We start from the raw sequence: 58,025 nt of genomic DNA, 5'->3' as shown, positions 1-58,025 counted from the left end.
GCGAGTTTCATCAGCAGAGTCTCAGCCTAAAATCACCAAATTTGGAGCTAATAGAGATATGCAACACACGTTTCTGATTATGTAACACTGCAACATTGATTAGTCATGCTGAATATCTGCTCATGTAGTCTCTTATCCAATTTTAGGAAAGGAAACTAGATTGTCTCAGGTGACATTTAGCATTAAGACGCTGGCTGTTTTTAAAGAGGAAAAAAAAAAGGTTTTGATTTGAGCTGAGTAAAATAAACCAGTTCTGGATCGTTCTACAATAAAACTGGACCATGTGTCTGTGGTTGGCTGGATGCTCTGAACACCACCCGGCATCGCAGCTGGCATAATATTTGCCCTCCATACTTGCCTGTCATCACATAAAGTCAGATTAAGCCCTGCATAACACAGCATAGCCTCCAGGCCATTAGCATACACATAGGATAAAACAATCACTGCTGTCCATTCAACAGCTCGTGCATTGTCCCGTCTCACCACTTCAGCCTTTGTGCTGTCTTCCAGTCCTCTTATTTTAGCTGTATCGAGTACTGTGAAGTGTTGAGTAATGCTGCAGCCTTATTTAAAAAGGTTTTGTGGTGTCATTTATGATGGTCCCAGTTATTTTAAGGAGTGTGCGTGCGTGTGTCCCTGGGATTTAGGACAGCTCCCCCCTGGTTCCTCTGCTTTTTGTGTGATTAATGAGAGCTCAGCCGTTGGTTAACTTCAACACTTGAGACTTACTTTCTCAAAGACAAAAAAAGGGAGAAACTCTTCAGAGAATGAGAGTGTCTTGTTAGCGTTCCCTGACCTCCGACTCTTCGTGTCAATAAAATTAGGAGAAAAGCTGACCCAGAACGAGTCTCCTGAATCTAAATTACTTTTGACTTTGTTGAGGTCTTTAAGGACAGGTTCCCTTTCTATTCATTTCAGAGCTTCAAATGTTTCCAATCATTTATAAGCATGCACAACAACACCTCACCAAAGGTTTTGTTTCCAACGTGGTCCTCAAAAACTATGAAAATAAAATTTCAGACCATGCTATATTGTCTTTTTCTCAATCTTTCTGTTGCAGATATATCAAAGGGGTTGCATCCCTCTTTAACAATAGAACACATAGGCCTGTTTTAGAAAATGATGTTTATCCAGGTTTTTGAAAGCCTAAACTACTTTCCCCATAGGAATGTTTGTGGTCAGTCAGGAGCTGCAGTTGAGTTTCTCAAAACTATAGCTGTTGGTGAGATTATGTTAATCACATTTGTAAGTTATGAGAAACAGCATTTTTAAATAAGGTCTGGGTTGGAAAACAATGAACCTACCTTTTAGGGTTGGTGCATCGTTAGATGAGAAGATCGATACCATTCTCCGTGTACTAAATATGAAGCTACAGCCAGGAGACAGTTAGCTTAGCTTAGCACATAGACTGGAAACAGAAACCGCTAACCTGGCTTTGCTTAAAGGTAAAAGGAAAATCTACCTACCAGCACCTCCTCTAAATCTCACTAATTAAAACATATTCTATCTCGTTTGTTCAATCCCTACGAAAAGTGTAAAAACATGATGTTGGCGTTTTATAGAGGGTAATGTGCGAACTATTGGCCAGGTGCAGTGACTTTCTGGAGTCCTTGAGGTTGCCAGACAACCAGCGAGATATAACATTAGTGAGCTGTGGAGGTGCTGATAGGATGATTTATTTTACCTTTGGAACCAGGTTAGTGGTTTCCCCGTCTCCAGTCTTTATACTAAGCTTAGCTAACCGTCTCCTGGCTGTAGCTTCATATTTACCATATGGACATGACAGTGGTATCAATCTTGTCATCTAAAGCTGGATTTATACTTATGTGTTAAGGGGCTACGCTGTGATTACATGGTGGTAGTCTCCTATTCAGTAATGAGACACTGAAATAACACAAGTTACATGGATGTAATTCCAATTCTACAAATCAAAGTGTGTAGCTCACCATCACTCTTTATCACAAAGTAAATGACAGTTACTATTCCTTTAAAGACTTAATATGGTGAGAATTCTAGTTTATTATATTACAATGTTATTATACATTGATTTACAGCATCAGGACTACTAAGGGGATTATTGATGTCTCATACACCAAACTGGGTGCAATAGTCCTGCTGGATCTCAGCTTCACTATCTAACAGACCCCTGAGATCTCTTTGCAATGGTTTGTGAAAGTGTTACAGAGAGGTACAGTGAAACATCAAAACCTTTTTTGTAGTGGAATTCTTTTTATTCCATAAAATGTGGATGATTTATGATATCTTTGTTCAGTGCTAAAACTGAACCCCATTTCTGTATTTATAGTTCAATCCTTCAAGTTTAACCATTGACAGACCTTATCATTTCCAGAGTCTGAGTTTCACACGTCTTCAAGTCATCAGCTAACAGAGGCAGTGCAGGAACACATCTGCGTCCTCACAGGGAGGTGAGTGTCTCAAGTTTCCATCCAAATTTCAAACAGCAATTGATTAAAACGTTCATCACAAGAATGCTCATTGACACTCCTTTTTTATACTGTGATACTTTTTGTTTAGTCAAATGGAAGACAAATAGTGTAATTGTTTAAGACAGCATTAAAAACAAAACTGCAAAGTATTTCAAGAAACCTCACAGTAGAGCTACTTAAGTGATAAGTAACATTCAAGGGTTTTATTAAAAGCTGTTATATTTTTCAGTTTTCACAAATCACTGGGGAATAGCCATATTCAGTTTTTTTCTTATTGTCAACAAATCCCTCAAAAAGACTATAACCAACAATGAATTGATCCTACTAACAAGTATTGTCTGTGTAGCTAAACCTGATGTAGATTATTCCTCTGTGCCATCTGGTAGAGCTCCACTGTTGTCCAAAACTATTGAAAACACATAAATTAACCACACTGTTAACACTGGGTGACCATGAACAAGGGCACTGTAGTTTATTTTGAATCAATCCCATGTACATTGTACTACTGCCGTAAACACTTGCATGTATTAATCTGTAGTTGAAAATAGTCCCCACACTATTTACTTGTGTTTGAATAGCCTTTGCTAAAAAATACATTTCCCAGCAGTCGCATTCTTTAAAGACAATACTATATATTTGTTACTTGGTTTTTAAAGTCTTCAGTAGTTAAAATGACTTGGAGCTGAGTGCCACAGACAGGTTAAGAAAGTTGGAAAATATTTAAAGGCGAACTAACACTTTTTTTGGTTTTGGTCTTTTCATGGGATTTGTCGGAAGTCCTAGTCTGCAAGATTTACAGGTATTACAACCAACGGTACACTATGCCACATAAAAGTATGGATAGAGTTTTTCTGTAAAGGTGTAGCCGATGAATGAGTAGATGTGAGACTTGCCCTCTGTATCATAAAAGGAGACCTGGCCTCCTAATCCACAAACACCCCAACCTTCTTCAGCTTCCGTGGGTAGAGACAGACAGAGGGAGCAGTGTTGGCTTTATAACCATCTCCCAGCTCTATCGTCCAGTATCCATGTTCATTTAATACTGGAAACCCTTTCTTCCTGTTAGCAGACTTTCGACTCCCATGAGGCCCCTCTGGTCGGGGAAATTTCTTTGTTTAACTTGTCTTCAAAGTCAGAAAGTTCTCGTCTCACAGTCTCTTCAAGTTCAGAGTTCTCTTCAACCCTGGTGCTCCGCAAAGATATCCTGACGTTCTGCTTGTACTGGCTACTCTGGATGCTGAACTCTTGCTGATCATTCATGTGTGGAAGGCTGGAGAGAGATGACGATCTCAGGAGGATATGGATATGATCGTTGGTTTGTGAGAGCTGCTCCAGCTCTGTGCATTTTTGCTGTAGTGCACAAACGTCTTGCTCAAGAGCTTTAATAAAGTCTTGGCTCTCCTCTCGATTGCCCTCTGCTTCTTCTTAATCACCCAAATGAGCTCTGATTGGCTCCTTTCAATCAAGGCAACAAGAGCGGTGAACACCTGCACACTGTCCGATATGTTCTATAGGTGTCCCTTTTGCTGAGCCCCACCAGGTAGTTGGCCTCCAAGACCTTCTGGATCATCTTCTCCTGGATCATCTGTCATACTCGGAGCTCCGTCTGTCCGAGCAGAGTCTTTATCTCGTCACACTTTACCTCCAGTGGTACAGTCTTGTGAGTCTCATGGTCTTCGCTGATGCACAGGTGGCAAACACACTCTTTATCTGTCCTGCAGAACACGTCCAGAAGAACATTGTGCTTCTTGTATATCCTGTTGTCTAGTTTGACCTCGGGATCGAGCAGAGTGTGTCTCTTCAGTCCTGCGACTCTGGTTAGGCTCTGGGTGAATTTCACAAAAATATGTCAGACACTCAAGGCAAAAATTTGCAAGCCATGCTTGGCAGCAGATTGATCAATGCTTCTTTCTCGCATCCCTTTAAACTGGCAGTGGTTACTGTTGTCCCAGTATCCCGTGATACAAGCCTTGCAGAAGTTGTGGCCACAGGCAATGGCCATGGGCTCAGTGAAGACCTCCAGGCAGATTGAGCACTGAAACTGTTGTTCACACAACAGACTGCTGCAGAAAGCTATGCCTGCAACATTACGTAAACCACAACATTACTTCCTGGAAAATACATCAGCTTTTATTTTTCATCTCTCAGACCAATATGTGAACTTGTGTTTTATTTCCCCTAATACCCTAACACATTGAATAAGCCAGATTAATTTAGAGCAACTCTACTTTGTCTACTCCAACTCCAGACTCTGAGTTAAAGGTGCACACACAGTTATCTATCGTCATACTGCAGGCCCACATACAGTATTTACCAGTTCACACATGTCTTACATCTACTCACAGGAGGGTGTGAATACAGCCCATACACGTGTTCTGCAATTACAAAATGACGCAGCAATTATCCCTGTTCAGACATCATTGTGTGTCTTTAGTTCATCATCTTAACTCTGAACATCTTGCTCTTCCCTTTATGACAGTCCTGCCACCCCTTACGCTGCTATGCTGTAGATCCAGTTTTTGACAGATGTGTTTTAACCTTTTGAATGACTGGCTCATAACAAATATAATGTAAGTACTCGTCTAAAACTGCTTTGTTTTATTCTTTTTTGCCATTCATATTTTTGATTACTGTCCACACCACACACGTAATTAAGTGCAATTTTGAGGTACTTTACTTGAGTATTTCCATTTTACGCTACTTTATACTTTTACACCACTACATTTGAGAGACAAATATTGTACTTTTTACTGCACTACATTTATCTGACAGCTTTAGTTATTAGTAGCTGTAGTTACTTATGACTAAATTGTAGGTTCAGATTTTAGATACAATACTTATTAACAAATAAAATATAATGCCTTTTTAGAGACTACCCAACAGTGTAGTAAGTAGTTAAACTTAGCTCCACCTTGATCAGAGAGAACATTAAAGTGCTGCGTACAAGTTAATGCATCAATAAAAGTAATCATATAATATAGATAATAATACTCAACGGCCATTCTGCATGAGTACTTTTACTTTTAATACTTTAAGTACATTTTGAGTCTGCACTTTGGTATTACCACTTTTTTTAAGTAAAGGATCATAGTATTTTACTGAGCGTGAGGAAATGCAGGACCATGAAAAAGAGGCAAAACCCTGTTGGTTTCATCATTTAATACATAAATAGAGGAAAAAAAGAATAAAAAGAAAGCTCTTCAAGAAGAGTGGGTCCTATTGACTCCCATTTATGGTGCCAATTAATAAATTATTCACATTTTTGCAATTTAACATAATCAACATGACTATTCAACAATTAAAATGAATTTCTTTAAATGCTATCGTATCTTTAAATGCTGGACGAATGAGGGACTACACCGTCTTCTTTAAATGCTGCTATTCGTCAAACCTGGGTAATCCACAGCTGCAGCCCATCTTATACAAATCATTAACAGATGGTATTTTCAGTCAGATTTCTAAATATTCAGCCATATCCCAAAAGCTGACTCATTTATGCTCATTATAAATCACTTTTTCTACAGTTTTCAATAAAAACTAGTCAATCCACTGCAGCAAGGGTATCCTCTGATCCCCTTTTTTTCAGCGGGGACTCATCCAAAGAAAAGAAAAGATTAACATGGCTCATGAGTGACATGAGCGAGAGCAGCAGCTAAGCAGATTTACTTTTCATTTACTTGGAGGCAATAAACGTTTTGTAAGCAATCTATTTTTTTTTTCTAACTTGTGTGTGTGGAAAATGGCGTATATTTCTACAGGGCTTTAAAAATGTGTGTGTTTGATCAAATACATACCTAACTTATATTATGAGGAACAACAAAAAGAATTATTGAGTATCAATGCTGATTTTGTCCAACTAATCTTTCTGAATGGCTCCGCCAGACATCAACATTGTCTTCATGCTGAATCCAAATTGTGAAAAATGTGTATAGAAACTGAAAATAAATAAACAGCTTACCTTTTGCATATCGCATAATCACCCTTATTTGGTGGCTTTAACTTTAACAAAGCAAGACTTAGCGGGAAACAGAGTTAATAAAACTTATTATTAAATAAGAACAGAGAAGAGAGGCCACACCAACACTAAAGACTTGTTCTCACCAGGTATATGTTTTAATACTCGACCATGATTCAGCACATTACACTGAGGAACAGCTGATGGGTTTAACACAGGTAAAATAGGCCTTAAACAGTTTCCACTGCTCCCTCACCATCCAGCCATAGACATACAGTATTTACATTAACCTACAGGATCTGCATGATAAAACATCAATTCTCAGGAAGGTAGGAGTAGTGATAGGATTGAGTTTATGTACAGGATTATAACAACAGGCATCGGACAGTTACAGGTTACAAGATGCTTCACGACACAATGGTTCACAGTACATCAAAAGCACAAGTCAAGTCCGTCCACTTATAGCAACAGTATAAAAAGAACCATCAGGGCACTGTTGTCCAACAACTAGTGGCCCTGCGAAAATAGAGCAATGTCGCCATCTTCTGGTTAGATCACACAGCTGCTCAGAGTACAACAGAACAGGCAACATTTAATTGCAAGATTTCGGCTATCTAATTCAGTCAAGAATGAATGCAGTACACGTACTATCTAAACTCAGGAATAGTAGCTATCTATCCATCTATCTATCCATCTATCTATCTATCTAGAGCCATCTGCTGGAATCAGTACAAAAAGATATTTTACGACCTGACAGTCAGCTTCCAATGGCTTTGAAAGGAGATAATTGTCCTGTACAGTTTAAAGGACCATACCAGTGTCTTTGCAAGTTTTAGCTCCTTAACTACAAATACAATAAATTATGTACACTCGATATAACTGCTGAGGAAACCATATTTTTTCCTACATTCCAGGCAGCTACTGTTTCCATAGTTTTCCCTTTGGAATCAAAATCAATTAGCAAACTCTTAAAACCTGCTTGAGTTGTGTAATCCGTCACAGTGAACATCACGTTTTCTCCATTATTGTGTGGGGTAATGTATTGTAATGTAATGTGTGGTATTGTGATGGATTCCACAAGTTTCCGGGAAACCAACAGCTTCCTGGAAAGCAGGTAATACTTTTGAGAAGATCAAAGTTGATGAACACTTAACGACACGATGCTGTAGTGCAAGAAGGCCAAAAAGGGACACTGAGAAAAAACATTCTCATGGGCTTCATTGTGGAATTTGATATGAGCATTGTACGCTACCACTTTCTAATAAGACCTCCTGGCAACCCAAAAGTTGTTCTTATTAAATGCTTATAACTGATCTATAAATTACAGTAAACAATTTATTAACCATTAATAAACATTTTAACTCCTTTTATAAAGGGTGCCATTATACTATAGATTTAGTATACAGATGTGTATAGATGTGTTATTGATTCTGATGTGTTTACATTATTTTGATTTCCTGATTGCTTTCTGTATTTATTTAACCCCAGTTTTTGTGATATGTATTTGGACCTTGGGAACAAGACTTAACCGTGTGTACTTGCATGAAAAAGCACAGTAGCGCCCCATTCGATGGCATTATGAACTTTGGGTTAAAAAAAGACACACATGAAAAAGTCACTGGTATGGTCCCGAGATAAATAGCTTAGTCATGGGGTGAACAGCACTTTCACCAGTAAAGGTATAAGACAACAGCCTGAAGCCCTGTTTGAAAAAGCAACAAATCACCCATATGGGAAATTTTATCCAAAGTTAACTTGGGACGAGCGACACCTGATGCAGGAGTTTGGGGTTTATCTATATTAATAATCTTAGAGGGACGATGATGATATACAGTCAGCCTTTATTCTAGATGTTCTGGTGGTTAGTTTGTTGATTTTTGTTACTAGACAGCTCACACAGAAAGACACACATTAGTAGGTGAATTTTAGCATAGATTCTTGTGTGACCATCTTAGAAATATCTCCCAAATGTTTTTATGCTAACACTACTGCCCTTAAAATACATGCCATGCTGATTTTTTTGATTTTCAGTATCAGTGAAAGGCCCTGATCAGCATGCCGGGCTCAACCTAAACGTTGCCGACCCATCAGCTGTCGTTCTGCCTCTTAACGGGCTGTAACTCACATGTAAAGCACCGCAAATCACCCACACACTCTGTCATCATGGCAGCTCGGGAAGGTCTGCCCACAGCTGTACTCATCTGACGATTAGCAACCGCAAACACTTCATTCAATTCACAACACTGAGTTCAGATTTGAAATGAGCACAGAGACGACCGTTTGTACTGACTTAAGTTAGGAGCATCTTTCTTTTCCTTTACTGTTAAAGTAAAATCTCCTTCCTCCTCCTCAGGCGGTCACATGGCACAGATGGTAAGCCAATGGCACGGCCTCAATCAGACCAGAATTTGTGTGTTTGTGTCAGCATCCCCTTCATGGTGGGTATGCGTGCTTTTAGTGTGTGTGTTAGCGTGCTGATTAGTGTGTGAATGATGAGTGTGTGTTTGTTTAATATCATTGATTTCATTTGTTTGTTGTTGATCGTGTGTGTGTCTGAGCTTGCCGTGCACGTGGAAGTATTCGTCCTTGCCCTCGCTGTGTGTGTGTTCCTCATGTATGTGTGTTAGGTCATTGTCAACGTGTGTCAGATCTTCTTGTGTCATTGTGTGTGTGTGCGGTTCCTCTGGTTGTGCTCGTGTGTTGATGACCTCCTCGATCCAGCTCCTGAAGCGGCTGACTCGAGTGTAGAGCGAGGGAGAGGAGGGGTCAGCGCAGCCGTAACCCCCGGCGACGACTCCAGTGAGGACCCATCGACCCATCTCCCCCTGACACACCAGCCCGCCTCCAGAGTTGCCCTGACAACTGTCGCCATGGAGGAGGCTGGTGTCTGGAGGACTGCCGGCGCACAGGGTGCCATGGCTGGAGAAGCTGTCGCCATAGCGCTTCTTACATTGCCATGACGACATCAGAGGGACCCAGGATGCAAGAACTGAGTCTAGGAGAGGGGATGGATGAGATGATTAAAGGAGTTGCATGTCAGAAATGCTGAAACAATTAGTTGATTAACTGACAAGTCAATCGACATTAACAATCAACAATTTATCTAAAGGGATCTAAAACATATTTTTAGATACCTTCTGAATGTTGTTTGACGTTTAAAAAGACACATATAGTACACTAGAGAGAAAAACACATACCTGGTCCTGTCCAACCAGCGGTAACCATGACAACACAAGAAGATGGCATATTTCCCCCTGATGCTGTGTCCGCAGCAGGAAGGCATGCTGCATTGGTGTTGGGGTCAAAGGTCAGACAGTGACCCTTGGTGCTGGGTAGCTTCAGCAAAGCCAGATCGTGACCTCCACTCTCACCCTTGAACTTCCTGTGAACCACCACTTGCTCCGGGGTGAGAGTCTGCTCTGAAGCCCCAACACGCACCACATACCTGGACGGATCGCTGCCAAACCTGGAGGAGAGAAGAAACTTACGGTGGATTTATACTTGTGTGTCATGGTGTTCGGTCGTCCCACTGAAGATGCCTCCAGCGTAGGAATTGATTTATAGTTCAGCGGATTCAGATTTACCTGCTGACACAGTATGCGGATGTCAGGGCCCAGCAGGGGCTGATCAGAGTGCCGCTACAGAGAGGACCGCCATCTTCTTCTTGAGACTGAAGCCACACTGACACCTGCCATGGCCATGTGGTCCTGACAGAGAACAGAAAAAGATGTCAATCAAAACTCTTCCTATACATTTCTTCTTTTATTTATTTTGAAAGAAACTGCTGCAGGAAATGTAGAATAATTTAAAGTATGGTTAAAGTATTTTAACCAAGAATGACCAACCCAACACCAAGTAATGGTGCTGTGTGGAGTGTCTGACTACTAGTAGCGCTATGGAGCAATGTTTTAATGCTTTCAATGTGTCTGTTAGACCTCAAGGGTACACACAATGCATTTTGATGAGTAACACTGACTGTAAACGTTGTTTGTTTTAATGAAAGCTTCACGGGGTGCCTTTAATTGCAATGAATACTCTTAATTCAAATATACCATGAACTCATTGCAGTCTTTTATCGTGGATATTTTATTGTATTTTTGTATTGTGTGTACAGTATTCACACTGATTATGCCTCATTGTCAGTTCCTAAGTCACCAGGACAAAGCCAAAGTTTCGGACAAATTGTACAACCAAATTAGGTACTGAATCCTACCTGAGCATGTTTTCCTCCCCTTGGTTCCTCCTCTTGCTCTCTTCCTCCACCAGCTTCCTCAGCCCACAGCTCAGCTCTGATACAGGCTTGGCCTGTACCACTGACTTCTGCGGCGCAACGTCACACCTCACCCCTGCATCCACCCTGCGCCTGCAGCCCTGGATGCTTTGGCCCAGAGAGGGACACTCTCCTAGGAACTCCTCCTTCCCTGTGCACCTCACCTGGTCCAGGTGGATGGGCCCTTTCCCCTGACCAAACCCCCCAGCTGCTACTGCTCCACCACTGACGAGGGAGAAAATTTTTAATTTTTGTGTTATTTAAAAAAAAAAAAAAATGTTACTCTCTCTCTGTCTCTTTCATGCACGCATAGAATTATTAACCTGTGTCCAAGCTGTCTGCACACCACGGCTGCATTCAGATCATTCCAGCCTGAGTCACAAATACTTCCCCAGTCACCATGGAGATACACCTCGACTCGACCCTCCTTTCTGCTGCTGCCACCCACAAGACGCACCAGGGGACCTGGCAGGAAAAAAAACAAACCAACAACTCTCATTCATATTCATGTGTGTGCATCTACATACTCCAGTCTACACTCCTCACTGAGAAAGACATGTCCACTGACAGTGTTAAATGTCATCTGCAGCCTGGTGTGTCTTTATTCAGCCTCTATTCTCATTCTAATGGCCTGTGTCTCTACAGGAGGCGCAGGACCTCTGGAGTGCTGAGACAGTAAACACCGCTTTATTCTCTCTGCTGTCAACATGTGGCATTTAAAGTCTTTGGACAGCATCACAACTGGTTTTATTCTTTCACAGACAGACAGACAGACAGATAGACAGATAGATAGAAAGATGGTCTGATGCCATTTCTGCAAGAGTTTGCTAAAGTAAAGTACAGCTCACAGCCTGGCATTAGACCAGCAGTCTGCAGGGACAGCTTGCCCTTTCGTACAAAATTAATTGCAGTTGCACAGTCACCAAACTTCTGCAGTGCAGTGCAATGATACCCTGTTGTTTTTGCTGTTTTTTTCCCTTCCTCCTTTTGTTCCTACTGCAATTGCTTTTTAATGAACAACAAACTCACAAAATGTAACACAGTAGTCTGGTGTGTTTTCCACACAACATATAATCAAAGCCAGGGCTAGTTCTCCTAATTGTGGCACTGTAAGGCACATGTATTTATATAGAGGCAGTTTCAAAGTACTTTACAGACATTTAAAAAAAAAAAAGTGTGAACGTGTACAGACTTTGAGGCAAACCTGATATAAAATAATGAAAATAAAGACACAAAATAAAAGCGATAAACACAACATTAGAAGGCAGCAGAAAATGGCCATACATGATTCACCAAAATTTAGGGAATCTTGTTAATCAAAAATTTATTAAAAAAAAACTTCTACAATCTGGATTCTGCAGAAATGCTAACAATTGTAAATCAAGTTATTTCCTTTGAAAACTTCATTGTGAGACAAAAACTATTTTGCCTTGTTGTTCCTTGTAGCTTTAATTCACATTGTTGTCATCTAGATTTAATGTTTATTTTTATCTATACAACTTACTATACCTGAAAAAGAGAGCATTGGTCTCTTGGTGAATTTATCCTGAATAACGGTAAAATAAATAATTTAGGAGGCAGGTTTCCGCGCGACAGAAAAAGAAGAGGTGAATTAGCCTCATTAGCACCCCATTTCAAAACAATGTGCATGCAGGCCTTGTTCATCCTCATCTCCCATCGCTTACCTGTGGAAGGTGCGATAACTGGCACTTCATTGGTGTCTTGGCTGGATTGGCCCCTGCAGCGAACACCGACATCCTCACTATGGGAGCAGTCAGTCCGCCCCCAGATCCCGTGTTGACAGTCCAGCAGGGAGGTCTCAGATCCCTCACAGTGGACATCGTCCAGGAGGATCAGACCGATGCCCTCGCCAAACGTCCCATCTGATACGACCTCTGCGTGACCCCTGAAGGTGGAAAAGAAGTTATGGTCTTTACCTTGTTTGTGGACACCAATTCAAAAATCTGCAAGGCTTTTATGTCTTTTTAGTTTTTAGTTATTCAGAATTTGAAGGTAAATTGATGCAAAATTTGTTGTTTAGCAAACTTTATTTGATCAAAACATCTCGGTTGACTTTTATCAGGTAACATTCATCAGATCAATTACCTGATTTCTGCTTCCTTCTCAGATTACAAATTGACGATAGCAATAATAAGATCATTAAGTTGGAGTATCAGAACTTTACTAATTACAAGCTTTTGCAGGTTACTAATAATATAAAGATGTTTTCTTTTCAATTATTTTATTTATACTATTTATTTGTACTATTATGTACTCATCTTTTCCTCACAAAATTCAGCAAAGCAAACAAACTAATACATTTTTCCTCAAAAGCAAAACAACAAGTGAAGAGAGAAAGGATGAAAAACTAATACCCAACCACACCCCTAGCCCAGGTGGTTGACTTTTTTAAATTTGTTTAAATTTTATTCTTAACTAATAATAAAAAATGTCTTTACAAAACATCTGATCATGTCTTCAGATAATTTCCCCACATATGGAAAACGATTCATTTGTGTTAAGGCAGTGTACATCTCTTTGGGTGTAGCTTTTTCCACACCTGTAGCCTAGCTGTCTGCAGACCACCTCTGCATGCTGCTGGGCCCAGTGGTCGTCACACACCGTCCCCCAGTCACCGTTGTGGAAAACTTCGACCCGACCCTCCCAGGGACTGTCTCCTCCAACTAGACGCACCACACCATCTGAAACAGTTTCATATTGTTGCCGTTATAAAGTCCTTTGAGACCGTAAATGTGAATAAAGGCAGGTACACTTGGCTTGACTCCAAAGAAAATCCTTTATGCAACCATAAAGCAAGATTACATTTTATAGATGTTACATTTGCCATTAACATGAATGTATAATTTCCAGATTAATTATTAATCTCTGATGAATAGTAGATGCAATTTCATGCCAGTAGATATGTCACTTCTCAGATCCCATAAAACCTGTTTCTGCTTGTCACAAAGAGGATGTAGCTGCTTCATGCTGTAATGATTTATTGACATTCAGGGGCTATAAATAGCAGCATGAAGCTTATCGGTGTGTACAGTAGCCCGTGTGTGTGTATTGTACATGTACCTGTATAAGGGCTACAGGAGACCCCAGCATCCTCCATGTGATCACAGTTGTGCTGCTCCCAGTCGCCATGGGGACACTGTTCCAGGAAGAGCTCATTTCCTGTGCACTTCACAGCATCCAGCAGGATCGGGCCTGAACCCTGACCGAAGTGAGCCCACGACCAGGCCTTCGCCACACCCCTACAACACACACACAATTTGTATAAACATTGTGTGTAGTTCTACCTTTTTACCAGGGATATATTACGGATACCTTGAGGCACACTTTTGACTTGACTTGTATTTGGTTTCTGATATTGATTTTATAGATTTGAGGAATTCTCCAGGGTTAGGGTTAAACATGATAGTAACCCTCTTACATACTGACTCACAAGCAACATGAGCAGCCATTCAAACATTAACTGCCATCTAAAGAGTGACTTGCTTCCATAACTCAAAATATTTGCCGTTAAATATAATGTCACATTAACTGTTAATTCTTGATACATTTATTAACAAAACTATAAATGGTGATCCTGTTCCATGTCAGTTTTATCTGTACATGGGTACAGCAGTGCTTTGAGCTAAATACTAACATCAGCATGCTAACATACTCACAATGACAATACCAACATGCTGATGTTTGGTAGGTATAATGCTTACCATGTCCACCATCTTAGTTTAGCGTGTTAGCATGCTAACATTTGCTAATTAGCACTAAAAACAAAGCTAGATGAGGTTGATGGACAAGTCATTTGTTTTGCAGGTATTTGGTCATAAACCAAAGTACTGAACGGATACAAATTTTGACCTGATGAAAAGGATCATCAAAGTGATCATATTTCATCCTGAGGGGGACATGAATATCTGCATGAAATGTCATGGCAATCCATCCAATAGTTGTCAAGATACTTCACTAAAAACCACAAAGGTCAACCTCATGGTGGCGCTAGAGGAAACGTCAGGGGATCAACAAAGTCTTTAGGATTCATCATCTGGGTATCATGTATGTCTGTAGAAAATTTCATGGCAATGCATTTAATAGATGTTGAGATATTTCAGTCTGGACCAAAGCGTTGGACAAACCGACATTGTCATCCATAGAACCATGCTAGCATGGCTAAAAACTATCAACCTTCCCCAGGTGCATATAGATTCACTTCCTGCCTACATACTGGATATAAACCTGAGGTACCTGTAGTGTTGCCCAGTTCTTACAAAACAAAACAAAGAAATAGCAAAAGAAAATACTCTCAAAATAAAGCAAATATCTAAAATAAATCAAATCATCCAAATAAACAATGAATAGCTACTTCAAGGATGTTGTTGCATTCATGTGGTGATTATTTATTGATGCTGAAATGCTACAAAAAGCACTTTTGTGTGTTTGAGTGGTCCCATGCATTTCTGCTCTGGTGTACAGTTGTACTTCATATTTAAGATGAAAATAAAAACATACTGAAGCACAGAAAATACAGAATACATCATATTGTAGTGACCAGGAGAGTCTTCCAACACCTTCATGTTATTATTATTATTATGAATATGGAGCTTTTTAAATAGAATAATGGGCAAAATGATCCGAATACGGGAAGTAGAAGAGGGAAGGGAAGATTATTTTGTTATTTGTGTTGTTATATAAGTCACATAGAAAGATGTGAAGTTGCAGAATTCGTAATAAGACGTTGGTTGCTGACCAAAATCATATTTGTTGGAGATTTTATAGATACAGGGAAATAAAAAAAATACAAGTTCTAATCCTGTATAACTGTTCAGTTATCTCTTGGTATATGCCAAATCTATAATTTTTTTAGTGTCTTTAAAATTAAAGTCCTTTTTTTGTCTATTCCTGTAAAGTGTTAAAGTATTGTTTATGACTCATCACGAACTCAGGGGCAGTTACACAAATGTATCCAATCAAATGTGATTTGGGGTAACTAGCTGACCTCGTCCATCATATAACACCACATTTGACTGTTAGCTCGTGTAGTAGCTAGTAGAACAATATCATAGTGGGACTAGGTTTGGATGTCAGTTGGCAAAAAAAAACCTTGTAAAAAATGTGAGAACATGAAAAGTGTGTAAATGTTTGACACACAAATCTATTGCAGAAAAACTATCCAGGTGGGAAAAAAACAAATCATTTTCACTTAATTTTTTTCTTTAAGCGTCAAAACACACCGGTGCCTGTGTGCAGCTGTGTGGGAACCTGCACATCAGTGCCAGAACATCTATTATTTAGAGGCACAAACACAGATGGTAAGGTGTCCCACTGTGTTTGAGGAGATGAAATGCAACCTAATGTTGAACATGGAAGCGGTTCTTTCTCTTCACAGCTAAAGCTTCATCCCTGTTTGACACTCACAAAGTTGTCGGGGATGTTACAAATACTGCAACTGCAAGGTGTATATTATTATTCAAAATGACTCAAACTAGCACCATCCTTTTTTTCTTTGTCTAGGATTTTACACAGCTCTAGTTCCTACTCTCTTGCCTTTTGCACTCCGCCCAACAGAGGAGACATCCAACAAATTTAAGTTCCTCTTGACCACTTTGTCAAATATTTAAAAAAAAAAACACAGATTTTTCAAGGTAGATTTAAATAAAAAAAATCTTATAGTAAAGCAGGCTGCAATTAGCAACCATCTACAGCACATGCTCATTTTAGGGATATTACACAATCCACCTGCTCACGGTGACAACTGTGTCCTGTAGCTTTACATGTTTATTTATACCTGCCATTAAAGTATAAAGCTGGTGATATTCTATACTTCTTTATTGTCAACATGAAAAGAACAAAACCAACTAAGAATTCATCCTATTAACAAGTATTAGGCCTATCCGTGTAGTCAAAGCCTATTCCTCTGTGCCATAGAGCTTCATTGTTGTCCAGAAACTATTAAACAGTAAGTGAGTAATATTTCCTAAAAACTACACTGCCCAGCTGTTTTAGGAAAATGCTGACATCTTTTTTAAAAATTAAACTATATATTTATGTCAATGAAAGTATGTCAGAATGTCAGAAAGTATAGTGTGACGGACTAACTTGTTGGCTTTGGTCTTTAATGGGATTAAAGGACGACAGCCTTATCCTTTAATGCAGAGTGCCCTCCACAGCTTCAAGTGTGTTTTAATGTCACCACACATAAGTTAACTTGGTGTGGTGTGAAGGTGTGAAAAATCCCTGATTTACATACCCGAAACCCAGCTGTCTGCACACCACCTCAGCATCCCTGTCGTCCCACTGGTCGTCGCAGACGGAGCCCCACCTTCCTGCGTGAAACACCTCCACTCGACCTTCAAATTCTTCCTCGCCTCCAACCAATCGCAGCGGAGGGCCACTTCCTGAGAGAGGATGTAGAAATATAAGGTCAAGCAGCATCCCTCTTGTCTGCCTGTCCTCCCTCTAATTAATTTTTTTGCTAATTTAATGTTCCTTTATCAGTATGACTGTAATTAATATTAACAAAGTAGGAATGCATAAAATATTAATACTCAGTACACTATAAAAGAAAAACTAAATCTTTCAACAAAAATAAAAATAAATCTCTATGTGTCTCTCAGGTGTGTGGGGGAAAGATTCAGGTCTGGTTGCCATGACACTGTGGAAGTCACACTGACCTTCCGGCGGCGCACACACCACTGCTGCCTCGTTTCCATGGCTACAGTCACCAGTGACGAACGTCCTGCTCCGGCACTTACTCAGAGTGTTCTCGTCACCACGGCAACCCAGACGCTCGTAGTGGAAGAGGCCGGAGCCCGAGCCAAACTGCGAGTGCTGCAACGCTGAGCCAATGTCGCTGTTAAAATAGAAAATTACTGATAAGAACAAGCTGTGAAACATCAACACCGAATGAGAACTTGTGTTTTGTTTTCTTACCCCAGGCCCAGCTGCCTGCAGATCACACTGGCGTCTCTGTCTGACCAGTGAGAGTCACACACTGCCCCCCACTGGCCGTTCAGGTAGACCTCAACACGCCCACTGCCAGAGGACGAGCTGCCAACCAGACGTGCTGCACCTAAAAAGCCACCGAGAGACGAGGCAGTTTAATGTTCACAAAGCACAAGCAGCGTACAACAAATATTCACCAGTCGTCAGATGTTTGTCTACAGTGTGACGCAGTAGAAACCTGTCTCACTGTGTACACAATGGCACACAATTTGATAATCGATTGTTTAAAGCTGCATTCATTGACTTTTTTTGGCCACGTGGGCGCAGCAGAACAAGCTGTAAACACAACATGACATAAAGTAGCAAGCAGCATATTAGCAAACAGTTCTCTATTTACACATCCATCAGACACAAAGAAACATTAGCATTCATTTGAAGATGCACTTCAGGTGACTCTTCTTTTAGCTCAGTTTTGGTCTCCACCAACTCCTGAGTGAAATATCTGGCTCTTCAGGTGCTAAATGCTCCACTGTGTTCACCAGATGGTCGCTAATTTTGTCTGTATGCCATTTGTTGCTAGGCAGGTAGAGTACAATGGGTTTGAGGGTGTTTTTGCTGGAAATTAAGTTGATGAGAGCAGAGTTTGTGGGCCAGAAAATCAAAACCAATTACCCAGAATACACCCAAACACTCCGTAGAGCTGAGCGTGACTGCAGTTATAATTCTCTGTGGGCCTGTCACTATGAACATCCCCTCTCTCCCATTACACATTTTATCCATTGTTGATGTAAATGTTTTGACTAGTGCACATTTAAGTCATTTATCAAGCAGAAATGCTAAAGATCCACTGTTTGGATCATTGTAAATTGAATTTCATTGGGTTTTTGATTGTTGCAATCAATTTGCAGACGTCACCTTGAACTCCATTTTTCAGAATTTCCTGACATTTTACAAACCACTGGTTCCCGACCTTTTTGGCCTGTGACCCCCTGAAGAAAGCAGCGACTTCTTGCACCCCACCTTGTCAGAATTTGCACATGTCAACAGGTTGTGGGCAGTTGAACCAAAGACTGATTTCCCTTTCTAATAGTGTTTCATTTGAATTCATTTTAGAGGCCAGCAGTATCTCACAAAGAAAAATGCAGAGATTAGAGAAAAAATAGAAAAGATAAACACTTTGGTAAAGCAGAAATGTATTTTCTTTCATCCCACAACCTCTCAGATTAATTGCGCAGCCCCTTGCAAGGAGTTGTTAGTTGCAGCCCCAGTTCTTCCTGTGTTGCTCTATATTTTACAGTTCTTTAATAAAGCACTTTTTAACTTTGTTCTAAAGAAGTGCTATAAAAACAAAGTTTATTATTATTATTATAAATGGTCCTGGATCAGTCTCAACCTGGTGATTCGTGGTCGTACCCTGGTGACAGTCGCAGTAGGCCCATCCGATGGCTCCAGAGTTTTGTCTGAAGAAACACCAGGGGTTGGATTCTCGGTCTGGATTCCTGCAGTAGCTGTGGTCGCCCAGCCCTCGGCCCGGGTACTGCATGACGTAGTCTGGAAACTCGGTCCACTTCAGACAGGGGGCACCAGAGTCTGTCTGAGACACTGTGCCGTTGTAGTATCCCAACTCTGTGAATCCCTCAGAGCAGGACAGAGGCACTGCACAAAGAGAGGGAAAAAAGGGAGGAGAGAGAGTGAGGGTAAGTAAATGTTGAGGAAGATGTGAGAATAAGATGTTTTGGATGAAAGGAGGAGGATTTGGGTCAGAGAGGACAATGTGAATAAAAGGGAACGAAATTGGGAGTTTGGAAGAAGTGAGAGGAAAGAGGAGTGGAATTGCTCTTATTCAAGTCACATTATCCCCATGTCTGTATTTTATCTGAACATAAAGGCTTACATGGATGATTCCCATTTGCTGTCCACTGCCACAACGGGATCCCGCCTAATGCATTTACCCCCACTGATCCATGTTGAACTGGTGAAATTTCCATAACCTTAAACCGCCCTCACTTAACATGGTGGTGATCAAATACTTCCAGTAATCTTCTCGGAGAAGAGGGAATGTGTGAGTGAAGCTTAGACCGACTGAGAGGGAAACTGCTGACATCAAAGTGCAGCAAAATTAGGCCACAAAATATGGAGCAGGTTATACTGTAGCCTATTAAAAACTTCACACATTAATGAAAAGGAATTATATTGCAGAACATAACAAGCAGAGTGGTACACATAAAGGCACCAGACTTACTAATGCACTCAGAGGTGCTTTTTAATATGTTTTAGTATGTTTTTTAAAGTTTTGACTAGATTTATAGAACAAGGATGGCAGATTAGACAGAGAACCTCTGTATCCTTGTTTATAGGACATTTCTATTATGTAAATTGGATCTTTTTTAATGTATTTGTGAATTTGTGGAGGTGTACGTGATGAACTGTTAAGTGGCCGTCACTTGCTGAGTGTCTTGAAAGCCCACGTAGTCCTCCAAGAAAGAAAAATGTGAAATTTATGTTTTTACATGTGAAAAAAAAAACACATCTGCCTGAATCACATGATTTTTTTCACATGAGAAATGTCAAACAAGACTGAGAGTCTACAGCCATGCTAGCGACTCAGTGAGGCTTTGGGCTAAATGCTAACATTAACATGTTAGTTTAGCGTGTAAGCATGCTAACATTTGCTAATTAGCAGTAAACACAAAGTACAGCTGAGGCTGATGGGAACGTCATTGGTTTTGCAAGTATTTGATCATAAAAAAAAGTAGTGGACAAATGAAAACTGACCTGATGATGGAGCTACATGAAAAGTTAAAGGATCACTAAAAAGATTACAAGTCATCCTGAGGAGGACATACATGTTTGTACCAAATGACATGGCAATCCATCCAATAGTTTTTGAGATATTTCAGTTTGTGCTGATATCATGTAAATTCGTCACACTTTAAATGTTGTTTACATAATAAACCATGAGTGCCTATATGTTGCAAATTCACGTGTGAAATAGTGTTTCTATGATGTGATAAATTCATATATGAATAAATGAATCAATCAATAAATGTACTTACTTTGACTATGTTTGTCTTGAGAGACTTTATACTTTTTCTCCACTACTCCACTACATATAGTCAAGTAAAAAGCTGATATGCGGGTATCTGACAGCTGGAGGTACTCTGTGTGGAGCACCAGCGTTCAATATTAAATAAACCAATAAGACATCAGATAAATAAATTGTGGAATGATTAAATAAATAATTAAAACTCAAATGATTATAATGAAATGTAATTTCATCAGTCTTATTTTTTGGAGAGAAAAAAACAGTTTCGTTGGAGTTTTCAAAAGTCTGTTTTCATTTCATAACGTCACAGTGGAGTTGTCACAGTCACCTCAACCTTCAGCCAATCAAACTATTTCACAATTTATTAGTTAATTTATATATTTCACTCTGTTTATTCATATGAATATTTATCTCATAATGGCTCATTTGTTTATTTAATACTTTACATAACTCTGCAGGTTCAAATTCTGCATTCAAAAACATCAGATCACCAGTTTATTTGTTTTTTTTATTATTTCTTTTTTCTTTCTTATTTTATTTATCCTTTTCTTTCTTTCTCATTGCTTCTGTTTTTTTCTTCCAGCTATTCTTAATCCTTCCTTCCATTTTGCCTTTTTTCTATTATTTGTTTCTTTATCTTGTAATGGAGTATTTTTCCCCCTGTGGTGTTGCTACTTTCTCTTAAGGATTTCAGTACTTTCAGTACACTGAAGCTTTAAGGGTTTTTGAGGCCAAGCAGTTACTAAACTATGATTAATGGCGGAGGTGCTTCAGTAACCAGCAACCGTCTTATCTCGTCGACACACACAGCTCCGCCATCCTGGAACATTATCTACGCAGTGCAACCCTCATGCCCACCCTGCACACTAACACACATACACACTCACAGATTTGCTGTATAGTGACCGAGACATTAACACACACACACACACACACACACACACACACACACACACACACACACACACACACACTGGGTCCAATTTGGAGGAAGATAAGAGGAAGAGCAGAACGGAGAAGTGGTGAAAGCAGGAGAAACTGGAAATCAATCAGGCAGAAATGTACTGAACTAAAACAGAAACCTATCCTCAAACAATAAATAATACAGAACACACTCAGACATTGGACCCAAAAACAACCCTCACTGGTGTCCAAAGTAAAAAAGCTTCTGACCTCAGACACAAAGACGTGTCTGTCCCTTTAAGAAACATGACACCAGATGAAAGTGAAAGTTAAATTATTTCCTGGGAAACAACCACACTCTCTGCCGTCATCATTCCTACTTTTCAGACCTACACCAATACGAGTAAGTAGCTATTACTGAGTCAAACTTTCATTATAAACACATAAGGAGTGAAATCTATGGTGTGTGTAGGTTGTAGTTTCATCCCACTCTCTGTTGTTTGAGCCTTTTTGTTGAGAAATGCTGCTTTCTCAAACACAACATAGTAAATGCTTTGTCTAGTTGACAAGATAATCTAACCACAAGGTTTTAGTTAACACTTTCACATCACATGATCTTCATCAGCAGAGTTTGTCCAGTTGTCATGGAAATGTAGACTATAGTAGATTCAATTCAATTTTATGTATATAGCGCCAATTCATAACAGAAGTTATCTCATTGCACTTTTCCTATAGAGCAGGTCTAGACCGTCCTCTTTATAATATTATTTAGATGCACTGTAAGGACTTCTCCTCCATGTTGGCTAAAAACTTCAAAGTTGATTCTTGAGCTTGGAAACAGCAGTTGACAAAAGAAACTCACCACAAGGTCCATTTATTAGCTTTCTGAAGCTTTCACATTGTGTTCATGGAGATCATGCATGATATTGTGATGGTTTTTCCAACTGCTGTTTTTGAGGTCAAGAATTAACTTTGAACTTCAGCTTTTAAGCCCATGTGGATGAGAAGTCAATAAAGACACAGCGGAATAAAAAACGTGTCTTCTTGGTATATGCTAAATATTGGTCAAAACAAATAACTTTAAAGTATTTTTCTATCAAAATCTTTCTCTTTTCTTTTTCTCTTACATTATTTTTGATGACTTGTCCTGATCTCGGGGGCGTATACATAAATTTATTCATTCAAATGTGATTTGGGGCAACTAGCTAACCCCGCCCGTATTATAAAACCGCATTTGGCCGTTAGCTTGCAGAGTATTATCATAGTAGTTCACATTTTTCAAAGATAGGAATCATTTAGGGCTGCAACTAAGGATTATTTTAATTATTGATTAATCTGCTGATTATTTTCTTGATTGATTAGCTAGTTTCCCTAAACCCAAGCTGATATCTTTAACCCAAAGATATTCAGTTTATCAGATATTCACAAAAGAGAAAGTGGAGCCAGTGAAAAAAAGATTATCAAAATGGTTACAGATTCATTTTCCCTCGATTTGACTAATTGATTAATCGACTAATTGTCTCAGCTCTAAATGCATTGAAGAGAAAGACTAAACGTAAACAGAATCTTTGTTTGTTTAGAAGAAAACTCCACAGAGTACCTTTAAAGTGCCCCGAAGAAATGTAATTCAATTCCATGACAACTGGGCAAACTCCACCCGCTGATTTAGATCATGTGATATGATTGAACGCTCCACAACAGCTAAATGGACCTTGTGGTAAGATTATTTTTTGCAACTGATGTTTCCAAGACCAAGAATGAACTTTTATCTTTTTAACCAACATGGACAAGAAGTCCTTAAAGTGCACCTATTATAGTCAACATTTCCATGACAACTGGACAAACTCTAACTTGTGGTTAGATTATTTTTTGCAACTGCTGTTTCCAAGACCGAATGAACTTTGAATCTCAGCTTTGTGTTGTGTTTATGTGAATTTGTTGCCTTAATTTAACTGTTTTTGTTTGTTTGTTTTCAGAAATGGCCTCCAGCAACAGTCTCTTATCTGAGATGCAGTTTCTTTGTCCCATCTGCCTGGATGTGTTCACCCGGCCAGTTTCCACTCCATGTGGACACAACTTCTGCATGTCCTGTATCACATGCTACTGGAATGACACGCCAGTCTGCCAGTGTCCGATCTGTAAGGAAACATTTGAAAAGAGACCGGACCTCAAGGTCAACACTTTCATTTCAGAGCTCGCATCACAGTTCATGTCGCTTCAAGTGACAGACGCTCACATCTGGAGCGCAGACCAACAGAAGGCCAGCTGTGGTGGTGCGGTGCTGTGTGATATTTGTACTAACACCAAGCAAGAGGCTGTCAAATCCTGTCTGGAGTGTCAGACTTCTTACTGCGACGTTCATCTAGAGCCTCATCATAGAGCTACCGGACTGAAGAGACACACACTGGTTGACCCTTTGGCGAGCCTGGAGAATATGATCTGCAAGGAGCACACCAGACTCCTGATGTTGTTCTGTAAAAACGACCAAGTTTTGCTGTGTGACGTCTGCGCCATTTCGCGCCACGTGAACCACGACGTCATTTCTATGCAGCAAGCATACAAAGAGATGAAGGCTCTGCTGGGGGACACAGAGGCCAAAGTGCAGCAGATGATCCAGGAAAGACTACAGAAGGTCCAAGCCATGAATGAGTCGGTAAAACAAAGCGTGACAGAAACCAAAGATGTGATAGCAAACGGCGTGCAGGACTTGACGACGCTGGTCTCAGAGATTCAGAAGAGCCAGAAGGAGCTTGTAAAGGTGATGGAGGAGAAGCAAAAAGAAGCAGAAGAACAAGCAGATGAGTTTATTAGCGGTATGAAGCAGGAGATCACCGAGCTGCAGAAGACAATGATGAAGCTGAGGGAGCTGAAACAGACTGAAGACCAGCTTTGTTTCCTCCAGAGCTTCCCAAACTCATCCCTCCTACCACACACAATGGACTTGTCCACCTTCAGTTTTAACAGACACGCGGAGATTCAGCACATACGGAAATCTTTGAGCAAATCCGTGTCTGAGCTGAAAATGTTGCTGAATAAAATGAACACAGAAATCCAAAAATTCTCCGACGACACAGATGTGTCAAACAATACTATGCTGCGATATATGCAGCAGTTTGAAGTGGACATTGTGCTCGATCCTGACACAGCTCACCCTCTGCTCACTTTATCTGATGATGGGAAACAGGTGAAATACAGCATGGGTTCAGGTTTGTGGGGAATACAGAACCTGAACCCGAACATGTTCACTGAACATCTCGCAGTTCTGGGACAGAGAGGCTTCTCGTCATGTAGGTTTTACTTTGAGGTGTTCGTGGGTGGAAAGACCGAATGGTGTTTGGGCGTGGCTACGGCGTCAGTCCAGAGGAGAGGGGCACTTGTTCGGGGTCCTGGCTGTGGACTCTGGGCCATCTGGTTCCTAGAGGATAAGTTCGAAACCTTCAGTTCTCCAAATGTGCCAGTACACTTCGGAAAACCGGAGAGGATCGGCGTGTTTGTGGATTATAATGGAGGGCAAATTTATTTCTATGATCGACAGACCGCAACACTTATTTACTGCTTTACAGAGTGTTTCTTTACTGAAGAACTGTATCCGTACTTTAATCCTTGTGATAATGAATATGGTTCAAACTTGGATCCCTTGATAATTGTTCCTGTCAGTCGTATGGAGTGAATGGAGGCTTCAGAGACTCAGTGATTTGTGGGTTATTTAGTAAAATGCAACTGATGTGTTTGATTGCAAAAGAAACCTCATATTCAATGAAGACTTTTTAGTAAAGCAGCTTTTTATAATCACAAAATATGTAAAGCATTTAAGGGGATGAACCATCTCAGTGTGCCTTAAATCCAAACTGGGACTTGGGAAATAAGCACAAAAATGTAATTTATACAGGAAAAGAATATTGGCCTAGATCCCACCCTCCTGGATAACTATTACCCAATCTCCAAACTGCCTTTTATTTTGAAGATTCTCGAAAAACTTGTATCTAAGCAGCTTCTTGCTGCTGTGGAAAACAATAATGCCTTTGAAAAGATCCAATCTGGCTTTCGTCAGCACCACAGCACTGAGACTGAGACAGCCCTTCTCAAAGTCACTAATGACCTATTAATGAATGCAGACGCAGACATGTGCTCAATTCTTGTGCTGCTGGACTTAAGTGCTGCCTTTGACACAATTGATCATGGCATTCTTTTAGATAGACTGAGGCACTGGGTGGGCATATCTGGGACTGCACTAGACTGGTTCTCATCTTATCTGTCCAATAGGAAATTCTGTGTCAGCATTAATAACTTCATGTCATCCTTTTCCCATATCAAGTACGGTGTGCCTCAAGGTTCAATTCTGGGTCCAATACTAAGCTAAGCAATATCACTAAGCTTGTCCAATCATGTTTTTATCACCTCAGAAACATTGCAAAAATCCGATCTATTTTAAATCTTACTGATGCAGAAACTGTTGTACATGCTTTTATCTCCTCACGCCTTGATTATTGTAACAGCCTGTTCACTTGTTTTCATCAAAAAACTCTGAAACAACTGCAGACTGTACAAAACTCAGCTGCTAGGCTGTTAACCAGGACCAAGAAGTACGACCACATCACACCTGTTTTAGCCTCTTTACATTGGCTCCCTGTTTGTTTTAGGATTGATTTTAAGATCTTATTGATTACTTTTAAGGCTCTCCATGGCCTGGCTCCAGACTATATTTTAGACCTTTTAATCCCTTATGAACCTTCACGTAGTTTGAGATCTTCGGGCAGGGGTCTTCTGTCTGTTCCTGAGTCCAGGATGAAAACTAAGGGGGACAGAGCTTTTGCCATCAGGGCCCCGAGGCTCTGGAAGAACTTGCCCGAAGAAATTAGGTTGTCTGAGTCAGTGTCTTCGTTTAAGTCTCTTCTCAAAACACATTTTTATCGGAAAGCATATCCTGATTTTACCTGAGCTGTTTATTTTATTGCTTTTATGTATTTTATTTCTTATATATTTTATCATTCACTATTGTATTTTATTTCTCTTTTTGCGAAGCACATTGTACTTTGTTTTGATAAGTGCTCTATAAATAAAGTTTTATTATATTATATTATTATTATGTAGAAAGTAGAAATTGGTAGAGAAATTACAACAATACAGTGAAAAGCAAAGAGTGGAGATTATCATTATTTGATTATATAAGGTGGTGTTGTTTGTTTGGTTTGGTTGCAGGAAGTATTTATTAATGGTTATTTTTAAAGAGGATAAAATATGACTTTATCTATGGGTAAGATGTTTTATAACAAATCAATTTCCACAGCCCTCTAGTGGATGATTAAGCATACAAGGTACAAGGTAATTTATTTATCATTTTAAAACACAAGGTTGTACAACAAAATGAGTTTGTAGTCCCTTCATGCTACACTCATAGAACATAACTATAACCATAACTACATAAAACTATATATACAGTTATTTCTATACATAGCCTGCACGTATACACCCATGATATAATTCTGCAGTGCATTTTTTAAATTTGCATCTGGTGGAATGTAAACAGCAGATAGAGATAGTGATGATAATATGGTTTCCATCTTCGCATAAAAAGCTCGACATTTGGGAAACAGTGTCTGTCCACTTTGTTGCCTGCGTTTCCTCCTTTCATCTTGCCGGAGTCTTGTCGACTCGGAACAGGGTCCGCCCGTCGAGTGCTTGATCCGGGATGTTGATGGAACAGGTCTCTGTAAAGATGTTGGCACAACAGTCTCTGATTCCCGTTGCTTGGCCAGACTGAGTCCCATTTCGTCCAGACCGGACATTAGCCAGGAGCAGCCTTAAGTCCAAGCTGGGCCAGCAGTTAAGGATGGCTGAATTCCATTTAGCTGTTTCAGTTTCAGGGTCTTGGTATTGTGCATGCTGGCTCGCGCTCATGCAGTCATGGCTTACTGGCACACTTCACCATTAATGTTATTAGTAACACCTGTGCTTTGTCTACTATAACAAGAGTGTCACAAAAGTGTCTTGAAGGGGAAAATCTGGGAATATAGATCATTCAAAATTAAAGGTTAATTCACCAGGTATACTCGCTTAAATAATAGACATAAAACGTAGTAAAAACACCACATACCATCCAATATGCATTCTTCATTCTTAATAATGTTTTTTCTATATGAGAGGAATCAGTTAAACTGAGTAGTGAAGGGATTGTTATTTCAGTAGCAAGAACAGCAATGAAGGCTTCAAAATACAAACTTACATTTATGAGCCCTCTAGCTTTTTTTTCCGAGCATTTAGACAACAGCCACAGAAACTAACATTTATGCTGTTATATTAAAAAACATTACTCTGAATACCTTGCGACAGAATATCTGCTATGTTCAGCATGAAGTCATATTTAAGCACATTTCTACCAGCCTATTTGTGGATGATATATTCTTAATTCCTACACTAATATTTCAAAGACATCAAACACATTCATGTCATTTAAATCATGTAAGTTATAAGTTGTTATGCTTATTTTGTTTTTATGGTAACAAAACTTGTATATCTTGTTATATTTCTGTTGATGATGAGTAACTAAATGAATAAATATTTATTTATATAATATTTCTAAAGCTGTATATGTTCTGTAATGCTGATAAAACTTTTATAGCCAGCCTGATGAAATTTTAATAAAGCAAAAAAGCATTATGTAACTAAACCAGGCAACATTTTCATTGTGTATCTCTGTGATATCCCTCATTTCCATCATTAGTGAAAGCAGGACATCTTAAAATGAACATTTCTCTTTTTGTTTTCTGTTTTATTTTCACTGATTTTCATCTTTAAATTCCCCTTTTTTCCACAACTTTTACATCTCACTTCCTCCTTCCTCCCTCGCCCTGTACAGTATGTCTCATTCAAGTTCTTTTATTCATCTCAACACCCGCAGCGCTCAGACACACACACAACACTCGCTGCTAACACCCTCCTCACTGCCACGACAACGGTACTCTGCCCATCGCCATGGGAACACTCAGTCTCCCTGCTCCCATAATCCATTTCCCAGCCACAATGAGTATTTGACACGGTTCACACTCGGAGGCTTGCTGTATGGGGGGTGGGTGTGCGGCATCTTCTACACAAAACACACACAATATAATAAATACGGAATATGGGGACAATTGCCTCTCTGTTTTTCACTATTTAACCTGGATTTGATACAATTTTGTGCAACAAAGGAGAGCTGGAGGAAAAAGCTGCAACAGACAAGCATCTTGTGCAACATTTGCTGAATACTCATTATGAAAATCAACTTGTTATCCAGGTGCTAATCATATTTATAGACCCTTAAGGTGGTTCCCACATGATCCAGCTGGTTTAGCTGGTTTTGCAGATAGATGAGAGGTGTGTTTGTAATTGCATGTAACTTTCATTTGTCTGTCAATGTGTACACGGCTGTAAGAGCACCGATATTTCAGCAATGGAAAAGGAGGAGTTCCTCGCCCCACCCCCCATCATGGCCTCCACTCCTCTCAGGGTGAAGGGAAAGAAGAGGAAAGATGGAAATTAAATGCAGAGGGGGGTAGGCTGGAGGGAAGAGGAGAAATGAGACTGAGTGTGTGAGCAGGGCTGAGGCGGGTGGATAAAAGAAAGAAGAGGCGTCAACAGACGGGTTTTATGAGTGTCTTAGTCAAAATATGGGTTAAACTGGAGGGAAAAACACAGAGCAGAAGGGAAGAGATGGTGTAGGAGGAGAGGCCGGATGGAGGGAAGCTGGATTCATAGCTAAGTGTACAGACAGGAGTATCACCTCCCACTTACCTGAGTTCTGCACCTCGTTTAAGTAACTGTCCTCAGCCACCACCTGCACACGGGAAGAGAGATGCAGCAAGTTAGACAGACGACCAGAATTTCAGTTGATAATCTCAGTATTTTACCCTTTATTTAAGGCAAAAAAACATAACATTATTGATACAAGAGCAGACTAACAACAAGACAGACTGCAAAGGTTATGAGGTTGTTTTCTGTTCCTTTTGTCTGTTATATATCTATTTATTTATATATGGAGAGAAATAAGTCTCAACATTTCATGATGCACAAATGAAATGTATATGATGATTTGTGAATAAATTACGGTGATCACAAATGCTCCAATCCACATCACAACAAATACCACCCAAATTGATTGAGTAAATGTTATGTTATTCCACATATATACAGTACACATATTACTCCAGTATGAACTCCAGTTCATTAATCTAATCACCAGTCATTCACAAGTTGTCATACAGATTTGGTTTTTATTTGTGGATCATAAAACCTGTATTTGTCACTACTATCTAGACTTATTTCTCTCAATATTTCTAAAGCAGTTAAAGAAATAGTTTTCGGAAATACACATATTCGCTTTTTTTTCGCCATTCATTTTGACTTTCTGGAGTCTTGTCTGGGACTCCAGGAAGTCACTGAAATAATCAAGCAAATCAGCCTCCGTAACACACAGATTGACGTTTTTACACTTCGATTTTTGTACGGATTAAACGAGACAGAACATGTTAAATCAGCGAGCTTTAGAGGTACTAGTACACAGATATGTTACCTTTGGGCAGAGCCAGGCTAGCTGTTTCCCTACTGTTCCCAGTCTTTAAGCTAAGCTGGTGGTAGCTTCATATTTAGCGTACACACATGAGAGTGGTATTGATCTTCTAATCTGACTCTCAGCAAGTAAGCAAATAAGCGCAAATGTTAAACTGTTTCTTTAACAATTTGGCTCGTAACTCCTGAAGCATTTTCTACCTTCCTTGGTTCAAGATTAATCTAATGGGTAGAAGCAAATTAGTACTATTTCTACCTTTCACAAATCGTAAGCATGGCACATTTTACATAAACAACGATAACTCTCGCAACAGTTTTTTTGTCCTTCCAAAAAACAACCCATTCAACTGTCCGCTGATCTGCCACCTCTATGGTTAAGGGTTGGCTAGGTTTAGGCAACTAAAGGCTTAAGGAAAGATTGTACTTGTGTTTAAAAGAAACCAACGTTGATAGTTGGAGTCTGGATGCAGCGGACTCCGGTGTCAGAGTCAAACACTCTGTATGCTCATCCATCCAGGCTGACCTCCTCTCTAAAAGGTTTTGCAGCACTGTAACAACATCCCACTACTTCCACCTTTGCTCCTGACAGAAACCGGTCATTATTCACACGCCAAGCGGTCCTCGTCTAAACAATTGAAAGAAATGACCAGCCTGCCGTTTTTCTGGCGAGTGACAACTCCTTGAAGGCATTGTGTAACTGCAACCAAATTTAGATGAAACATGCACAAAACAACTCAGAGTGATCCCACATATACTGTATCTCTGCATATACGCGATGAATTTAAATGGCCACTTAAAGGATGAATCTGACTCATTCTTGCACAAACAGTACAGTAAAAATTTTGGAACATTTTCTCTTACAGGATTCTGCAGCCTTGACGCTGTCTGAGTGGTTTCTAATTATTCTTGAATATGAAATACTGTCAGGTCAAAGCCAGAAACCAGAGAACAAAGAAGTCTGTGATGTCAAGAGGTAACATCGTAAACTGAGGAGTATTTTCACAATTTCTACACATTCGTGAAATTTATTCATCGACAGCAGCAAAAACTATAACAAGTATAAGCCACCCAGGTATGAGAGCGTAGTGTTCGGTGTAAAAAAAAACCACACACGCACAAATGGTACTAGACAGCATCAGATGATATCTGACAGTGTTTGTTTCATTTTCAGAAATCAGGTCACACCTCTACACGGCAGGGCACCTTGCAGAAGAGGGGAGAACACACACATGTACCTAACACACAAACACACACACACACACACAGTGCTGTCACTGTGGAATAACTGTAGTGAGGGCAGGGAAATACAACACATTTAACCTTCACACAGTGGAGTTCTGCTCTCTAGTTGTCTCTCTCCAACAGCCCAAAACACACACACACATACATATGAAACACACATGCAAACACGTCCCACAAGACTCTGCTCAGCATAATGATATTAGAGCAGGAACAGGTGACCTGTGGTAGTGAACATGGGTGCTAATATCTCCATTCATTTCAATCACACGGCTCGATTACGGCGGCAATCAGTTATGACGCTCCTCACAGCTGCGTCCATGGCCATGCAAACACAAACACACACACACACACACACACACACACACACACACACTGAATAGAGCAGGAAATGTTCCAATAGACAGGAAGAAAAAAGAAGAGAGAGAGAGTATTTCTGCTGTGGGTGAAAAGACATTACAGCGGAATAGAAAGCTTTTAGTCCTAAACGATAAAAATGTGTGTTAACCTGACTGGTTGTTGCTCGGAAGGTATTTGGGAAATTGCTTGTTTGTCTACAGCAGATTTTCCTCTCTTTTATGGTTTGGGTACCATGGCTGGATCCCAAACCTGTAAAAGCACAATTTGTGACAGATACAGTGCTTTAACTCGAGGTTTCCTGCTGTCTATCATTATATGTAAGCTTCACAACCAAGAATTATTGTGTCCAAGTGCCCGGTCACACCAGAAAGTGGGACAGCGATTCATTCACGTCGTCACAAAATCGGTAAAAGCTTTGTGACGTAGTGACAGTTACAGTAGTTTAAACACTGAATTAAAGCGAATGCATTTGTACCATCCACTCCTGTCTCAACGAGTATGTTTTCAATCAATCAATTGGTCTATAAAATGCCAGAAAAAAATATCCATCACTATTTCATAAAGCCCGATTTGACTTGTTTTGTCCAACCAACAGTATAAAACCCCAAAATACTAGCAAAATGTCTCATTTTAGAGGCTGGAAACAGGAATTTTTTAAATATATTTGTGCTTTAAAAAGTATTTAAACGATTATTCGATTATCAAAATTGTGGCAGATAATTTTCTGTTAATCGACTAATCAATTCAGATTTATATGATAGCTTCCTCCATTTTGAACTTGTTGGAACTCTCCATGCCCTCAAAGGTAAGCACTGTCTTGACGGTTTGCAGTTGCACGTAAACGTTTACCAAAGTTGAACTCTGTGCGGCTCCACAAACAAATCTACTGATTGTGATGATCCTGTTAAAATAAAGTGATTTCTGGCCCAAAATGTCGCTGTTATAAATGCTGGTGTGCAGAGTCTTAACACTGAGGTAGAGAGCAACAGTATTATATATTGTACTGCAAAGTGTATACTGTCTGGAAAACAAATGAAATACATTCTCAGAGAACGTTTTGCTAAATACTTTCAGTAGCCTATCAACATTTTGCCACTTGGTCAATACGTACATTAACAACATTGTCTCATTATGTTAATGGAAAAGGTAATCCAAGCAGCATTAAATTACTCTAAAAAAAGTATTTCTTGTTGCAAATTAGAAGTATAAACAATCTACTTTCTAGGAGACAGGGTTGGTGGATTTGTGTCCAGACAAATGTATACGGCAGACACAGTAAGTGCTCCTTGCTGGTGGAAGAACGACAGCATCAGTCATTTCAGCAAGTGCCCAAAACTGCATATGTTTACGTTTAAGTGACAAAACCTCTAGCGGCCACAGTATTTATGACAGGAGGAAAGGAGTGACAAAGTCCACAGCAGGAGGAGGCTGAGGTGGATAGATGAGTCAACAAAACGTCTGACTTAAACCCAGGAGACTGCTGTTCATTTCCTGTTTGCTACAGACAGTCAACAGTTGTTTCAGAAGCGTAACCATGATGACAAAGCTACCTTAACCTTAACGGAGTAGTCATTTGAATCTAAACCACAATCTTTCCCTAAACCTAACCAAGTTGTTTTTGTGCCTAAACCTAATCAAACCTTAACCAGAGTGTAGCCACATCACACATCATCTAACTGATTTATTTTTCAACATTGATTTCCAACATTTTTTGAAGGCACAGAAAGATGGTATCGTCCAGCCGATGATCAGAAAACACATCTATGTGTCGCTCAGGAGAACATGGACAAAAAATGTATTTTGTCATTTAATTTGGACGACTTGTTGGTTTATACCTACGGTATTTATGCCGATGTATTTAGATTTTTCCTTGCACAGGGTGCACTGGCACCCAGGACACTCTGATGGTAGATCCGGCCATGTTGGGAACTTAATCCCATAACTACAATTTACTCTTTTACCATGGAGCTATCTTAAGACTTTTGATCTCAGTAAATAAAGTAAAGTTGGATGTGATTCAGAGTAAAGCAGAGTTTGCAGGTTACAGAGGACTGCAGCCATAGATTGATTTCCACAGTCTGGTTTCCTTTCTGTTTACCTGTGAACACATTTAATGTTGTATTCTGATGTTGCTGACAAGTGTAGCCTACTTCTGCATTCAGGATTCTGCTGATGAAAAGATTTGTCTAATGAAGTTTAAATGAAAAAGAAAAAAAGCTGAAACTCATCTGCAGTGTGCTATTTGTGCTACATGCATGGCTGCTTCCAGTGTTAGTGGGTCTAATTAAATCCTGCACATCACTGTACTCCACTAATGACTTCTACACAGGCTACACAGCTCATATGCTGCACATTAGCACAACACACACACACACTGTAGTACAACATAAGAGAAGAAAAAAAACTGCAAATGAATGAATCTAATGATTAATGGATTGATTTAGCATTAATTGATTGCTTTGCAACATGCAGAGCCAGCAGAAGAAACAAGAACCAATTTTGTCTTGTAAATGACTGAACCTGACCTCAGGATGCTCTGACCCTCACCTGACAATAACACCTGCTTCACTAGTTTCAACATGTCTGAGCTGACTGAATTGCCTGTGACAAGCTTCAACAGCCCGTACAGGGTTCATTCCCACAACACCGCGGGAGCACAGCAGCCACCGATGGGTTCCTCTCATGATATCCCGCCGAGGGGGCTGGGGGAGGAGGAGGAGGGTGGAGGGGTTGTGATTGAGACCATGCATGAGAGTATGTGTGTGTGTGCACGTGCGTGCGTGTGAGACAACATGGTGTCCGCTTAATTGGACAATGCGCTTTGATGGCACCATTAATTGGCTAAAAGACAGATTAGAGGTGTTTGATGCTCTTAACGTCCCGACCTGCACCTGCTTTGTTGGAAATGCACCCTAAATAAATCAATGGTGGGTTTATTGTGAAGCATGACAACATACATGAGTCAGTCCTTAAAGATTGGTTGCATTGCCCTGGTTTATGGTATAGGCTTATCAATCTTATTATCAATCTAATTAAGGTTTGTTTTTGTAAAATGCAGCTCAGGTCATCAAAGCGTGACAGTCACGGGACATCAAGAAAAAAGGGAAGCGTAAAAAAAAGCAGGCCACATTGCAAAATCAACCCCATCATCATAATCAGACAGGAGTACGTACCTCCGCGAACAACGGCAGCCAGAGGCAGGCGGTTCCGATCAAGCACAACATTTCCCGGCTGGTTAGAGTCATCCTTCCCGCCCGGTGTGTCCGTGTCATAGCCAGAAAAGCCGCCGCTCCACTCCCATCTCTGTGTCCAACCTGTCCGTGAGGTGAACCGTTATCCTCCGCGCGTCCCGCTGCTGGAAGAAACGTGGGAGGTTTTACGTACAGAAGACAGGGTGCGGCACTATAAACGCTTCACGGGATGGAAAACACACACACACACACACACACACACGCGCGCACACACACACCGATCCAATACTGGGTGAAATAGTGTAAGCTCTGCAAAAATCTGATGCCACAAGCGTCTCTCTCTCTCTCTCTCTCTCTCTCTCTCTCTCTCTCTCTCACACACACACACACACACATACATACAAGTGTGTGTGTGTGTGTGTGTGTGTGTGTATATATATACACACAGTATACAGTATATATACTGTATACTATACTGTCAGCTGCGTGATTAATCATTGATGAATTGTTGAATTTGACTTTGTTTCCTGCATGTTTGGTTCATGTTGTATATTTAGACTTGGGCTATGCGGACAAAAATTACCTCTTCTGCTGATTAATTAATGTCAGTAAATTCACCTACTCACACACTCTCAAACACACGGACTCCGATGTATAAAAATTAACGCATGCTTGCACTTCTCTTGCATGTTTATGGTCAGGTGCACTAACAGATAGAAATATATTGTATTTGTCTTCAGTGGAAACCAAGTCGGTATTCAATAATCCAGTCTGTTTTGTGGCTTTTGGACAACTCAAACATCACTTTGATGCTCCACATGTTACCCACATGATTCCTCTTAGTAAAGGTGATGATAAACAGTTTCTCCAAGATATAAGAGGAGACTGCATCTTTTACAAGTTAAATACCTTCTCTTAAACAAATAACTCATTCATGTCAAGCCAGAAACACACAACGATATGTGGTAGAAAATATGAAACAATCACAAATAATAGTAGAGGACAATAGTACAATTTTGCACAATGAGAAAGTGTTTGGCAGCAGACAGACAAATGATACACAGATTATCACATTCGGATGTAAAGATTATGAACAAAAAATGGACAGCAACATGCAAAACATACCTACAAATCAAAAACGTCATCATTCAGAATTTTATTCACAGAGCTGCACTTACCTCTATGGGTTGAAAGGTATAAATCTCTTGAACCTCTGTGATGTTGGGTGTGGTCTGTTGTAATTGTGACCACAACCAGCTGTAGCACAGTGCGAAGCTATAGTGCAACGCTGGCAGAATATTTAGACTGGATGCAGTTACCCTTTAAATGTTGTGATTTTGCTCATAATGACTGGTTTAGGACTGGAAACAGTTTACAACCTGGACTTGAACCTGGACTTCATAGCCAAGATTTCAGACTTATTTGTGACTTGAACAACAATTACTTTGTCAAACCACTGCATATGTAAATATATCTAATATACAGGCAAGAAATTAAAGGAAAAACATGAAGAAACATATTGAATACCGATGCTCACAGGGAACGAGTGGTCACTGAATGGTTTGATGAAAATGATGTGAATCATTTGCTTTGACGTTCACAGTCACCAGATTTGAACCCAGCTGAACACCTATGTGTTAGACAGCGCTCTCCACCACCATCATCAAGACACCAAATGGGGGAATTTTGGAAGAATAATGTTCATCCCTCCAGTAGTTTAAGAGATTTGGTAAACCTGACAGGGATCACTAAAGCTGTTATTTTTTCTTTTAATTTGTCACCCATTTGTAAATATATTATATATAACACTAAAATAAGCTGCAAGACACTGTTTATTAAAGTTGCCTGTATTCAATAATTCAAACTACTGTGGAAAGACACTACTAATGTTCCCCATTTGTCCATTTTTTCTTATTGTTGCAGCTCCTGTTTGTAAAACTGCTAAAACATAATCAGCTTTGTGAGGAAACATCCAAAACAGAAACTGGCTGTGAAATAAAATCCGCACAGCAAAGATTTTGGCTGATGGCGACAAAAACTCATCCAAAAAAAACACACATTTTGATTATAGTTGTTGACAAAATTGTCTGAATGTTTTGCCTCAAGATGTTGTATTTGAAGCTGATCCAAGAAGAAGCATTTCAGATCAGTACAGATAAAATCAGAGCCAGCTGCCAGGACGTTTTGTCTCCAGTCAGCAGTTGGACTGTAGGCCTACTGCTGGAGAGAAGTGGTCAGCTCAGCTTTTTCCAGCTTGTGTGTGTGTTCTTATCAGATCCTAAATAAAATGCATTCACACAAAGGCGCAGTGAGGGTGTGTGTGGAGCAAAATCACTCAGAAATTAATTGGATTAAGGCTACAGCTATGTATTTTCATACACTGATTATTCTGCTCATTAGTTTCTCCAACATTTGGTCTATAAAATATAACAAAATGAAAAATGGCCATGCCAATTTCCTAAAGTAGCCTACTGTATGTCCAACAATCTAAAACCTCAAGATATTGTGTTTACTTACACATAACTAAAGTAAAATCAGAATCAGAAATACTTTATTGATCCCCGAGGGGAAACGCTTTCATTACAGCTGCTCACTATAACGTCAATGCACACAGGAATAGAAGTACTAATAGAATAGAAATATAGATGTGGAAATCAAAATATAATACACTATAATACAGCTAAGGTAAATTAAGTACAAAAGTATAGTACGGTATAATACAATGTAATAAAATAAGTAATAGTGCAATAATGAGTACTGTCAAGTTAAGTGTAGCAGATTAACCAGATTATTAGACGGTGGATATTGCACAGCAGTAATGTAAGTATTAATAAATATCAATAAACAGGGAATATTAAACTGAACAGGAGTATTAAAGAGAGAATATTGCACAATATTTCAAGTATTGCAGTGATGTTAATGCTCCAATGTCCAGTTTAATGACTTAGGGTCATACAGACTGATACTTAGAGGGAGGAGTTACAGAGTTTGATGGCCACAGGTAGGAATGACTTCCTGTAGCGCTTTGTGGTGCTTTTTGGTGGGATGAGTCTTCCGCTGAAGGTACTCCTTTGTTTGACCAGCCCGTCATGGAGCGGGTGGGAGACACTGTCCAAGATGGCATGTAGTTTGGCCAGCATCCTCCTCTCTGACACCACCGCCAGAGAGTCCAGCTCCACCCCCACAATGTCACTGGCCTTATGGATCAGTTTGTTGAGTCTTTTAGCGTCCGCTACCCTCAGCCTGCTGCAACAGCATACAGGATAGCACTGGCCACCACAGACTCATAAAACATCTTCAGCCTTGTCCGGCAGATGTTGAAGGACCTCAGCCTCCTCAGGAAATAGAGGCGGCTCTGGCCCTTCCTGTAAACAGCTTGAGTGTTCTTAGTCCAGTCCAGTTTATTGTCCATGTGTACTCCCAGGTACTTGTAATCCTCTACCATGTCCACACTGACCCCCTGGATGGAAACCGGGGTCACTGGTGCCTTGGCCCTCCATAGGTCTACAACCAGCTCCTTAGACTTTGTTGCATTGAGCTGCAGATGGTTCTGCTCACACCGTGAGACAAAGTTCCCCACCACAGCCCTGTACTCAGTCTCATCACCACCGCTGATACATCCCACCACAGCAGAGTCATCAGAAAACTTCTGAAGCTGGCAGGACTCTGTGTGGTAGCTGAAGTCTGTGGTGTAGATGGTGAAGAGGAAGGAAGAGAGACAGTCCCCCGAGGGGCCCCAGTGTTGCTGACCACGCTGTCCGACACACAGTGCTGCAGGCGCACATGCTGTGGTTTGCCAGTCAGCTGGTCAACAATACAGGACACGAGCGGAGCCTCCACCTGCATCTCTGCCAGCTTTTCACCCAGCAGGGCTGGCCGGATGGTGAAAGCACCGGAGAAGTCAAAAAACATGATCTTTACCGTGCTTGCCGGCTTCTCCAGGTGGGTGTAAAAGCAACAAATCCTCATATTTGAGAAGTTGGAACTGGGTAAATATGGGAAAAACCCGGGAAAAACAGGAGTGTTGGCAGGCATGACTTAAACAAAACACCTTCTACAGAGTTTACAGCCATGCCAGCAGGTATTGGACAAATTAAAATTTTGACCTGATGATGACCGGATGAAAAGGCAGAGGATCACCGAAGTTATTAGGAACTAGGGGTGTTGCAATATACTGGTATACTTGCAATATACTTCTTTATAAAAAAGAAGACACAGCAACAAGCTAGCTTTTAGCTATCTTTTAGCTAGCTAACTTTTTTCAAATTTTCTATAGATAAAAGTGAATTCCTTTGGCCATGATAATCGTGTAATGAAAATCTGATATCGTGACAGCCCTATTAGGAACCATGAATGTCTGTCTATCAAATAGATGTCAAGCTATTTCACTGCATAAGTCAAAACTTTGTCCTGTTGGTGGCGCTAGAGGAAAGGTCAGGGGATCATCAACGTAAGTAGGATTCATCCCCTGGGAACCATGAATGTCTTTATAAAATTTCATGGCAATCCATCCAATAGTTGTTGAGAGAGTCTGGAGCAAAGTGGTAGACAGACATTGTCATCCATAGAATATTTCTAAAAACCGATCAATTTCAAAATAGTTGCAGATTAATATTCTGTTGATTCATGTGCTAATCATTTCAGCTGGATTGCTTTTGTGAAAGTGGATTGCTTTCCTCATCTCGCACACACTCACACACCATCCATCATCTTGTCTGCTGTATCAGCACTGTGTTTTGATGCAACATCAGCTGAGTCTCTTGTCATCCACACACACCAGCAGACATCTGAGCAGGAGACAGCTGTCTGTCATTCTTCTGTAAGTGCAGAGGCCTTTCATCCTCTCAGACTAATTTCCCTCTTGGATCCTGGTCAAAAGCATGTTTTTCTTCTTGTGTTTGAGAGCAGGGACATGCCCACCATCGATGCTCAGTATATCAGAGGAATGAGACGTCTCTGTTTAATAAAATGTGAGCACCAAACTAGGCACTAGTGCAATGTTCTATCCCTGTGCCTCTGTGATCCCCTGAAGCTGTGCGAGAGAGATTAGCTAAATTCATCTACTTCACAGAGTTTTGTTTTACCCACGGGCCCCAGGGTGGGAGATTACTTGTGAAATTAAACTTTTTTTTTTTTTTTAAAGTTTCATAGTTTCCCCTGCCAACAGTGTCTTTGATGTTGGTGTTCAGTGATAACAGTTTGCTATCTTTAACCCGAATCCAGTTTCTCTTATCATACTCATCTTTCTCTCTCGGGTTATCTCTGCGTCTCTCTTTTCCCATTTCTCTCATTCCTAATTTTCGGTTTATTGCATTGCAGTGTGTAAACAACATGGGTGAACTGGTACAATATAAAAGTAATGTATGCCACACACACACACACACACACGCAGAAACCGCATGTGTGCTTGTTTGCTTCTGCCAGCGTCTTTGTCTTTGTCTCCCCCCCCCACACACACACACACACAAGCCCATATGTGATCCTGGATGAGAGTTGGCATCACACTGATTTTTGCAAACGCCTGGTTGTCATAGCAACGCAGCAGCTCCTCTCAATGCGAGTACATCTCCCATCCTTGACTGTTTTCTGTACATGTCCAGAACAAAAGGCAGCGGGGGGAAAAAAAACAACAGAAGAGGACGAGAATCATCATTCACGACAAATTAAAATCGCTACAGGCTCATTGCTCTCTGTCTGTCACGATGGATTTCTGCAAAGTGTAAGAGCTTTGAAGATTAACTTAAAACAAGCACTCACACACACACACTCAGAGGTTTTGTCACATGGATTGGTTGTGTGCTTCTGGGTAGAAGCACTTCCTAAAATCCCATTACACCCATCCCCAGCTCCTCCTCGCCCCCCAAAAAACATTGAGAGGATCCAATCCCCACAGCTAAGACAGTTGGTATGGAAACGGATCAGTAAAGCTCCAAATTTCTCTTTTAATGACTCGTTAGTGGTTTCTGCCGCCCTTTAATGTCACTGCTTCCACACTATGGCAGCAAGAAACACTGTTACTAACCCAGATCGCTGCAGGGATGAGGAGGAATGTGTAAATGGGTTGGTGAGCACAGTGGTAATCATCCTGTTTGCTTGCACTCTCGCCTGTAATATTTCAATTTACTCCCTTAGTTTATCTGACTTCGTTTTACTTGCAAACCCATTATTGTGCTGCTTGAAGATGCCTTTACTGCCACAGAGAAAACATAACTGGATACCTTGTTTTGCATTTGAAACACACTTCTAATAATTTTTTGAAAGGGAGATAAAATAGCAGGAGGGCTAAAGGAGTGCATGGGGTCCCATTCTTTCGTTTGGCATTTCACACCCCGTGAAATCCAAAATGAAAACGCAATACAGCATCAATAAAAGCAAAAATGCCACGGGTGTAAGTGTAGATAGGAGGGAAACACAAACAGCGTGTTGATTCTGCAGAAAAAAAGATCACAGATATTTTATCACTCTGAGAAGCTGAATCCCCGCTGAGCACTCTTGCTTCCTACTCTTCCTTTTCTCTTATCTCGCTGACAGCCGCAAAACAGAGATGGAGAAATCAGGAGGATGGTGGAGGACGGATGGGAAGAGAGGGAACACACTGAGGGTGAAGGACAAAAAAGGGGAGAGCACATGTGAGATGAAAGGGCTGGAGCTAAGAGGCCTTAAAGGAAAAGCTTGTGATGTTACAGCAGCTAATCCTCAACCTGGCTGAATAATTTGGCCTGGGGTTAGTGAGACATAACAGCTACTAGAGTCGGTGCGGCTGCAGCCTCACAACTACTCACACAATCTGTTTGTGAAAATCTGTTCTGACTCAGCTTCCTGGTTAGTGACACTTCGTAATCAGGGACTTTTATTCATAGGTGGTAATGATGATTGATGAATTAATTGCACCGTCAACATTAACTGACACAAATCTGAATTTTTAATGGAAGAAATTAGTTGTCTAACAGAATGCTAACAGAATAAGAGATAAAACTTTTCTGTGACAATTACTGGAGGATTTACAGGAGGAGATTTTTACTTTTTTTCCACAGTTTTTTTTAATCTTTTTTGTCTTTTTAGGCTTCCTAGTAAAAATGTCTCCCAATCTCATTTCCACTGCTGATCTATTAGCAAGACTACCAGCGACTCTGTAATGAGGCTGTGCACAGCAGTGCATCGAGCTAAACGCTAATGACAGAAGGCTAACATTGACAATGCTAACAAGCTGATGTTTAGCAGGTATAATGTTTATAATGTTCACCATCTTAGTTTAGCGTGTTAGCATGCTAACATTTTCTAATTAGCACTAAACACAAAGTACAGCCGCCATTCATGGGAATGTCATTAGTTTTGCAGGTATTTGGTCATAAACCAAAGTAATGGACACATTTTAATTTGACCTAATGTGATGCAAGATGAAAAGTTACGGGATCACCAAAAAAAATTCATCTGGAGGGAAACATCAATATTTGTTTAAATTTCATGTCAATTCATCCAATAGTTGTCAAGATATTTCACTAAAAACCACAAATGTCAACCTCATGGTGATGCTAGAGGAAAAGTTGGTATGTGTATCATCCTCTGGGGACCAAATATCTGTACAAAATTTCATGGTAATTCATCCCATACTGTTATTTGATATTTGATAAATTTGTGGACGGACAGACCAACCATCCATAGAGCCAAACTGCTAGCATGGCTAAAAATGCAATTAGGTGAAGGCCACAAATCTCAAGTTCCAGCTGAGTAATCACTGAGTCATTGCTATTGATTAACAAAACTATTAAATCCTTAAAAATCCATTCAAATCAAAGAAAACCATGTATTATAATTTTGAAGAAAGACAAAGGTCTTTGTGTCCTCAGTCAAGAACTGGTACCTTGCCTCTGGCAACTGAAGCTCTTTGGCATTCCCAAAGAGCAATATTTATGTATTTTTTTGTGAGGACACATTTAATTTGGTATTTTAATGTTCCACATACAATGACTTACACAGCCCACTGTACCACAAGTACAAAGACAGAACCTTGCTTTGTTTGATTGTCTGAAGATAAAATGTTCGAATGGCTTTTTAATGAGGAAGTTTTTGTTGAGGTAAGATTTTTAGAAAGATTGTGGCGACTAAGACAAAGAGTATCCCTGTATCCTTGATTATTGGAGAATTCTGTATTATAAACTGGATCTGTTGAAATGTAAACTCTACAGCCAAAAGTAAAAGGACGCATAGACTTCTACCTGTCCATACACTTTATGAACTTTCGGTTTGTGGCTGTTTTCATGGTTTGGTCTATAGGCCCCATATTTACAATTAAGGTTAATCTTAATGCTACAGCATACAATGATATTTTAGATAATAGTGACAACTTTGTGGCAACATTTTGAAGAGACCCTTTCTTGTTTCTACAGGACAATGAAAAATGGTTTTCTCAGTTTGTCGCAGCAGAACCTGACTGGGATGCACAGAGCCCTGACCTCAACCCCACACATCGACTACAAGCCAGGCCTCCCAACATCTGTGGCAGACCTCACTAACGCTCTTGTGGCTGAATTGGAGAAAATTCCTGCAGCCAAAATCTTGAAGAAAGCCTTCCCAGGTTGCCCAAGGTTTTGAATCAGATGTTCAACAATCACATATTGGTGTAATGTTCAGGTGTCCACATACTTTTGGCCATGAAAAGGTTACAAATAGAGATATACAGTATGGATTAATGCAGAAATGATAAAACTACCTCGCACATTACGAATAAACACCCCCACAACACAAACACGCAGCACATCCCCTGCTCAGCAGAAGTAAGTTTTACATAAATGGAAGGAGAAAAGAAAGCGATGGAAGGAGAACGAGAGGTTGATGCTGTACTCATCATCATCCTCTGGGGTGCAGAGCAGCACATCACTTATCATCAGCTGGCAGGATGTTTCTCAGAGAAAACATCCACCGTGGAGAATGTTTTCATCTGTCTGCGTCTGATAGTGAAACTGAAATCTGACTGTGCAGCCAATCAGATGCTGCATCTTATCCATACTGTGGATGAACACTCTGTGATATGTTAATCTATTTGATCATGTGAATTTCTTTTAATAAAAATAATTCAAAAATCATGTTAATTTCTTTCAATGTGTTCAAATGAATAATGTGTAAATCAGTGTGTGTTTGTGTAACATGTCTTCTTTGTTTGAATAAAAGCCAGACTTTTATGTTGGGTGTGTTGCGCTGAGTATGAGACCACACTGCCACCAACTGATGGAAATACACATCATGGTAATGCAGCTTACGAGGCCTTTGTCACTGAAATGGTGCTTTAAATGGAAAGGGTTTAAAAAAGGCAAAAGGCAAATAGTTTAGTACTTTTCGTTTGCTCCTGAAAGAACAAGATGTCAGACTACAAACACCAAAACAGATGCACACTTCATTTAAACGTGACAGTAAAGCTCATTATACATGCTTCAATCTTATTCTGTATTTTGGATAATAATTCTGAATCATCATCATAAAGAGTACAACATTTGATAAATCCCTTGACTCCTGAGGATGTCTCATTGCCAGAGAATCCAGGGCCCAAAGATGTCAGTTATTTCAGAAAAATGAATGAAAGCAGCTCATCCTCCATCTCTGGATGCCGCCCCCTCTGTCCCAGCCCACCGAGGTCCAGAGACCTCGACTGCTCACAGTAAAAACTTCCCCCTCTGCACGATGACTCAACTACTGACGTCCTATAGCCTCTCAGTCTGAGTCAACTATCGGTACATTCAGGGGAGACAGGAAACAAGAGGAATTTATCACGTATCTCCTGTCTGGAAGAGCTTTGTGCTGCACTGTCTTTCAGTCTGCTGCTCTCTGACATCCCACTGCAGAGAAGAGACACTCGGATTTGACAAATACATCCCCTCTCACTTTCTATGTCTCGGAGCAATGATGACCTACTGTCTCTGAGTCAACAGCCTCACTGAGATGCAGCCTGTTGAAGTGCCACCAGCCCCAGAAAACAAGCCCTGAAGACTGAAAACAAAAGCACAAATCTGTATGTAGGTGGATTGTTATAGCAACTGTAGAAATGGTTGGTTAAATACGAACATACAAGCAGTCTGTCATTTGTCATCCTCTAAGACATCCAAACTTTTTTCACACTGCTATAGACATAGACATAGTATGTTACTGTGTTAGCTTCATGATATTATCATATAATTCATGTGTAAAATCATAATCTGGATTGACCAAATTAACAGGTCACTCCAGCCCTCAGATACACAAATGCGTAGAGTAAAAATTACAATATTTCCCTCTGAAATGTGTGGAAAGCACATTCACCCACGTACTGTACTTCCGTACAATTTTGAGGTATTCGTAGAGTATTTAAATTTTCTGCTACTTCATACTTTCACTCAGTACATTTTAGAGGAAAATATTGTACTTTTTGTCTCTACTACATTTGTTTTGCCAGCTATAGCTACTGCAGATTTAGAGCTTATGTAGAAAACATGTAATCAACTTGTGAAATATGGTGCATTGTTCTAGATGAAACTACCCAGGATAATAAAGTAAATTTAGCTGCAACATTACAATGCTGCATACACATTAATGCATCACTAATGCATACAATAATCCAATATTTTAATATATACAATATAATATTCTTCTGAAAGTGGCTATTGTAGTACTTTCACTTTTTACACAAGTGCATTTGGTTGATAATACTTATATACTTTAACTTATAAATAAAATTTTAATTGCAGAGCTTTCACTTGTAATGGAGTATTTTCACATTGAAGAATTGGTACTTTTACTTAAATAAATGATCTGAATACTTGTTCATCCACTGGAAATGTAGCTACAGTAGGAGAACAAGTGTAAAGTTGAGTTAAATTAAAATACTCAAGTAAAATTCTTCTGTCCTCACTATGTCTATAGGTGCACAGCTATGCAGCGAGCTAAACACACTTCCAATAAAGGTCGAAGACAGATGTTGGCCTTTTGGTTGGACAACAAACTCAATGATAGTGATTACAAATCAGAAAATCATGAGATTCCATAAACAAGAGTTAGACCAAAGGTATTGTAAAGATGAGTTTGTACAGTAACAAGGAAACTGGATTCACCAAAGAGGGTTAGACTAGCTTACAAGTTACATTGAGCTTCTTTGTCAGGAAGAAACGCCAGCGAAAGATCAAGTTCTCATTACGTATATGTACCATAAAGGAATACGATGGTGTAATTAAGGCTGCTTCGTCTCCTTTGTTTCATTTGATAAAAGGGTTGCTGTCATTTTGTTTCGTGGTTCCTGTACTACAAAATGTTTCCATCTGCAATTACAACCTTGATGACAGAAGGTGTAATAACAAGGTTATTAGAGCTGCTCTCACTATGAAATGTTTCCCTGGCAACATGAGAAGAAAGTATTTGTTGCAGGAATACTCTAAAACTGATATCGTTAAAATTAGGACCAAATATTTAACCTATTCCCCCAAAAGCAAAAGAAGTGCATTTTAAAACAATTAACAAAATATATCCATGTATTGAATTCTTCACCAAAAGTTTAATTTCGAACGTAACAATTGCACATTTTCCAATATAGTAATGTTGTTTTTGGAATTTCTTTGCAGGACAAAAAGATGGAATACCTGGTAAACATTATAAACAACAAAGATTTTGCTGCCAAAAATTTTACTTACACAAATGCAGATTTTTAAGATCTCTTCCTGTTCTCGAAGCTTTTAAAAAACAAACTGGTCGTCCTTTTAAAATCACAGTAAAAATTCATTAAAACTACTTAACTCCCTACAATTGTATTTTTAAATAATCCCCTCTCTCGCACTTTTATAAGACACTTTATCCTTTTTATTTATTGTATTATTGTCATTCTTATTTATTTATTTTGAGTACGTTACTTCCTAATTTAAGTTATTTGCTTTTTTTCCCAGTAGGCCTACCCAGTGGTGTAAAGTAACAAAGCAAATTTACTCAAGTTCTGTACTTCAGTACACTTCTAACGTACTTTACTTGAGTATTTTAATTTTATGCTACTTTATAATTCGACTCCACTATATTTCACAGGTAAATATTGTACTTTTTACTGCACTAAATGTATCTGACAGCTGTACTAGTTACTGCAGATTAGGGATTTAAAAACCTATAATGATCCTATAAAATACAATGCATTGTTATACAGTAAATTAAGCCACCTGACAGTATATAACATGAGTGAAATTAGCTCACTGGCTGCAATATTTAAATGCTGCTTGCATGTTAATGCATCAATAACAATAATCCAATAGTATAACATAAAAATGTAGCTCTGACAGAGCACATTTTGGCATGTAATGAGTACTTTTATACTTTAAGTTCATTTTGCTGATGATACTTAAGTACTTTTACTTAAGTAAGATTTGTAATGCAGGACTTTTACATGTAACAGTATTTTAAATTGTGGTATAGCTACTTTTACTTAAGTAATAGATCTGAATACTTCTTCCACCACTGGGCCTATGTGTGCAGTCTTGTTCACAGTTGTGTTGTAATCAATAATGTTATGTTCTACAAATGCCTGTTTGAACGTGTGTATTCAATAAAGAGGAAAAGTTCTCACAGGAAGTACAACGCAGTAATTAAGAATGACTGTTCAACTAAAACCAACTGCTGCTTTGGTTACTTTCTATCTCTGTTTATCTCTGGAAAATATGCTTAGCAACTTATTATCTATAAAGTTGATGCCTGGAAGTGAACTGATCTGTGTACTGGAGGTTTGTTTAATGATGATCACTGACGAGTAGCAGTGCTAGTATTTCTTACCACTTTCACTCAACATCCAACATACAGAAAACAGAACAAATTCAATGTATACTACTACTGGATTTTAAAGTTTTGTGATTTTGGTCAGTTTTTAAATGTTTTTTATCAGTGACATATGGAAACCATCATCCTATTAATATTCCTTTAACAGCACTAAACTCAGCGGGTTTTGTCGCTGCAGCGCCCCCGTGTGGTCAGCCGGACTCTGTGCGCTGCGGTTTCCAAGGCAGGAACCAAACTCAGAGGAGCAGGTGAAGTGACCTGATGGTGAAAGTGACGGAGACAGACATGTCTGCACCGGAAACTACGCGGACTAATCTCCAAAATAAAAGCACAACATTCACCTTTAAGACGGTGTAGTCCCTCATTCGTCCAGGAGTGTTCCATCTTAGAAAAGGTTTCAGTCGTAGTCATCTGGACACTGTTTTCAGATTCAAGACGTTTCGGCTCCCATCCGGAAGTCATTCTCAATTGTGAAAATGGAAATTTAAGGTACTCTGTGTTGCTTAAGCCCTGCCCTCAGTACACAGATTATCTTAAATTTCTGAGTTCTCAGACCATTTTTCACAATTGAGAATGACTTCTGGATGGGAACCGAAACGTCTTGATTCTGAAAACAGTGTCCAGATGACTATGACTGAAACCTTTTCTACAAAATTCACCATTGTTGAAACAAAAATGAAAAAATATTGGAGTCGTTGGATTATATGTTGAGTTAAACTATATTTGTTAATAAAAGACTGTAAAGGTTCTTTTGAATTGTGATGCACAATATATTTCCTAAAGAAAGGCTGAAGGACATGTATCAGAAATGGAAAGCATGTCTGTTAAATAAGCTCTCTTATGATAAAAACCATGTTCTTTCAGAGCTTTGTGTCAGCCTACGAGGAAATACACAAATAAGGACTATTATTTGTGTATTCTCACATCTTGTTAGACCTACAGAGTGTTGGCCTATAAATATATCTTGTTTTTGGGTTTGAAAACTTGATATTTGTTTTTATGTGACTGTTTTGACCTTTTATTTTAAAGATCCCATATTGACTGTTTTCATGTCCTTTTTCTGTCGTGTGTCTAAATTGTCATTTACTCTTTTCATGTTGATCCTGTAGTAGCAAGTGGACGTCTTGTTTTTGCATTTCACTTTACCTCAGTGGTGTCTTTAGCATACTGTACAACGACCCCTGGATTATGAGTACCCTACTTTTACCTTTGATACTTTAAGCAGGCCTCCATTTTGCTGACACTGCTTTTACTTGTAATGGAGCCTTTTTATATTGCAGTGTTGCTACTTTCAGGATCTACTTCCTTCGCCACTTAACACTCACCTCATCGTCTCTTTCAGGAGATGCTTCTTGCTTCTTATTTTGCTCATAACTACCGGTGGTGTAATCGTCGTCAGACAGTTTGTGCTTGTTGATAAAGTTTAAAAAGTGCTTTAGTGTGTTCGCTTCAGATTTTCGGCCTACATGAATATCGATCAGAGCGATTACAAACTATAAACAGTGGGTCAGAGCGACTACACAGTCTGGCATTGTGATACTTTTCTAAATTTAGTGATAAAACACGCTAAAATAATACCTTCTCCATTTCCATCAGTCTCTATTGGCGACCGAGCACATCCGCACGGTCAGAGGTGGACAAAGGTGAACTTTAACCTGCGAGTGTATTACCCGCATCAGAAATGTGACATCACGTCCTTTTTCGTGGGACAGAAATGTAAAGTTATCCACCATTATCATGAACTGTAACATGCCTGCAGTCTTGCTTTACAAGATGCGCACTGACTCTTTCTAGGCAGGTGTAGGTAAATCCACCTGTTCCGAGCATGGATGCATTAAAGCCTCCATGGTTCCGAGGTGTGTAGCCTATGAATACCTGCATACTGTATATGCACCACTACACCTCAGCTTACAGGGGGAAACACTTTGTGCTCCTCACTTGAAAAGTGCTATAAAAACAAATGAATATATAGAAATAAATATTATTATGCTGAGAAACATAGGCTGTATGTTTTTTATTTTAATATTTCATATTTAAAAATAATTATTTCATTAGAGCTAAATAAATTTTAATTGTAGCCTGCACAGTGCTTATTTTTACCGGTCAAACTCTTTGATTAAACAGTATGTGACTATGGTTCAAAAGTAGGCTACGGATTGGGTGTTTATAATAGCCTAAAGGCCTTTAATCACATTGAAATTCATCATTTACATTCAAGTTTTTACAACATTTATCCCATTTGTTAAGTTAATGTTCTTCAGCAGACTGGTCTGTATGAGCTGTCATTTCCTTCCCTCCTGTACAAGAGCAGCTGGCTGCAACATGGTCACCAAGGCTGCTTTTATTTTGAATTCCCAGACCGGAAACGTGTTCAGCGCAGCAGCGTCTCGTCCGTCTGTCCGGAGCTGAGCGCACACCTCTGCCGGCTGCAGGCGTGCTGACAGCGGATGCGGGCTGAACCGTAGATCACCGTTTGTGAAACTCCGTCTTTGTCATGTTTAAAAACCGGATTAATCCTCAAACTGTGTGACTGCCTTTAACCGCGAAGATGTTGACAGACATGATAGTGGAGGAAGAATTTGAGATCAAGGAGGAGGAACCGTGGTACGACAAGCGAGACCTTGAACATGGTACAATTTCCTTTCAGCCTTTGTCTCTGAAGCCTTAAAGATGAGGAACCATTGATCATTTATCTAACAGTCAAATAACAAAAATAGCGACATTACAGCTGTAATAGAGGGATATAGGACATTTGTATTACAAATTCACTATTAAGCCCTGCAGGTGCACAGCAGGTTCAATTTGTAGGAATTTCTGTGTGATTTTCTGAACGTGTAATCTTTATTATTTTTAGTCAGGATGTTTTATTTAATCTGCAAGCCGTTTTAGTGGAAATGAAGCACCTTGAAAGGATGCATGAAAAGGCAGGAGTCAGCAGGACACTCACATATGCGGCAACGTGAAAAAACAGAAAAGGTCTTTCTGAAATGAAGAAGTGGCTTTGACTTCCTTTCATCCCTTTTGTCTCTAATGCATGCTTTTACACTAAAGCTTATGGGTGTGTGTGTGTGTAATATTCCCTTCTAATGTTGCTTATTTTCATCCCAATTGTGCCATCTTTACTATTTCTTTGGGATTTTTTTGAATGTTAGACGAAAGAAGGGCAAATGACAAGTGAGTCAGGTAAATTAATAGGTACAAAAGAAATAACCAGCAGTCCTTGCTCATTAAAAGACCTTGAATATTCAATTTGTAAAGGTGGATAAACCCTGTGGCACATATTTTAAAAAGTGGGTTACTGGATTCCTGCCAACAACCACAAAACCTCACAAAGCTGCTTGTAAGGTTCCTGTGTGTGTGTCCATCAGTGAGACTAAACTAACAGTTGTGGTTCCTCTCTCCGTCTTTCCCGCAGACCTGCAGCTGGCAGCCAAGCTCGGGAAGACGCTTCTGGAGCGAAACAGGGAGCTGGAGCAAGGGCTGCAGCAGATGTACTCCACCAACCAGGAACAACTGCAGGAGATCGAGGTAAACAGATGTCTGTCAGCTGTCTCACCTGTCTGACTTTGTATCTTTGTATCCAAAATTCACTGTTGCCCTAAACAGAGCCTCCGTTAGATCAGGATATACTGTAAATGAAAAGGTTGGCTTGGGAAAAGTGGTCAAACTGTCAGTGAAGTACCTGCCGTGTTCATGAAGCACTCATTTCCTCTTAAATGCAGTATTAAGTTGTATCATGACAAGTTTATAATGCATTACAAAGGCCTAAAATTAGCCTAGAGGAAAAATACAACATGCTGCTGTACAAGGGCTTAATTTCCACTGGGGATCAGGGAGGGCGAAGTCCCACTCACTTTTACAGTTTCAGTTTGATTCATTCACTAAACCAGTGTCCTCTCACTGTCCAGCCACCAAAACCCAGGTGGGAGAAGCTCTGACACTCTCACAGCATTTCAGCTTACAAGCATTAGCGAGTGATTTTTCAGACTGTTTTGCCCCAGATTTTGCTTTTCAGGCAACATACAAGCTGCCCTACCTTCTTGGTGGAGGCTGTTTTGGTTGTATGCAGCTTGTGAGGACAACCTGCAGACACTACTCAGGGCTGAAAATACCACCAACTCCTCTGCATATTCGGGCTAAAAAACTATTGAGCTGTAAATATATTTACATATAATTCAATAAAACATTATTCATTGACTTTAAAGGCTAATTGTTGACAATGGAAATAGAAACATAATGACAATATTTATCAAAGTATCAGGTCTCTATTAAGGAACTTATATGTGATTATTGGGTTAGTGCTTTATAATGCAACACGGTATGTGGCTTTTTTTGGTACACTATTATGTAAAGCATGATAATTTAATCATAATTTATTATTTGCTAGATAATATAAATGTATATAAATTAAGAAAGTAACATTGATATTACTTTCGTTGTTGTTGCGTCCCCCCCACTGAAACCAAACCTACGTCCTTGCTGCTGTATACTTGTCCTCTCTCTGTGCATGCAGGATTTCCAGTTGACCTTTGATTAAATCATTAGTTCAAGGTCTTATTTCAAACTAAAATTACAGAAATTCAATATTTAGCTTTAGGTTTTGCAGATTTCCCAGATTTCAGACCTAGCTTTAATTTCCTTGAGTAAGGAAGGCACTAAATCCATCCCTACATGTCGCTGTTGACATACAGCATTAATCTCTTAAGACCTGTACTAAATACTTGTGACGTCACAGGTCTGATTCCAGCTCATGAGCTGTGTTGCAATTAATTACCTGCTTTACTGTCACTCTTTACTGGCCTGAAAGGTATCTAACAAGGCGGACATGCCATGATAGTCTTTAAAAATAGAACTAACCTGTTCAACGTTGACATACTGTACATACATGTTATTCATTGACTTGTGACTGTGTATGTCCAGTGTACCTGCTAACAGCAGGTCTGTTGTCGCTGTGAAGTTGATGTTCAGTGTTGTTTCTGTCTGTAGATTTTTCCAGCAGGCAGATTAAATGACGAAAGGTTCAAAGTGTCACGGCTGCAGCGGCTGATAAGATAACTTGTTCTTAAAGAAATTGTTACTTAAAGGAACCACTGATGGAGCTTTTAGAGACATTTAGGTGTTACTGGGAAACATAAAACGTTAGATTGTCTCTTTACATTTCTTGGAGGTTGCACTTTTATTTCTTGGCTGTTCTGCTGTATAAAACAATGTATATTAGCAGCTAAAACAACTAATTAATAATAATGATAGGGGTTTGGTTCCCTTATGAGTGCCATTTTAATTATTAGAAACTATTGACTCTGGTGGTAGTTTGACCTATTTGACCTTATTATTGATTTGTTTGAATTGTCCACATATTTCATGTTTTGTAGTAAAAACATTACATTTAACCATTCAGATTAATCAGAAAAAGGAGACATGATTTCCCTTTGTTGTAGTGATGCAGTCCATCATACAACTTCTTACAACTTTTCAAGGAAACTCAAACTCCTAGAAACGTTTACCCGCAGTGTTAGCTGTCATTTATTTACTGTTTCTATACTCTTTTATTTGTCTCTTTAAAAACATCCTTTCTGTTATGATTTTGATGTTCCTGTTTCTTGGTCGTTTTATGTGTATTTTTCATCTTTTGTGAAGCACATTGTGTTGGATCTTTTTGTATAAAATGTGCTATATAAATAAAGTTTTATTGTATTTATTATAGTGTGATGTATAATGTCCATCTAACTAATAATAATAATAATAATAATAATAATAATAATAATTAATAATAATAACAGACTGGATGTCTCGTTATCATAGATATCACAGCTGTTGATGTACAACAAACCCTCCTCACTCTGGTCTGAACACTTCCTCTGTCTCTCCTCTAGTATCTGACGAAGCAGGTGGACCTTCTCAGGCAGGTCAATGACCAGCATGCTAAAGTGTACGAGCAGCTGGACGTGTCGGCCCGAGACCTGGAGAAGAGCAACCACAAACTGGTTCTGGACAACAGGACGGCCCAGCAGAAGATCCAGGGGTAAGATGGGAGATGTGGATTATCTGTCTTTTGGACTAAAATATCCCTCATTAGTAATCTCAGAGCTGCGTTTTCTCTGCGCAGGCTGACAGAAACGGTGGAGCTGCTGCAGACGCAGGTGGAGGAGCTGCAACACCAGGTGGAAGAGCTGAAGTTGAGTCCTTCTCAGCCTCAGAAGTGGCCACCTCGCAGCACTCAGAGTGTGTCCTGCCTGAAAGAGCTGCAAAACACACTCAGGTGAGGATACTCAAATACTGTATTTGTATCATTAGTGCTGAAAAGATTAGTTGATTAATGAGAAGACTAGAAACTAGAAGCTAGACTAGAAACAGGTGGAAACAGCTAGCCTGGCTCTGTCCAAAAGTTAAAAATATTCTGGCTACCAGCACCTCTAAGGCTCGCTAATTAACATTTTATATCTTGTTTGTTGAGTCTGTACAAAAATTTGCTTTAGAGGTGCTGGTAGGTGGATTTTGTTACCTTTGGACAAATCCAGGCTAGCTGTTTCCACCTGTTTCTAGTCTTTATGCTAAGCTAAGCTAACCACCTGCTGGCTGTAGTTTCACATTTAACGTCCAGGCACAACAGTGGTATCAATCTTCTCGTCTAACTTTTGGCACGAAAGAAAATAAGCGTATTTCCCAAAGTGTTGAACTATTTCATTTAAGATGTCACTTTGGGCTCAGGGAACTTGTGAGGACATTTTTCTTTTTTTAATACTGTATAGATTAAATGATTAATTAAAAAGAAATGAGGAGTAAATTAATTGATAATGAAAATAATGATCAGTTGCAGCACCATTTATCATACACACAGGACACATACAATAAACAAATCCAAAGACCAGTTTAGGGTCTCGCACAGGAAACGAAAAAAACTAATTACTTGAAACTGAAAAACGTCTTCAGTATGAAGCTCAGGTGTCTCTTGTTAATGTATTTTGATGGGAGGAGAGCTAAGGTATTAACTTATTCTTTAACCTGGTTAAAAAAAAAAAATCTTAATTGCATTGTCACTGATCCAGAAGCTCTTTGTAAGCTTCAAGAAGGGAAGCAGCAAATCCTCCACTGAGTCCTTCTGGCTTTAGCCTTCCCCTCTTTGTGCTAATCCTACTGGCTGGCAGTTGGCCATTTCTACCTCACAGCAGTCCTACTCTGAATGGTTCATGCTGTGGTCACTTCCTCTTGGCCTGGACCGTCCTGTGGTGTGACAGGTTCATTCACTGCCTGAGGTTAGTCTCTTGTGTGTAATCCAGTTAGGACTGCTCCCTCAAAACATCCAGGTCAGATGGATGGAAATTTCACTGATAAACACGACAGAGAGACACGAGACAGGTCTGAACTGAACTCCGTGTTGGTGGATGAGGTTGGAAGGGAGGAGGTCAAAGTCTGAGCTGGAGGGCACGAACATGTCTCAATATCTCTCTGAGGTTGCGATTCTTCAGCTGATTTCTAATCTACTCTGATAAGGTCTTGATTCCTTGCTTAGTGCGCTTTTCTTTGCCTATCTGCTGTTTTAAACATCACATTATGCCTCTACGGTGTTATGAGTTTGAACCTGGCTCGAGACCTTTGGTACATGTGGTCATCATCTCTCTCCACTCTGCATTTCTTGTCACTTTTCACTTTATTTTGCCTCGTTATCAAGTTAAGCAATATTACACAGGAGGGTGTGTATGTTTTTTGCATAGTCCCTGAAAAATAAACTAATAAATAAATAAAATAAAATGGTCTTTATTAGCAAATGAAGTTTCCTCAGTTGTCGTGGAACTGTAGATGTTCAAACTTTCCATTATTCTGAGCACGTTTCTTGTCCATGTTGGCTTAAAAGCTTTAGCTATGCTAGCGCAGTGGCTCTATGTCGGTAATGTCGGTTTGTCGGTCGGTCGAAATATCTCATCAACCTTTGAATGGATTGCCATGAAATTTTGAACAGATATTCATGGTCCCCTGACATGATGATGGCACCATCATCGGGTCAAAAGAAAACAAGATATAACGGGTTAATTTGTGAGCTTTAGAGCAGGAAGGTGGATTTTGTTAACTTTTGACAGAGCCAGGGTAGCTGTTTCCTCCTGCTTTCAGTATTTATGCTAAGCTAAGCTAGTCACTTGCTGGCTCTAGTCTAGTTTACCGTACAGATGTGAGAGTGCTATCGATCTTCTTATCTAACTGTTTGCAAGAAAGAGAATAAGTATTTCCCCAAATGTCAAACTAACCTTTAATAGACTGCCAAAGTCTACTTGACAATAGATTTGATCAACATTCATCATATTGAAAAATAAGAAAAATCCAATTAAAGCCAATCGGAAATCAAGCACTATAAAAATGTATGTATGTATGTAAAAATGCATATAGTTATAAGTGTCTGTGTCTCTGTGCAGGTACGACTACGACCCTGACGAACCCTCAGACGGCCTTGAGTCCTCCGACATGTCATGGCACGAGGAGGAGCAGGCGTCACTGCGACAATCCCTCCACACCCTCCAGACTCAGTTTGCCAGTGAGCGCGCTCAGAGGGAGGAGTTGGCGCGAGAGGCCGAGCTGCTTGCTGGTGAAAATGCAGCGCTGGAGCAGCAGCTGGCCGGGATGGAGGGGTGTCAGGTATGTCTCACGCATATCTCTCACCTGTGCGTTTGTTTAGCACAGTACACATACACAAACAAATTAAGTGAGCAACACGTGCTTTTGTCCTTCTGGAGTTCTTGAATTTTGGTCCCAGAATTCCCAAACAGGAAATGAATAGAGACAATGACATAAAAGTACTTCATAGTGATGTTGCTACATTTTCAGATCTCAACTTTGAATAATAACTTATAACAATAATAATAATAATAACTTTGAATACCTAACATGACTGATCCTTTATCCTTTACCTTTACATGTTCCTCTAAAGAATAAGAAAATTCTTTGGTTCATGAAAACCTTTAAAATCACGCTGATAAACTCAAAAACGCATGGTTTGAGGTTTTCACTTAATGATAATATGGTCCTGTATAAGGCTTTGATCTAAAAATAAAACGCAACATTTCAAAGAAATAAAAACAGAATTTTTATTAAATGAAGTAAAACAACAGTGGCAGCACACGGATACTTTTAAATCACTCATAAAGTCATAAAGCATCAGACTCACTCTTGGTCTTTCTGAAACAACATGTCAGACTCAGAGTTCAGTTTGCGTCTGTCCTCTCGGACATCATCTCTTTTCTAAATCATTTTTCTCTCTGCTTCAGGCCAGAGTAGCTGAGCTGGAGCGCGAGGCCGAGGAGCTTCGTCAGCTCTGGAAATCAGAGACTTCCACAAGATCCACCAGGCCGGACGTCATCCACAGCCTGCTGCCCAACTCGATGTTCCTCAACCCGGAGGAGGAGATTGAAGGGGATGCAGCTGCAGCTAAAAGCCCCTGGGTCCTGAAGCGCTGGGACAGTGAGCGGCTGATGAAGATGACGCAGATGCCCGATTCTCCTAATAGGATCTACGACCACGAGTGTTCCTGCGTGCGCCGAGCCGAGGTGGTGAAGTATCGCGGGATCTCGCTGCTCAACGAGGTCGACGCCCAGTACAGTGCCTTGCAGGTGAAGTATGACGAGCTGCTGCAGCGCTGCCACCTGGGGCTGCAGGAGGAAGAGCAGGATGGCCAGAGCCACAAGTCGGTCCAGACTTTGTCCCTCGCCACCGCTTGCCCTGCTCTGACCGACATGGAGGACTTTGAGGACGACTTTCACCAGCCAGAGTACAAGGAACTTTTTAGGGAAATTTTCTCCCGCATTCAGAAAACCAAAGAGGATCTGATTGAAAACAGAGGGAGACCCTCAGCTGGTGAAGAGCTACCTATTTTGCATTAGTTGCTTCCAAAAAAAGAAAGAAAAAGACCTGCTGCAAGATTTTGTCTTCCAGTTACAGAGTGACTCTTTGGAAAGACTTTTACAGCAGCACATGAAGCTCTACTCTTCGCTGTATGTTTTTTGTCCAGAAATGGTGATCGCCATGCAAAAGGGGTTAAGAGATGAGAGTGACGCAGGAACAAGAAGGCCAAACACCACCAGCTCATGTCTCAGATGTGGCTCATTTTGCACAGAAACACCAGTGCCTAACTCTGCCGTCTCTACTGTACAATCACTCTACCTCACTTTGCACAACCCTGCTCACAAACAAGTTCTTGAGGAAATCATTTCTGGGTCTTCTTTTCATAAGCTGTATCGGTAACACTTTATTTTTTACGGGTCTCATAGTTTCCTATAATTTCCTAGAAAGAAATTGACACGTTAATGTAAATTCACAGAAAGGTTCCTGGAAAAGACGCTGACATAAAGATGTAATTTGGTAC

At 39.9% G+C, this 58,025-nt stretch overlaps 3 protein-coding genes and 1 long non-coding RNA gene across 4 annotated transcripts in view; 3 read left to right on the top strand and 1 right to left on the bottom strand.

The window, feature by feature from the left end:
* Positions 1-1,869: 1,869 nt before the first annotated feature.
* On the top strand, positions 1,870-9,766 carry LOC122867289. Its single transcript, XR_006375883.1, has 3 exons — positions 1,870-5,017; positions 8,756-8,840; positions 9,124-9,766. It is a non-coding gene; the product is annotated as an uncharacterized LOC122867289 (long non-coding RNA).
* LOC122867282 (neurotrypsin-like) lies at positions 6,539-35,244 on the bottom strand. The gene is made up of 14 exons (XM_044177873.1): positions 34,889-35,244; positions 29,343-29,385; positions 19,037-19,279; positions 17,612-17,750; positions 17,353-17,531; positions 16,929-17,076; positions 13,754-13,932; positions 13,233-13,374; positions 12,358-12,578; positions 10,996-11,137; positions 10,616-10,897; positions 9,987-10,109; positions 9,600-9,868; positions 6,539-9,397 (listed from the first exon to the last, which is right to left on the bottom strand). Exons 1-14 carry the CDS (start codon positions 34,985-34,987, stop codon positions 8,799-8,801), a joined length of 2,808 nt encoding a protein of 935 aa, XP_044033808.1. The 5' UTR covers positions 34,988-35,244; the 3' UTR covers positions 6,539-8,798.
* LOC122867285 (E3 ubiquitin-protein ligase TRIM39-like) lies at positions 20,908-25,325 on the top strand. Its single transcript, XM_044177897.1, has 2 exons — positions 20,908-21,975; positions 23,549-25,325. Exon 2 carries the CDS (start codon positions 23,551-23,553, stop codon positions 25,240-25,242), a length of 1,692 nt encoding a protein of 563 aa, XP_044033832.1. The 5' UTR covers positions 20,908-21,975; positions 23,549-23,550; the 3' UTR covers positions 25,243-25,325.
* A 14,774-nt stretch (positions 35,245-50,018) lies between the features above and the next one.
* Positions 50,019-58,025, top strand: part of LOC122867279 (cerebellar degeneration-related protein 2-like) — a 9,922-nt gene continuing 1,915 nt past the window's right edge. The window contains exons 1-6 of the mRNA XM_044177865.1: positions 50,019-50,307; positions 51,093-51,205; positions 53,551-53,699; positions 53,784-53,936; positions 56,083-56,302; positions 56,932-58,025. The exon at positions 56,932-58,025 is cut by the window's right edge and continues 1,915 nt beyond it. Of these exons, the coding sequence (XP_044033800.1) occupies positions 50,226-50,307; positions 51,093-51,205; positions 53,551-53,699; positions 53,784-53,936; positions 56,083-56,302; positions 56,932-57,543 (1,329 nt within the window). The 5' untranslated portion in view covers positions 50,019-50,225 and the 3' untranslated portion in view covers positions 57,544-58,025. The remainder of the gene's footprint in view (positions 50,308-51,092; positions 51,206-53,550; positions 53,700-53,783; positions 53,937-56,082; positions 56,303-56,931) is intronic.

This window comes from Siniperca chuatsi, linkage group LG20 (assembly GCF_020085105.1).
Source record: "Siniperca chuatsi isolate FFG_IHB_CAS linkage group LG20, ASM2008510v1, whole genome shotgun sequence".
NCBI lineage: Eukaryota > Metazoa > Chordata > Actinopteri > Centrarchiformes > Sinipercidae > Siniperca > Siniperca chuatsi.
The sequence above is the reverse complement of the archived record's forward strand: the minus strand, read 5'-3'. Positions and strand labels throughout refer to the sequence as shown.

Bases quoted from the DNA above. Each gene is read 5' to 3' on its own strand.
- LOC122867285 (XM_044177897.1), top strand. From the start codon at position 23,551: ATGGCCTCCAGCAACAGTCTCTTATCTGAGATGCAGTTTCTTTGTCCC.
- LOC122867282 (XM_044177873.1), bottom strand. From the start codon at position 34,987: ATGACACGGACACACCGGGCGGGAAGGATGACTCTAACCAGCCGGGAA. The intron at 29,386-34,888 runs GTACGTACTCCT...TCCCGTGTGCAG, and splicing joins GGCTGCCGTTGTTCGCGGAG to GTGGTGGCTGAGGACAGTTA. The intron at 9,398-9,599 runs GTATGTGTTTTT...CCCCTCTCCTAG, and splicing joins CGCTGGTTGGACAGGACCAG to ACTCAGTTCTTGCATCCTGG.